Source organism: Dendropsophus ebraccatus, chromosome 14 (genome assembly GCF_027789765.1).
Source record: "Dendropsophus ebraccatus isolate aDenEbr1 chromosome 14, aDenEbr1.pat, whole genome shotgun sequence".
In the NCBI taxonomy this organism is placed as follows: Eukaryota; Metazoa; Chordata; class Amphibia; order Anura; family Hylidae; genus Dendropsophus; species Dendropsophus ebraccatus.
Window position 1 is genome coordinate 71,312,161 of NC_091467.1, and position 72,089 is coordinate 71,384,249.

The window sequence follows — 72,089 nt, forward strand, 5'->3', positions numbered from 1 at the left end:
TTCTCCAAAGTACCCCTTTAAGCTTTTAAGGTGCATGTACATCCTATGGACTGTGGCATCACCTATTTATACTATAGATATATATATAGAGAGAGATATATAGATATGTGCACTAGGGTACACTGTCTGAGATGGAAAGTTAGAGGGTCCTTTAAGGTAACTACCATAGTTAAAAGCACTCGGTTTCAGACCTGTGATTTGTAATCCAGCTATTTCCTATGCAGGACATGAGTGTATTTCCTGACAATCAATAAAAACAGAACAGTCAACATGTAACTCTCCCCATTATACCAGATGAGGTGACCAAGGGGTTAATCATAGAGAGCTGCCCTTCTCACCCACACAGGGGATATCACAGCCGCCATTTTTCAAACATTTATGGGGAGCCAGATCTAGCAAACTATAAGTGTGCAGAATCATTACATCACACATATATTATATTATTATATCACACAGATAGTATATTATTAAATCACACACATATATTACCATGACATCACACATCCATCATCATTACATCACACATATATTATAGTATTATATCACACAGAAAGTATACTATTACATCACACACATCATCATGACATCACACATATCATCATTACATCACACATATATCACCATGACATCACACATAGCATCATTACATCACACATATATTATAGTATTAAATCACACATATCATCATTATATCACACACATATTATATGGCATAACACATATAGTATATTATTACATCACACATATATTATTATTACATTACATCACACCACACATAGATCACCATTGCAAAGATACAACACACATTTTTAATCATTACTTTATCCATGCATCATGGCACCCCACATAGATTATTATTACATCACACATATATTGTTACATCACACATATCATCATAACATCACACATATATTATTACATCACACATAGATCATAATGACATCACACATATATTATCACATTACAAATATCACCATGACATCACACATATATTATTACATCACACATAGATCATAATGACATCACACATATATTATTACATCACACATAGATCATAATGACATCACACATATATTATTACATTACACATATCATCATTACATCACACATATATTATTACATCACACATACATCATCATGACATCACACATATATTATTACATTACACATATCATCATTACATCACACACACATATTATTACATCACACATAGCATCATTACAGCACACATATATCACCATGACATCACACATATATGGTATACAGTACAGTGTGCAACTAATTGTTCCTTAAAGAGACAGTCTAATACTACAAGTCATCACATGAATAATACCGCCATACACAGCTACATGGTATTAGTGTGCTCCAGCATGTCCTGGAGGTGGGAGCCCTGGGCAGCCGTCCAGTTACCCTGCCCCCCCCCCCCCCCATCCCCTCTTATCCAGCTCTGATCCTGATAACTTTGAGGGTTTCTCTTATATCTTATAAAGCAAATAGAGAACTAATCTGACAATAGAGAAGTGTCCCGGTACAGGATGCGGCCATTGCAGCGTCACCTAATAACAGGCCGACCAGTCATAGCTTGAGTTTCCCCCTGGTAAGACTAGACGCCACCATGGCTCTCACTCGCTCTCACTTTGCCGGGTCCCGTGTTTTGAAAAGCGCAGCCTTCGGCCTCATTGTCAATTGTGCAGAACCCTTGTGAAAATGTATCCCTGTGAGCCGTCTCCCCCCATCAGTGCGGTCCAGCCAGAGGCGGCCTAATTGGCCTGACATGGTAGTGAAATGTAATGCATGCGATGGATGCCGCTGTGGCCGGGGAAGGTAAACACGGCTGATGGGAAACACCAGGCTGAAGCTTGGGCTGGGACGACCACTACACCGGAGCACAAGTGACATTGAAAATTTGATTCCATAATCACTTTTGGTTTTGGGGTCTTGGGAGACGCGGAGCAGACATCCTGTGCCCCACAAGGACTCGAGACTTAACCCACGAGTGACTGAGAAGAATGCGAATCCCCCGAGTCCTCCAGCCTCTCCTCTAACTCATCCCAATGGCTACAACAGTCAGACAGCCACCCTGCAGAATCCCAGGAAGAATGCAGCCTATAAATTCCTGCAGAAGCTAGTCATCCCTCCGAGGTGTCAGGCATTTAACGGTGACGTCCATAGGGCCTAATGCCTCAACCTGCTACATTCTGGATCAGCCCACAACATAGAACAAGGAGATTGTGCAAGCCGGACAATCCCTAGAAATATTGTCCTAGCCTGAGCAGGTGCCGTGCATTGCATCTGAGCGAGTCCCAGGCTTTGGCCTGATTTTATATGTTACACTGCTATACTATGAGCAGGCTACAGGCATCATCGTGGCAGCCTGTATTCAGTCATACGGTTGTTCACCAAGGCTACCACCATAGCAGATACCATAGGATAGTGGCAGCAGAACAATGCAGGCTCCTCTAGGCAGTCCAGCTGTCACCTGATACCTGCCCAGTGTAATAGGCAATGGACCAAGTGTGCCAGCTAACCAGATTGTCTTTCGGCCACTCTCTCGTTTGAGGATCTGGTCTTTGCTGCTGGAAGTTTCAAGGTGGTATTGGAGTTGTGGTTGTTTCCAGTGGATAGCTACCATAAAGGCAGACTAATGCACTGCTACAGGGCCCATGCACTAAGAGGACCTCTAAGCCCGGACTAGCACCTGGCGGTATCCCGCCCCCGTCACTGAACAGCTGATTGGGCAGTCCAATCATGTTTCAGCAGCAGAAGATCCAGAAGCCCGACAAGAGTCCCAGAGCGGCAACCCAGCACTGCAAAGGCACGGGGAGAGCTAAGTAGTAATTGTTTATGTTCCCCCTTGACCCTGCCACCCCTCCTTTAAATGTTGGGGCGCTCTGACTGACAGAGCAAGAAGCCATTGCCTTTCCGCCCTGCCAGCCACTCTTGTGGCCGGAGGCAGTATTGCATCTCCAGTCACAAGAGGCCACTCTCTGTCCCAGCTCTCCGGCGCACAACTGATGTCACACGTGCACTTGCCAGGTGAGTATGGGCCAGGTGAGTATATGTATAGGGAGGGGGCCCCATAGCAAAATATTGCTAAGGGGGGCGCCAGTTTGTTGCTATGGTGCCCCATACAGGGGCATAGCTAGGACTTATGGGGCCCCATAGCAAAAAACTGAAGGGCCCCCTTGAAGCTTGTATGACCCCCACCCCATACTCCCATGAACTGGCGCAGTACCGCGGCGCCCCGTTCTGCCAGATCCCTAGTATACGACTGACGTCAGTGGTGCACCAGGGAGCTGGGAGAACGGGATGCCAAGGGACAGCTACCATGGAGGTAGACCACGTCTCACTGGAGGGTGCCCCCCCTGCCGCACAGGCTCCATAGCAGTTGCATGGTCTGCCTGTATGGCAGCTACGCCACAGGCCCCATAAATTCTAGTTGCGTCCCCAGTTGTTTCTAAAGGTTTACTAACTTCAAACTCCAAGTCTAAAGGGACACTGTATGGCAGTACACCGAGTGCCCATGACTCTCTGGCACATCCAGCTCGGAGGCCTGAGGCAATGTCAGAACGCAACAACTTACTCCGAAGCTGTAACAGATGAAGCCCAGAAGGAATACTCCATGTGACAAGCTTCATTACACCATCGGTTTAGCTAGTGCAAAGTAGTAACAGTAAACTACACTCACATAATTGTTACTGGCTTGGAATAGGTTTCATAGCTGCCGGGGATTCTTAGGACTCTAAAAGTGTGGACTCTCTAAGTAACCAGGAGCGGCACGGCGCCCCCTCTAATGTGACCCAGGTCATCCGACACAGTCAGAGCCATACAGATCGGCCGTATTTGTTTTTACTGTGAGGGTTTTCTAAACACCAGCAACCGATGCGAGCCCTCCGATCCGCTTTAGGGGGTTTAGCGGAGAGTAAACATTATTTCACTGTTGTTTAAACACTCGCCACCTAAAGCAGCTACAAAGCCAGTCCGCTAAGCAGCTAAGGAGTTAACGTGTCGTTCTCTGGTAGTCTCGCTGATCCTCTTTGGTTTCACTAAATATAATAATTCTCCATGTCAGGCTCGTCTGCCGGTGATTGACTGGGCCTGGCCTGTTTAGACAAACCTCAAGTGTCCCACTCTCCTCACCCCTCGTCCCCGCCGCTGGGTACCTGCAGACTTCCCAGCCCGGAGAGACTAAACACAAGGAAGGAGGGAGGGAGGGCGGACTGAGGTTGCTTCTCAGCCCTAGTAAAATTAACCACACGGCTGTATTCTTGCAAATTTCCATTTTAAAATAACCCAGAAGAAGGAGGATTCAACCAAAGAATCCGATGAAAATTGTGGCCTCATTATGGCGCTTTACCCAGAAACCTTTCCTGCAGCTTGGATTATGGAACAGAGATGTTTGTTGTCCGAAGAAGTAGGAGGATGTGATAAGGAATGACGAATGCTTGCTGGACTAGTCAGGGATGAGGAACGTCTCCTAAAACTACAATTCCCATCAGGCCTGGAAGGCCGAAGCCATGCTTTGTAGTAGGTATGAGTTTTCAGCCATACTAATTCCTATTCACCTACTGAGATGATCTTCTGATACTGCCTACATTTCCCACAAAGCCTCTGGCTTTGCAGAGAGATGTAATCCTTGGTCGGGAGCACCATTAGGAGCACTGTCCTGCCCCCAGAGCATTGATCGCCCACTGCATTGATGATCATTAGGAGGAGGGGGCCGACTCGTGCTTTCAGGAGGAGGGAGCAGTGGTCCTAACGGTGGTTTATAACTACAGAAAGTCCTGATCCTATTGAGTTAGCTGCAGCATATGTCAGCCTGTAGTTTACAGGAAGTCAGCTGACTCAGAACAGACTTTTTCCTTTGACACTGAAACACTGTGATTTTCTGGGGGGTCAGGCTAGTGATCATGCGATTCAGTTACAGTAATAAAATATAGTATATAGATGCTACTACAGTATGTTGGAATAAAACAAATGGCGCTGGAACTCAATAAATTACCATTGTGTAATTGAGTGGGACCATAGAGGTCAGTAAGGCAAACAGTGTGCACACATTGAAAAAAGCTTGCTCTAGTAATCCAATCTTTAAGGCCCCCGTCATACTTCTTTGGCCATTTTTACAGTCAGGAAACACTGACCGGGAAGCTTTTTAAGAGGCTTCAGGAAACCATCAGTGTTTTCTGACCATAAAAATGGAGGTAAAAATAACAAAAACAAAACATACTCACCGGCGGCAAGCTGCAGCTCACCTCCCCTCCAGCTTCTCCCTCTGTCTTCTGGCTTTGCGAGTACATGAATGACGTCACTAGTTGGCCTCAATGCTGGGAGGAGAGAGTGGCCTCTTGTGGCAGGTGGCATTATGCCGCCTACAGCCAGAAGATTGATTGACAGGGCTGGGAGCCAAGGAGCTCCCAGTCCTGTCAAACACAGTGCCACACTGATTAGGAGTGTGTACAGTTAAAGAGCCAGTGTCCGCATCAGGTGGCATTGGCGTGGTGCTGGCCCATACTGTCAAGCAGTGTATCTGAAATTCAGGACAGTTTCGGGTTGTACATCAAGAGCTGTCCAGAATTCCAGCTCTTTCCATAGGGTTCTGTGGGGCATCTGTGCCAGAATTGCATACAATAATAGGACGTCCTAGAATATAGTCCACTGGTGATACGCTACTACCAATATGTCCGAGATCTAACAGTCTATATAGCCTAGGCTGCTGGTTCAGCATCATCTGTATACTATAAATTATCAGTTCTAGCTTATTTAACCCTCATTACAGATTTGCATATAAAACGAGCAATCAGGGATGGATCCGGCCCGGATGTGCCGTCTACATATCACATAGCGCCGGAGTACATGTGTTCGCACTAAATTACTGGGAATTCAGAATCAGGTAAATATTTTCCTTGGTGCCGATGGAGAATTTGCCATTCAATTAGTCTTTTTTTTTTTTATACATTGGGAATTAATTAGTCAAGTTCTTTAAATTTGCATGGGACCAAGTGCTACCATGTGGGCCCTAACCGTAATAAACATCTTGTCTGCGTTAACTAGGGGGTCTTATTACACTCCCCTCCGCATGTGCGTCTCCCCGTCATAGAGGCATAAGTTCTGAATTCTGCCTTCTTTCATTCAACAGATCTGCAGGAGGCTCCGAGATTACACAGCGGGGACAATTTTGGTTTTCCACTTCATTTGTGTGTATACGCCTGTTTATGCAAATATATACATTTACAACACAGACCAAATGGAAAGAAAAAAAAAACACGATATAATGTTTCCTTAGAGGCCGCTCTGGTGTGTTTCTCCTCCTTGAAGGACGCAATCAAGGATTTTGGTAAATTTTGGAATTTTTGAAAAATTTGCTAAATATGGAAATATGGAGATTCTTACTCTTAGTCAAACATTCACTGGGAACGAGGGGACTCGGAGCACTAATTTAAGACTTTGACACCCGTCCTTTAAATTGTTGAAGTTAAACATCTGGCACGGGGGTGTAAGTATTGGGCACTAGGCTTAAAACATGATTTAGCAGTTTGCCTCCAACGTTTGTTCTGAATTCTTACAAAGTTACTCGAATTCAAGCTGAGAAGTTTCCCAAGCTCCGAGTTGGGGATACGGCCAGCAAACAGCAGTGACTGAAACTGCCCCCGGACGGGATGCTGAAAAACTAACCATATCCTTCGAGGAATTTCTTTAAAAATGTTTGCATCTTATTTAAGCAAAAAATAATTTAAATATATGGTTTACAGTATTGGAGGGTTCCATGCCGGATTTCCTGGTAATCTAGTAAAGGGATAAAGTAAGCATGGTGGACGTTGAGGTGAGCTTCCCTTACCTTCTCAGTGGCCCAGAGTATTGGACAAATGAATTCTAGCTTCCCTGGTGGTCTAGGGTTGTGGATGAAGTAGTGGAGGGATTACTACTAACTTCACTAGCTTTCCCTAACGGTCTAGATCAGGGGTGGGGAACCTTCGGCCTTCCAGCTGTTGCAAAATTACAATTCCCATCATGCCTGGACAGCCGAAGCTAAAGCTTCGGCTGTCCAGGCATGATGGGAAATGTAGTTTTGCAACAGCTGGAGGGCCAAAGGTTTCCCATCTCTGGTCTAGATAGATGGGGGATTATTACTAGCTCCCTGGTGGTCTAGAGTTGGGGGGAGGAAATATTCCAGCTTCCCCAGTGATCTATAATAGTACAAAGATCAATGCTAGCTTCCCTGGGTGTCTATAGTGGAGTGATTTATACTAGTGTTCTGGTAAGAGAGAGAATAATACTAGTTACTTGCTTCCCTGGTAGTCTAGAATAGTGAACATATTAAAGGGGTTATCCAGCGCTACAAAAACATGGCCACTTCCTTCCAGAGACAGCACCACTCTTGTCTCCAGTTCAGGTGCTTTTTGCAATTAAGCTCCATTCACTTCAATTGAAATGAGCTACAAAACCTGCACCCAAACTGGAGACAAGAGTGGGGCTGTCTCTGGAAGAAAGTGGCCATTTTTGTGTAGCGCTGGATAACCCCTTTAATACTAGTTTCCTGGTGGCCCTGAGTGGTGGAGGGATTAAAGGGGAACTCTTATCAGAACTGGTATTAAAAACGTATACAGATTTACAATTTACGGCTATTTAAAAACAAGATCTCCAGTCTTCCCGTACTTATCAGCTGCTGTAGTCTCCCCAGTCTGACACAGTGCTCTCTGCTGCCACCTCTGTCCATGTCATGAACTATCCAGAGCAGCAGCAAATCCCCATAGAAAACCTCTCCTGCTCTGGACAGTTCCTGACATGGACAGAGGTGGCAGCAGAGAGCACTGTGTCAGACTGGAGAGAATACACCCCTTCCTGCAGGACATACAGCAGCTGATAAGTACTGGATTTTTAATAGAAGTAAAGTACAAACACTTTGGGGGAAAAAATTGGTGGACAACCCCTTTAACCAAAGGCTGAACATGATTCTTTTCAAGCCTCTGTCCGATACAATTCTGTCCCCTAATCCCAAACGTTGTTCCAAATCTTCTCGCTGTCTCCCGCTCGCCGGGACTAATTGGCGGCTGTTTATATTTGTAAAGGGATCCGGCGCAATGAGTGTAATTCTCTCCGGTTCTTTGTCAGGCCAGCCCATACGAGCTGGGACCTAACATGGAAATCAGCGGCTGATTAGACACAACTCCTGCTGCAATCACACCTTTCAAGAGTAATTATCCCGGCCGGGGCTCCGATGACATGAAACATCCGGCCCCGCGCCCCACGCAGGCGTCACTCCATGCTTTCTGTCATGGGCCGAGGACAGTGATTTGAAGGGACAAAATAACCCGGCGAGGCTTTCTTTCTTAAGCTACAAATGAAGGAGACTTAGGGGGACTGATTGACTAAGGAACAAGGTTTATGTGTATGTGCTGAAATAAATCAGTAATACCATGTGACATGCCAAACCTCACCGATACAAGGTCAAAACGGGGAGAAAAAAAGGGAAGTTTTGCCAAAAAAATATAAACTATTTGTGGCGAGATTAAAGGGGTACTCTTTTTCTTTCAATTGAACTGGTTTCAGAGAGATACAGATACAGATTTGTAATGTACTTCTATTTATAAATCTCCAGTCTTCCAGTACTTATCAGCTGCTGTTTGTCCTGCAGGAAGTGGTGTATTCCCTCCAGTCTGCTGCCACCTCTGTCCATGTCAGGAACTGTCCAGAGCAGGAGAGGTTTTCTATGGGGATTCGATACTGCTCTGGACAGTTCCTGACATGGACAGAGAAGCAGCAGCAAATCCCCATTGAAAACTTTTCCTGCTCACCGGACTGGAAAGAATACTACTTCCTGCAGGGCATACAGCAGCTGATAAGTACTGGATTTTTTTAAAGAAGTAAATTATACATCTTTGGCACTTTCTGGCAGCAGTTGATTTGAAAGAAAAAAATGTTTTGCTGAACAACCCCTTTAATGGGTCTCACAACAGCGTCCAGGCCTGATGGGAATTGTAGTTTTGCAACAGCTGGAGGGCCGAATGTTTCCCATGGCTGAGGTAGGCCCTTCCTTTTTTCATGCTTTTAGAATGCATCGTCCTGACAATTATTGCTTTTGAACAGGTTCCAGGTCTTGATACTGCATTAAATAGCTTCTCGATACTGCAATGTGGGTCACCCATCCAGGTGTGGCCCCTGTCTTTTATGAACTTGCTCAGTCTGTGGTGCACGGCTCCTGGTAAGGTAGGGGTTAATGAGAGATGTATCAGCATCCCATTTCTTTGCTTATCTATGGGGCTGCTTGTCTCCATCGTAGCTTACCGGCACAAAAAGATGCAATCAGCCATCATACGAGCGAATTCTCATTGATCAGCTGATCGCTGGCCCTTTTACTTGGGCCGATTATCGTCCTGGCTGCTCATAGTCAGCCATGTGAAGGGTCTTATTGTGCTCGTATATTTTCAATAACTGTCAGCCAAAGTATCACTCAGCAAACACTTATCTATCGTCCTGTGTTCCCTATTTAGAGAGGAGGGGTAAGGGCCCTATTACACCGGACGATTATCGTGCAAATTATCGTTGCATAATTTGAAATTAAACGATAATCATTTGATGCTAATGCAGACATCGATCAAACGACCAACAAGGAATCGTTCATCCGTTTGGTGCTGACGCCAAAACCACTGTCAGGGTGCCTTCACAAGTACCGGATCCGCAGCGGATTTCACGCTGCGGGTTTGCAGCAAAATCCGCTGCAGATCCATGTAGTGTGAAGGTCTATGGGTTACATATCCACTGCGAATATGTAACCCGGCCCCTTTAACCCCCGCGGCCCCGGCCCGGAGCACACTTTACCTGCTCTAGGCTCCTGCTTGCTTTGGGGCCTCCCAGCATCTCCCGGCGGTCAGCCAATCAGTGCGCTGCCCCGCAGCCCCCGGCCCGGAGCATACATTACCTGCTTGGCGCCACAGCTGTGTGAAGCTCCTGGCTCCCCTCGCTCCTCATCAGCCAAACAGTGTACGGCAGCACTGATTGGCTGGTGAGGAGCGAGGGAAGCCGGGAGTTTCACACAGCTGCGGCGCCAAAGCAGGTAATGTATGCTTCGGGCCAGGGCTGCGGGCAGCTGGGGGTTAAAGGGGAATTAAAATTCTGCAGCTGATTTCGCTGCAAACTCACAGTGTGAAATCCGCTTCATGTGAAGGCACCCTTAATCGTTTGCTGTAATTCCACATTGTTCCTTCAGTTGCTGGGCTCAGATGGAGTAAACGATCGTAGTAACTAACAACTATCGTTCTTTGAATATGGTGAACGATTTGCGACCGTTTATCGTTAATCATGAAAAATCGATTCGTCTAATAGAAGCCTAAGCCGCAGCCAGACTAATCTAGTGTAGACTTATTCGTCTAAGAACAAAATGGTCAAGCATTTAATATCCATCTTGCCTGACCCTTCTCTCCACCAACATCATCTGTCGGGAGTCGGGACCTTATATTGTCAGACGAACCTGCCAGTGGCTACAAATTCTGTTGACCTTTAGTTTACGTTGTAAGAAAGAAAGTGATCCTTGCCCTGACCTAAAATGACCCTTTAATGGGCACAGCAACCTGTTGTGACCAGGAGGAGAGGTCGGGAACTATGGTAGATCCAGTGGATCGTATGGGTGGGTGGCACTAAGCACTTTGATAAAGAGGCAATTTTCACCAAGCAAAATCAATGGAGATGTTACTTGCCGTTTATGTTTTTTGTTTATTTTTCTTCCCAGTTGGATAAGAGACAAAAAATCCAGACAGGAACAGAGAGTAAAATGCTGTTCCATCCTCTGAGTTCTTTCAAGTCTACCCACCTGTTGCTTCTGCATCCAACATTCCGTCTCCTGCATTAGGAGGGTGTTGTCCCCGATTGCCCAACCTTCACTTCCAAGCCAGAATTCATGGACCGGTAACAATAGCACATTGTCTCCTGGAATTATTGTGTTCCACTTTACCTGCTGTAAACAGGACAAGAAAAATGCACTGCAGGGTCTATCCGTAGCTCAGAGACGGCTTTTATGTTACTTGCGGGTTCACCAGCTTCATATTAAGAGTCGTGTACCTACATGAGGCCAAATGATCGATGGACGTTTCAGAAGTTGAGGTTGGCAGAATTAAATTTATGGCGGAGTCCTACTCCTTGCACCCCTACTGAATGGAGGACCATCAGAAACGACGCCACCAATTTGGTTGTGGTTGTGTATCGTACTACAGCTTAACCCGAATGGGACTTAGCCGCAATACAAGGTGCAGCCACAACTAAGTTTATGGTGCTATTTCTGTTAAACAATTAGGTTAGGGCTACATGGTGACTTAGCATTTTACCGATCATGTGGCCAAATAGCATCGTGTCACACTCCCTGAATTGTGCTATAAGTGAATGGCGTCAAGGTAAGTGGCCACGACCAGAAAAACTTCCTGGATGGGTTTCTTTCAATTGGTAGGTTGGGCTCACAATGTGACCCCATTCACTTACATTAGCATGATTGAGGGGGTGCGAACAGTAAGCATTGGCTGCATGACCCATGCTGTTGCCAAAACCACCATGTAGCCTACCAATCTAGAGTTGACCCCTCAGCGATTAGACATTGATGGTCTATCAGAAACTTCTAACGCTCTGTAGGTGTTCAGAAACCAAATTAACAGGTGAGCCTCTCTCGAAGCCCATCTCTTTGAGAAGACCCCCCCAGTTCTCTTACATCCTACGTATATCAACCTCTTCTTTCAGCCCACCCCTATTTTTCAAGGCAATGTTAAGTGGTCGTCTCAAATCGGTCTGAAGACATAGGAAGAACCATGGCTATATCCCAGGTCAAGTTACTTAACTCCAACATCTCAAAGAGGGTGGTTCTCCAAACCACGTGAGAACTTGGGTTTTTACAAAACAACCCTAATAATTACAACGAACTCCCAAGGCTGTTTTGAAAACTTTTTGTGGTACATCTTTATGAGGTAAAACCAAATTATATTCCTCAGAAGAATAACAATGCAAGTGCTCATCAAGTTGTTTGCATGCCAGTAATAGCAATGGGTTTGGATTCCGAGGCTCGATAATAAGTCACAAGGATGGGTGCTTCTGGAATCACATCACGTTATCCGTATTGCTAACGCGTGGGAATCTGCAGGGCAAGCTGATATCATTGCTACACTGCCTGTTTGTCTTGGACGTTGGGTATGGCATTGTGGGTTGAGACATTACTCAGTCTGACCTCCTATTTCCTGAAGCCACCATCGCTGATCCAGGGCACAATACTCATCAGCCGTAGATTGGGCCTGTTGCATCCAGCACAGAAACAAAGCTCTCGACCTGCCTATAGTACATTGCTGTGGGCTCAGCTTCTTAGGATCTCTTATCATGAAACGTCTTTTGACTCAACAAACATTTAAGATTCTGAAAGCGTCGATGGCCGTGCATGTCGTAACTTATTGGATTCAGAATAATTATCTGGATTTGGTGATTACGAGCATTGACGGGTTCCTTCAATGTTACGTTAGATCCACCATCTAGTCTCCATACTCTGATTACAACCCTTCTTCTATCCCCTCCGGTGGAACTTCAGAGCCGGCCACTCAGCCAATCACTTGGCTGAGAGGTTTGGCAATTTAGAGACTGCTGTGAAGTTGCACCGATGGCTGTGGGGAACGGGAGGGAGAAAGAAAGACACCAGGTGCATGGAGAAGTAATGTATGAACTTTATAGTATTATTTTCTTTAGAGATTCATCAGTCACCGGCCGCACATCACTATTACACATAGCAATGCGCAGTGGATGGACGATTATTTTAGATCCGGACCTAAAGACACGATCCACCGATGACTGTTGTCATTGGCTGATCGTTGTCTTTATCATACGGAGCGATAAGGCTGGTTCGGCAGATCAATCAATCAATGCCCACAATGAGTAAAAATGGAAAAACAGCCCCTCCCCCGAGGAGTTATATAGGCGGGGATACACATTAATAATAATAAATAATATTTTTTTTTCCAAAAACGGATTGCAAAAACATAGTGTGGACCTAGCCTAATGCATTCACAACTCTGAAGCCAGACACAGAATGTCCATTGAGCATACCATAAATAACTGAGACCTGAACTTTTTCCAAAATCCGGACCGGTGGTCGGGAGGCTGAAACCAGTCAAGGGGGCTGTGTTACACATTTATCCTAAATCCTGTTAACTTTAATGGGAGTTGCATAAGCAGAGCAGCTCATGAGAAGAAAGGGGGGCCCTTGACCTCTGGATAGGAGCGGGTTCCAGAAGTTTACCCCATATTTATCAGGCATTTAAGGGCATGAATGTCCAGATGGAAATAATACTTTGAAGGTGTTATCCAGAATTAGATAAAGCGCAGCTACTTTCCTTCAAATACAGCGCCATGCCTGTCCTCTGGCCGTGTGTGGTATTACAGTTTAGCTCCATTCTCTTCAATAGAACTAAGCTGCAAAAATGCACCCAAACTGAGGACGTTTGGTGTCGTTTCTGGAAGAAAGGGGCCATATCAAGCCTGGACAACCCCTTGAAGTTACATTAGCTATGTCTTCTACCCCAGAAACATCAATTTTAGTTTACATGTATTGAGCCATAATAAGACAGACAATAGAAAGGGCAGTTCTGTTTGTTTCTCATGGGATATAAGTAAGTGATACAAACAGCATGTCAAGTGCTGAACATGGCGGAGGGGGTAAAGGCTTCCATTCTCAGCCCCGGGCAATAGGTTCTTTCTGGTGCTAATGAGATACAGGAATGATTCCCACTGAAGCCGCCTGTCAATCACAGCTGGCCTTGTCAGATGTCCAGGAATGATAAGCAGATGGAAAGAGGCAGGAGATGCAGTATACACATCTGGATGTACTCGGCACTATTTCCTATGCTAGTGCTCTTCAACCTGGGTCTCTCCAGCAAAAGTGCAGCATCCAAAAAAAAAAAAAAAAAAAAATTTCCCTGTAATACCCTATTTCCCCTGTGGAGGCACTGCAGGGAAATAGAACAAGTGCAAATCAGAATTCTTTTTGTTTGTTTGTTTTAACTTTTATTTTCTTTCATCCCCTTTAAATTACTGGAATATTCTCAATGTCTGTAGGACAGAAAATAGACTGGTAATGGCTGGAGGGAGAAGGGAGGGGAAATCAGCAACGTGCAAATTAGACAAGGAAGACAGGAGACGTGATTGACTGGCTGAGGATGACACCACGGTCATCAGGACTCAATGAGGGGAAATGTATTGACAGATAATGTCAGACTCCCCCTTTGAACCAGATTTCCAGGTCACGTGCTATAAAGGGTGAGGTTGCCAGAGGTCAAAGATCAGAGGTGTGATGTCACCTGGAGATGAAGTCAAAGGAGACTCAACCAGACTGGAGGAAAGATGAAGTTCTAGCTTGATAATAAGTGGTATGGAGTTGGTTTTGTCTTCTGGTGAACATATGAATAGTATTCCTCTGAGATGGAGGGCTTAAAGGGGTTGTTCACCAAAATATTTTTCTTTGAAATCAAGTGGTGCCAGAAAGTGCCAGAGATTTGTAATTTACTTCAATTAAAAATCTCCAGTCTTCCAATACTTATCAGCTACTGTATGTCCTGCAGGAAGTGGTGTATATTTTCCAGTCTGACAGTGCTCTCTACTAAGCGGCCCTTTCTGTTCTGCTGCTGGATATATGGGGGAGTGAAATATGTGCTCTTTATCCCCCAAATGGATAAAAAGTGCATCATGCCACAGAAAAAATTCCATCTGTCTACAACAGGAGATGGACACCACAAACCAGATGAAAAGGTCCTGCAAGGTAAAGGGACCAATGGCCAATTGATTCTACAAATGCTTAGGAACAGCTTGGCTTGCTCCACGTGTCCACCAAGGAGTCACTAGTCAATGTGGACCTCCCCAGATAAGGAAATGTGAGGAATAGAGACGAGCCCAACTGGAGCATGCCGTAGAACGTTCTGCCATTAGTTCCTCGCTAGAGATGAGCCCAACTGGAGCATGCTTGAGTCCCATTGCTCGGCATTTGAATACTGGTAGCTGAAGAAGTTCATGTAGCCCTAGGGAGTCCGGAAAAACATGGATACAGCCTATGGCCTTAGGCTGTACCCAAGTTTTCCAGGCAGCCTTAGGGCTGCATCCAACTTCTTCAGCCACTGGTGATCAATGTCGAACAACCAGACTAGACCATTGTCCAGTTGTGCTCATCTCTAGTGAGGAACAAATGGTGGATCGTTGTGGTTCTGTGGCCAAAGGAACGATAGACTCCACTTTCTTGACAGTATTAACAGCCAGAATGAAGGTGGTATTTTATCCTTGGGTATCTTTGCACCACAAACTTCAAAAGTATCTGACCATGGCTTGGACGCACCGGATCATCTTCTGGCAGGACTCTCCGGTAGACTCTAAATCTGTACAGAATGACAGCACCCTGAGGTTAAACCCCCTTGACAGATTAACTAGATGTTGGGTCACTTTTATGCCCTTGTGGACATGCCCTTTAAGGGCCCGTTAACACTACGAAATCAGCGCTGAAATTCCGTGTGGAACCCCGCACGGAATTGAGTGGAGAGGTGCGGAGGGCGGAGGCGCATTAGCCCTCCCATTCAAACAGATGGAAGGCAGGATTCAGCACAGGGGGGGTCCCTTAGTGTGAACAGGCCCTAAGACCACATTGGTTACATTGTTGTCAAGTCTTTTTTGTACCCTACTGGTATCCAATAAAGAGAAAAGAGGATTCTGGGTAATTAACAAGCCATAAAGTGATTGCAGAGGACAATTTTGGGTTGCAATGTAATGAGGCCCCAGCTATAATCAGGCTGGGTTCACATCTGCATCCATCGCAGGCTTCATCCAGAATATTGGACACAATAGCAAAGCATACAGCACTATTGTGTCCAGTCTAATGATGGACACCATTGAAGTCAATGGGGTCCACTGGTCCCCATGTGCAGCGGATTCACCGTTTTCTTCCGTTCTTCTTCAATGGCAGAGCAAAAATCAACGCAGATGTAAACCAAGCCTTATAGCACTGGGGATGGGAGACACCTAGGTGCAAGTACCCCTATAGTGAGACCCCTGCAGGAATAGACCACCGCCCTGCCATCTCAGTACATACTAATAGGTCGTAGCCATTCTCAATGCCCGTAACACCAGAGACCGTCCTCCTATCACTTCTGCGCTTCCTGTAGGAGGAAAAAAAAAAAGCAAGGTAAAATAAAGAATCCTTTTTTCCATCACCGCCAACACAGCTGAGGGATAGAGGGAGGCAGATCCATGCCTTTGTTCCTCTGCTGGGCTATACGGTGCACTAACAATACCTGCATTCAGGCTTTGCCAAGGCAGCACAAAGTGCTTACCCTTGTAGCGCAGATAAGAGTAGGCAGGCAAAATGACTTTCAACAATATTTTGCTTCATGTTAACTGTATATGAGCAGTGAGTACAGTAAGTCGGTGCACAGACCCGGTCAGTGTGGCAGGGAGGGCAAGAGCCCCGGCTCTCCTCGGATCTGCTAAGCCCAGTCCTTTGCTTAGTTCAGGCTCCTCACAAAGACCTTGACATTCAGTAAGTTCACAAGGTACGTTGCATTTCCCTGCTTTTCTGATGGTTTGGTTAGGTTTGCTAATAACAGTGATAAGAGGAAGACTAGGTTCCCTTTAAAACGTAGTTGTTGCTTGGCACCGACTCCTGCCAGAGATGGTACAGCTGGTATTATCAATCTGGATACCTTATAAACAAGCATCTCTCTGACTAGTCAGCCCTAACTGGTCACGGCTGCCTCCAACTATTTATTGGGTATACAGATGTAGCAGAGCCGGGTTGGTCACTTGGCACCACTTATGGTGCTCTCACGTTACCTGCGGTTTGGCTGCAGCTAAATGTACGGCAATACCCAGGACTAGAGATCCACCAAAATGACAAAGTCAACTCTGCTACACGGCCGCATTTAGATTTGCTGAGATGTAGAAATGCGGCTTACTCTTACATCTTTCTGGCTTTTTTTTTATCACTACTTGTATATTATTTAGTTTGTGTTGTAATTTTTTTTTTGGCTCGGCTTAGTAGCAGTAAAAAAACTTTTAGGATTTTTATTGTATAGATATATGTTATTTCAGCCTATGTATAATTCTGGCTCAGTAGTTAAGAGCACCAAGGAAAGGTTACTACTGTCTATGAGTAATTCTGATTCAGCAGCAAAAGAAAAACGCAGTGATTTTTATTGCATAGATACAATGAGGTTATTGCTTTGTATGTATAATTCTGGCTCAGTAGTTAAGAGCGCCGATTGCTAATATAGAAAATGTACTACTGTCTATGAGTAATTCTGATTCAGTTGCACAAGAAGAACGCAGTGATTTTTATTGCATAGTAACAATGAGGTTGTTAGTTTGTATGTATAATTCTGGTTCAGTAGTTAAGAGTGCGAAATGCATATTTATATACATGTGGGTATGTGCAATACATACTGTTGGGTATGTGTAATTCTGGATTGGTAGTTAAGAGCGCCAAATGCACATAGGAATACATGTTGCAGTGCATGTATAATTCTGGTTTAGTAGTTAGGAGTGCCCAATTCAAATTTATATACATTATTGCTGTGTATGTGTAATTCTGGATTGGTAGTTAAGAGCACCAAGTGCACATAGGAATAGATTATTGATATGCATGTGTAATTCTGGTTCAGTTGCACTAGAAAAATGTAGGGGTTTTAATTGCATAGATACAATGAAGTTTTTGCTGTGTATAGGTCATTTCAGCTCAGTAGTTAAGAGCTCCAACTTGAAATATAAAGGGGTTCTTGCTGTGTATGTGTTATTTAGCTCAGTAGTTAAGAGCGCCGGATGCAAATGAGGAATAAGAAAGTGGTTTTGAAATTGTGCTGGAGAAACTACAATCTGTATCCTAATAAGACACAGTATTAGACTATTGAGTGTCAGTATTTGCAGCATAATATGCCTCACTGAACCATACTGACAGTGAGAACACACCTATATCTGAGTAATGCTGCGTTTACACGAAGCGATAATTCGCCCAATCGATTGTTTAACGATTTTGAAGCAACAATTTGGTTTTTATAACAATCAGAATTTAGACAGAGAAAAATCGTTAGAAAAATCGTTATTGCGATCGTTTTTAAGATTATTTAAGCCCATCTTTCACTTTGGGTGAATCTTTGAAAGACTGTTTACACAAAGCCATCTGCGATTTGAGAACATGTTAAAAAAATTCTCGTTCATCGCTTGATCGTTTGCAGTGTTTACACGGAACGATTATCGCTCAGATGCAATCGTTATTGCAAAAATTCGAGCGATAATCGTTCCGTGTAAATGCAGCATTAACCTTAAATCGTTCACTATATTAGGGCCCATTTACACAGAAAGATTATCTGACAGATTTGAAGCTAAAGCCAGAAACAGACTATAAACAGAGATCAGGTCGTGAAGGAAAGCCTGAGATTTCTCCTCTTCAAATCCATTCCTGGCTTTGGCTTCAAATCTTTGGCAGATAATCTGTCAGAGAATCTTTCTGTGTAAATGGAGCCTTACGGTGCGTTTACACAGACAGATTTATCTGACAGATTTCTGAAGCCAAAACCAGAAACAGACTATAAACAGAGAACAGGTCATAAAGGAAAGACTGATTTCTCCTCTTTTCAGATCCATTCCTGGCTTTGGCTTCAAGAATCAGATAAATCTGTCTGTGTAAACGCACCATTACACAGAACGATAGTCGTTATTGTGATTGTTACTAAAATCGTTTATTCCTTCTGATCCCAGCAAAACAATGAACAATGTGCAATTACACTGAACGATTAGTGAACAAATGTGGAACTTAAGCGAACGATTAGTGAACGATTAACGATAATTTTAGGTTCAGATCTAAATCAACGACATACGAAAGATTTTTTGATCGTTGCCCGCAATAAGGGTCCATTTACACAGAAAGATTATAGATATGAAGCCAAAGCCAGGAATGGATTTAAAAAGAGGAGAAATCTCAGGCTTTCCTTTATAACCTGATCTCTGTTTATAGTCTGTTTGAAGCCTGGCTTTGGCTTCAAATCTTTGTCAGATAATCTTTCTGTGCAAATGGACCCTTAGGCTATGTTAGGCTTACAACCGGATCGTATACGGCGTCGTGAAAAATGAGCAAGACCATTGTTTGAGGACGGAAATGTTGGAACTCACGTCCGTGGATTTCCATGCGGTCCCGTACGGAGAACTTATTTCAGCCAAATTGAACTTGATTTTTCGATCCAAAAGGTTCTGTGAGTTTTATTGGGCTGGGCGAAGATTTCCAAGTAAATAACCTGCTTCAGATCGCTTCGAAACAACCTAGGGAAGCAGAACTGTACTACGGGCGTATGTTCACGGTTCGTATGCATCCGGCCGCATGTCTATTTTTCCCACCCCCGTAGTTTCAGCCGCACATGTACGGCGGCGTACGAAATGCGGCCGGAATCGTACACAGTGTGAACATAGCCTAATGGTGCGTTTACACAGACAGATTTATCTGGCAGAGTTTGGAAGCCAAAGCCAGGAATGGATTTGATAAGAGGAAAAATCTCAGGTCTTTCCTTTATGACCTGTTTCCCTGTTTATAGTTAAATTCGAATGATATAACGATTTGTTGCACGATAATCTTCCCGTGTAATAGGGCCCTAACAGTTGTAGCAGAGCTGAATTGGTCATTTAGCTCATTTGTGCGTTGTAATAACTCACTATCATGACTATTGAGTGGAGCCGTGATGACAAACTCAGCTCTGCTGTATTGGTTAAGCTCTCATTAGACATCCCTAAAAGGATGGAACGTACACTCATCCACTGCCTTGTAATACTGCCCAGAGCTGCTTCCACCTAATTATTCAAGCCAATAGCAGAGTTCATGCCCCACCGGGCCCACCTGTACACTGTGCACTGTGCCGGCACCCCGCTCCCCAGCATCACTCCCGTAATAAGAGATTTGTTAGGTACAGATAATAGACTTGTTACCTGAGGCTGTGAATGAAATGGTTCCCTTCTAGTTCTCTAGAGACTTCTACAAAAGACATACAGATGTAGCAGAAAAAAAAATCTTTCAAATCAACTGGTCCCAGCAAGTGCCAGAGATTTGTAATTTCCATAAAAAAATAAATCTCCAGTCTTCCAGTACTTATCAGCTGCTGTATGTCCTGCAGGAAGTGGTGCATTCTCCTCAGTCTGACACAGTGCTCTCTGCTGCCACCTCTGTCCATGTCAGGAACTGTCCAGAGCAGCAGCAAATTTCCATAGAAAACCTCTCTTTGTCTCCACATTGGAAAAAAATCCACTCCCAGCAGGACGTACAGCTGCTGATAAGTACTGGAAGACTGAAGATTTTTTTTTTTTTTTTTTTTTTTAAGCAGGAAATTACAAATCTCTGGCACCAGTTGATTTAAAAGAATTTTTTTTTTTTACTATCTCTTTAATTCCACCATTCCACAGTGGTCCCAGAGGTTGGATTCCAACCATTCCGCTCTTTATCTCCTATCCTGTAGAAATGGGAGTACCCCTTTAAGAGCAAGTCTTCCTCTTGAGAATCATCCAATTATTGCATAAGATTTTTAAGGCCATGCAGTTGTTATGGGGCCCCGTATGGATGGGGAATGGGTGAGGTTTATCAAACATGGTGTAAAGTGAAACTGGCCCAGTTGCCCCTAGCCACCAATCAGATTCCACCTTTCATTTTGCAAACGCTTAAGCCTATCCATCGGTGAACGACTGTTTACACGGAACGATCTGCGAATTTTTTGCGATGTACGGCGATTAAGGAACATGTTGTAAGATCAAAATGAACGATTTCTCGCTCGTCGTTTGATCGTTCGCTGCGTTTACACGTACGATTATCATTCGAATTCGATCGTTATTGTGCAAATTCGACCGATAATCGTTCCGTGTAAACGCAACATAAGTCACAATTATACCATCTAAGAGTTTGATGGGTAGACACTAGAGATGAGCGCAAGTGGAGGATGCTCAAGTACTGGTGGCTGAAGAAGTTGGATGCAGCCCTAGGAGGTCCGTTAAAACATGGATACAGCCTATGACCTATGCAATACTATGCAATCAAAGTTTTCGTTTTCGGAGCCCCTCTGCAAAGCATTACTATGTCCCTACCATACGCTCATCATGTTGACCACCTATCAACAGAAAGGGCTCATAGTCCCCACTGTTAGGGTAGTATTACACGGCCCGATAATAACTGTCTGCCAGATCGGCGCTCGTTTACTGGGCCTATTTCACGGCCCGATTATCGTTTAACAAGGGCTGCATGGAAATCGTTACTGATGTCCTTGCAGCCCTTGCTCAGGGGCGCCGCAATCATGAGGCGACTTGAATCGTCTGCCTCAGGCGGCGCCACCAGCTGTCTTCGTGGGGGCGGCATTCAGTGGCAGATTATAATATGGGCGGTTCGGGCGGCCGCCCACATTATAATCCGCCACTGACTGTACTGGAGCCCCCCCGCCCCCGGGCAGTATCTGTAATGAGATGCTGTGAGCGGCAGAGACTGTATTCATAAGCGCCGCCCTGTAATGAATCAGCCGCGCGGTGCTGTTACTACAGCGCGGCGCTTATGAATACAGTCTCCCCCGCTCACAGCATCTCATTACAGATACTGCCGGGGGGCGGGGGGGCTCCAGTACATGCATTCCACGTCCGTGATCCGACAGGATCACGGAACGTGGAATGCAGCCTTAGTCCCCTGGCTGCCGGAGGTGTCCCATCCTGTCCCCGGCAGCGCGCGCATCAGAGAGATCCCCGTGCGCCGGAAGTCACAGGCACAGGCGCACGGGGAGCTCTCTGATGCGCGCGCTGCCGGGGACAGGACGGGACACCCCCGGCAGCCGCACATCAGCCGGGACCAGACCAGAGAGGCTCGACGGGGGAACGGAGGGCAGGTGAGTTGTGTGCTGTTTCTTGTTTTATCTGCTGTGCAGGGGGGGGGGGGAACCATCTATAAGGGAGGGGGGAAAGAGGGGGACCATCTATAAGGTAGGGGGGGGGAAGGGGACCATCTATAAGGGGGGGGGGAGAGGGGGACCATCTATAAGGGAGGGGGGGGGGGGGAAGGGGACCATCTATAAGGGAGGGGGGAAAGAGGGGGACGATCTATAAGGGAGGGGGACCATCTATAAGGGGGGGGACCATCTATAAGGGGGGGGGAGAGGGGGACCATCTATAAGGGAGGGGGGGAGAGGGGGACCATCTATAAGGTAGGGGGGGGAAGGGGACCATCTATAAGGGGGGGGGGAGAGGGGGACCATCTATAAGGGAGGGGGGGGAAGGGGACCATCTATAAGGGAGGGGGGAAAGAGGGGGACGATCTATAAGGGAGGGGGGAAAGAGGGGGACCATCTATAAGGGGGGGGGACCATCTATAAGGGGGGGGACCATCTATAAGGGAGGGGGACCATCTATAGGGGGGGGAAGGGGACCATCTATAAGGGAGGGGGACCATCTATAGGGGGGGGAAGGGGACCATCTATAAGGGAGGGGGGAAAGAGGGGGACCATCTATAAGGGGGGGACCATCTATAAGGGAGGGGCGGGAGGGGGACCGTCTATAAGGGGGGGGAAGAGGGGGACCATCTATAAGGGGGGGAAGAGGGGGACCATCTATAAGGGAGGGGGGAGAGGGGGACCATGTATAAGGGGGGGAGGGGGACCATCTATAAGGGAGGGGGGAGAGGGGGACCATCTATAAGGGAGAGGGGGACCATCTATAAGGGAGAGGGGACCATCGATAAGGGGGGGGAAGAGGGGGACCATCTATAAGGGAGAGGGGACCATCTATAAGGGGGGGGAAGAGGGGGACCATCTATAAGGGGGGGGGGGAAGAGGGGGACCATCTATAAGGGGGGGAGAGAGAGGGAAGAGGGGGACCATCTATAAGGGAGGGGAAAGAGGGGGACCATCTATAAGGGAGGGGAAAGAGGGGGACCATCTATAAGGGAGGGGAAAGAGGGGGACCATCTATAAGGGAGGGACCATCTATAAGGGAGGGGGGAGAGGGGGACCATCTATAAGGGAGAGGGGACCATCTATAAGGGGGGGAAGAGGGGGACCATCTCCTAAAAGATCAGCACCCTCCTCTCCTGACATCCTCTGTGCTGCTGTGACCTCTCCTAAAAGATCAGCACCCTCCTCTCCTGACATCCTCTGTGCTGCTGGGACTTCTCCTATAGGATTAGCACCCTCCTCTCCTGACATCCTCTGTGCTGCTGGGACCTCTCCTATAGGATTAGCACCCTCCTCTCCTGACATCCTCTGTGCTGCTGGGACCTCTCCTATAGGATTAGCACCCTCATCTCCTGACATCCTCTGTGCTGCTGGGACCTCTCCTATAGGATTAGCACCCTCCTCTCCTGACATCCTCTGTGCTGCTGGGACCTCTCCTATAGGATTAGCCCCCTCCTCTCCTGACATCCTCTGTGCTGCTGGGACCTCTCCTATAGGATTAGCACCCTCCTCTCCTGACATCCTCTGTGCTGCTGGGACCTCTCCTATAGGATTAGCCCCCTCCTCTCCTGACATCCTCTGTGCTGCTGGGACCTCTCCTATAAAGTCAGCCCCCTCCTCTCCTGACATCCTCTGTGCAGCAAGGGACCAAACATTATGTTTATTGGGGACAGCAGTGGGGGGGGGGGGCAGTAGTGGATTATAATGTGGGCGGATTGACGGGGGGGGGGGGGGGGGGCGTCATTCTATAGTTCGCCTCGGGCAGCAGAGAGGCTAGAATCACCCCTGCCCTTGCTTAAACTATATACTTTACCTATCCATGCTGCAGGGCTCCTCCTGCGCTCTACTTCTCACCGGGTCTGCAGCTTCAAAGCAGCCTGTCTCAGCAAACAGGCCGCTCAGCCAATCACTGGGCGCAGTAGTCCCGGCCTGTGATTGGCTGAGCGGCCTGTCAGCTGAGACAGGCAGCTCTGAAGCTGCAGCGCGCGGGACCCGTGGAGAAGCAGAGCGCAAGAGGAGCCCTGCAGCATGGATAGGTAATGTATAGAGATTAGAAAATGTCAGCTGCCAGCCGCACACCGCTGTTACACGTAGCGATGCGCAGTCAACAATTATAGGTCCCATGGGTTGGCTCCCAATTAATATGGAGTAATAAGATTCTACTTTACGAGTTTTGGGGCCCCCCTTCTCCCCACCTACATGACTACAGTAAAGTAGGGTGACTAAAGTATTCCTATAGCTGGGATGTCTTCATTGACCTGATACTGGATGAGACCAAACATTCCTGACACATCAGAGACGGTAATAACCGAAGGAGAAGGAGTAAAGCGGAGGATACATGAGGTCATTATATGAGTGACGACAAGCACTGCACCCATAGCACTGTCATGATTATGGGGCTTGTCCCCGAAACGCGTAGACGTGCTGTTTTTAACATGGTTGTTGTTTTTTAATATGCTTTGGAATAAAGATTTTTGGACATTTTAACTCCTTCACGTTTTTTTGGAGCTGTGATTTCCTTCTACTTTTATGGACTGCACCCATAGCACAATACATGATATGCGCTATAGGAATTTCTAGTTTTCATACATGAGATCTAATGTGGCCGTTCTCCCAATCCTCCCAATACATATTAACGTTCATTCTGCCAACAGCCATCTCTTCTACTCTTCCCCCTATGTATGAAGATTCACCATGTCAGACAGTTATCTCCCCTGAGTTCCCCATACACATTAAAATTAAAGGGGTTATATAGACCTGTAAATTAATTCTATTTAAAAATCTCCAGTCCTTATCTTGCAGGAAGTGTTGTATTCTTTCCAGTGTAACACAGTGCTCTCTGCTGCCACCTCTGTCCATGTCAGGAACTGTCCAGAGCAGGAGAGGTTTTCTATGGGGATTTGCTGCTGCTCTGGAGAGTAACTAACATGGACAGAGGTGGCAGCAGAGAGCACTGTGTCAGACTGGAAAAAATGCACCACTTCCTGCACCACATACAGCAGCTGATAAGTACTGGAAGACTGGAAACTTTTAAATAGAAGTTATTTACAAATCTGTATAACTTTCTGACACCAGTTATTCTGAGAAGAAGAAAAAATTCTATGGGGTACCCCTTTTAAATCGTCTGACAGTCATCTCTCCCAATCTCTCGAAGATGCAGTGCTGCGTACAGCTTTCTCTCCCAATCTCTCCATATACACGTACATTTGGCGTAACCGAATGTGCATTTGTCCTTACATGAGGGGGGAGGGGTATGCTGCTGCCAGACAGCTCTGGTGGCAGTTTATCTGTCTTAGAACAGAAGAGTCCTGCAGGTAAAAGCCAACACTCCTTATCCTTCTCTTCCTTGACATCATCTGTCAGGGGATAGTTGGTAGCCCCCCCATATACATAGTGGGCCAGACTGAGCAATGTCAGCAGGTTCGGGCTATTTTTCACAAAAGGAACTATAGGAACTTGTACGCAACTTCCCCACAACAAGGTAGTATAGGTGGAATGGACGGCGTGGTGCATGTAGTAGGTCTATCAGTAGGTACATATGAATTACACCAGATGCTTATTTATTCAAGTGCAGCATGCATAAGTAATACAGTAAGGATGAGTTTCGCCCGAAACGCGTCTGTACTGTAATACCGATGCATGCTGCACTTAAATATATTAACATAATTCATCTGGTGAGTGACGGTTTCTTTTATCCACCTGCCCTTCCTTACATACAAGCTTCTCCATAGAGTTGTAGTGGCTCTTCAGTATAGATACTTTACTATAAGAACCCCCTAAGTTCCCTCTAGGCCGGTAGCAGGCGTCAGTGACGGCGTACCCACCGGTCCTAAGGGCTCCGCGTCCGACGTTTCACCAAGTTTCTGATTAAGTATATAACACGTTGGGAATCTCGTCTCCGTTATCTGCAGACTTTTCATTTGGTCTCGGAATTCCAAGCTCCTCAAAAGATTAGCTGCTATTTTATTCTTCCTGGCGGCTTCGGGGTCTGTAAATAAATATAATAAAGGGGGAAACCGAGGTCAGCGGAGCCCTCCGTGCCGGAGCCCGGGTGCAAGCTAAGGCAGCGCAGCTCCTCCAACCCCTCCCGGGCATACAAGGGTTAAGCTGTGGGCTACATCAACACATATTACTCTATGCCAGTTGCCCGGTCTCTGTTAAATAAGCTGGAATCGTGTTTATTATGCAGTGGCGCAGAAAGGTGAAGTTTTTAAATAAATAGGGCCTAGATAAATAAACCACCCCCCGCCCTCCGCAAACTTAACTGATCCGGGAGCAGTCCTCGATATTTTTCAAATAAATCATAGTTTCAAATGAACCTGAGCCCGGCAGATAAGATTTCCAAATGACTCGGAGTTGAAGGGAGGGTTCAGGATCAGCAAAGTCGGCTGAACAGAACCAAAACAAACATTTTTACAAGTTCCAGAAGTCACTAACCCCAGCAGCCGTCCTCCTCCACTCGGTGAGTCAGGGGGCTGGAGTGGGCTGCAAATTACAGACAGTGGAAAAATGTCTGTGTCCCCCTGCTTATATATGGCTGAACTTTAGTACATAAGTTACGGTACCTCGAAATATCTCAAGGAATAATAAATTATCGTCTTGTAAGGAGTCCCAGGCAGGGTGGGTGACACTGAGACCCCTAGGATCCTAAAAATTATCCCCCGAATGAATGGAAGACTGGGCTCATTCAATTTTCCTCCAATCTCAGGATTGGTGGGGGTCCCAGGAGTCAACCCCTAATGGTGGCGTCTTCTTTTGGGGGTCATTATTGTTGTAGAGTTTTGATCCTCTAGTACAGTTTGGATTCGGCAATGTTTTCCGAACCCGAGAAGCCTTTGGCTGTATCCATGCTTTCTAGGACTCACCAGGGCGGCGTCCAACTTCTGCAGCCGCGAGAAATCGAATGCAGATCGTTAGGGTTTGGAGAATGTTGCCGAACCTGACCGGTATAACAGGTCCGCCCAACACTATCCTCTAGTAATCTTGTATGCCATTCCAAAACCGATTGGCAATTACGGCCAAAATACAGCTGTAAAAACGTGCAAAAAAAAAAAAGGCCCAAAAGCAAATTTTTTTTTTGACCCATTGCACTAAGCTACGTAACACCTCTTGGTTTTTCAGTACTACTTTTGCACCCTCTATATAGGTCCTCAACCTGTGGCTGTGCAGGGCAGGATGGGAGATGTCATTTTACGATAGCGACATACCCTAAGGTTGGGGAACTGGGGAGTCTGGGAAAATATGAATACAGCCTATAGCCTATGGCTGTATACACCCGGACTCTCTAGGGCTGCATCCAACTTCTTCAGACACCAGTGTTCAGCTGCCGAACGATCGTACTCCAGCATGCTCCAGTTGGGTACATCTCTAATAAACTTCCTTAAAAAAGCGCCCCTAGTGGAAAAAGCTTGAATAACCAGACACAGGGGCTCACTCCGCTCTTGCCATAGCCTCCCGTGCTTAGCAGGGGCCACAGTGGAGCAGGCTCGTGCGGCTTACGCTAGCCATTCGGTTCCATACATGTAAGCCTCTTTTGTGCTCTGACATCTGAAACCTATTAAGTAAACACAGGTAGCTCGTACAAACATGTGCTGACCACATTACACTCTGCAACTACATTTCCACAACTTTACTTCTCCAAATAAACAATCCTGTCCTCTGTACATTACCCGGGAATCTGCACAAACAGGTAGAGGCAATGTGAGTTTTCTTTGAAACCCAAACTGTGCCGTCTCGCTCGCCACTGGTGCCGGACTGCGATCCGAGCTGTTTTTTGGGAAAACATAGGCGGGCAGTTTTAGATTACGCAGACGGATTCATTTATTTGTCTGAGGGGAGATAGGAAGCGTCATGTACAGTTTCAGTCTGACAGATTAATATTGCTTTAACCCCTTACCTGCCAGAGGCGGCCTGGTTAAAGGGGCTGCAGAGGTTATGCTTGGAGAATTTAACGAGGCTTTCTCCAGAAAACTAATAGACAAAAGTCACAATTTTTTTGTGCAAAATAGGGGGAAAGTTGTACACAGTTTTTAAAAAAGTTGCAGAAGTTTTTCTTTTTTTTTTGCACAAAAACAATTGATAAATTCCCCAAATTTAATTTTAATAAATTTGTGTTCCAATTTATTATCAGTTGCGTGCTGTCAGAAAATAGAAACTCAAATTCAGGTCATGGACACATAACTGGCGATGAGAGAATATTTCAGGTCTGTAAGATCTGCTTTGGATTTAGATTCTGATTCAGAAATTTCCTGCAATGCTAAGTATGTAAAGGGGCAGGGACACCTATCGAAGATAAGAGTCCCTGCTCCAGTAGAGTGTAATGAGCAGCTAGACCAAGTACAGAGCAAATGTACAGATGCTTGAAGCGATGCTGCTGACTGTACAGGAGCGGAGACAAAACTAATCACAACAAAAGTTGGATTCTACAGTAATAAATCTGAAATTTTTATAAGATTTAGGCCCCCTTGTAATTTCCCTGGCCATTTATACCAGACATGCTGCTGAGGATGTATGTGTTATGGTGGGTTCACACCTGTGTATGATCAGATTCGTCCATATTAAAGTGTATCTGTTGTTATATATAAAACTTTTGACATGTCTGGGTCTGAGTGTTCACATCGAGGGCGTAACTACCACCATAGCAGCCACAGACGCATCAGGGGTCCCATCCCGGCAATACACTGGGCCTGCTGAGCTGTCATCATACTACCCAGGGAGCTGCCTACCACTGGGGGAACTATACCAGGGGGAAGGATACTAGAAAAGGGTTATTAAAAAAAAAATTCTGAGGGAGGGTAAAACACTGGTGTGAACCTAGAACCTACTGGGATGCCTTTCATCAAAATAAACATACCAGTATGCCCAGTATATATAGTAGTACACCCAGTATATATAAGCAGTATGCCCAGTAAATAGATAGTAGTACACCCAGTATATATAAGCAGTATGCCCAGTAAATAGATAGTAGTACACCCAGTATATATAAGCAGTATGCCCAGTAAATAGATAGTAGTACACCCAGTATATATAAGCAGTATGCCCAGTATATATAGTAGTACACCCAGTATATATAAGCAGTATGCCCAGTATAAATAGTAGTACACCCAGTATATATAAGCAGTATGCCCAGTAAATAGATAGTAGTACATCCAGTATATACAGGCGGTATGCCCAGAGTATATATAGTAGTACATCCAGTATATAAAGGCAGTATGCCCAGTATAGATAGTAGTACACCCAGTATATATAAGCGGTATGCCCAGAGTATAGATAGTAGTACATCCAGTATATAACAGCAGTATGCCCAGTATAGATAGTAGTACACCCAGTATATATAAGCGGTATGCCCAGTATAGATAGTAGTATACCCAGTGTATATATAGGTGGTATGCCCAGTACAGATAGTAGTACACCCAGTGTATATAAGTGGTATGCCCAGTATAGATAATAGTACATCCAGTATATATAGGCGGCATGCCCAGTATAGATAGTAGTACACTCAGTATATATAGGCGGTATGCCCAGTATAGATAGTAGTACACTCAGTATATATAGGCGGTATGCCCAGTGTATAGATAGTAGCACACTCAGTATATATAGGCGGCATGCCCAGTATAGATAGTGGTACACTCAGTATATATAGGCGGTATGCCCAGTATAGATAGGGTGCCGAGACATAAGGGACATGGTGTCTTCTCCATGGAAGGACCCTGGGGCACACCATGCAGTGTTAGGGTTCGGCATGGTCCTTACAGCTTAGGGTCCTCAGTCCTGCAGACAATGTTTTCTCTGCTGGCTCTTCCCTCCCCTGTCAGGACTGATGTTCTGCCGAAAGATTTTGTTTCTCTTGTTGACATTGTGAAGAGTGAGGATCCGTCAGACCAGTCCGGCCTGGTTAATGCTATATACACACATACATATATATATATATACAGATTGGTTCCTGAGATACACAAGGGTCCATGTTCCTTACTAGAGATTATATATATATATTTCTCTGATGACTCTTCTGCCACCATGACATAGTGTAACCCTGGTGCTGGCCCCGCTGACTAACCAGACCAGAGTATTTATTTCTCCCCCGCAGAGCTTACACTCATACCATTTATTTGCAGGGACACCATTGCCACTAATACTACTGATCCTTCTACCGCAGGTGGATCCGCTCTTTCTATTCCCATAGCCCGCGCTCCCGTCCTTTACAGACACGTGTTCCCCCGACCCCTGCCAGGAATAACAGGGATTATTGCACGGTATATTTATTGGCTGGAAAGTGCTGCGACGATTGTTTTATTTTTATATATTGTATAAAAAAACATGTTAAAATAAAACACAAAAACATAGAATTATGTGGTGGACAACACCCACGGGGGCATCCAGTCTGTCCAGCTCTTACCTGGCCCGAAACCTCACACTGTGGGCTTCATCTTTTATAGAATATTAAATATATAATACAGGGATCTGTATAACTGACGGCAAGCATTGTCGAGCTCCGTGTACAGCAATGTCCAGAATCCCCATAGAAAATTAATGTAGTGCTGGCCGTACAATGTGCGGTTGGTTCCTTTTAGTGTTCCAACTCCACCCGATTAGCTTGTTATTCCCTAAGCTAAAGCTCTGGCTTTCCAGGCATGATGGAAGTTGTAGTCTTGCAAGAGCTGGAGAGCCAAGGTTCCTTACCCCTGCCCTATCCTGTGGAATATCCCTATAACTAACATGGGGTTCATAGATGTGCACCACAGAGTAACAGGATTAGGCTGTCACAAGACAATCCCTCACTAATTCCTGTGCTTGGTCCTGATTAACCCAGTGTTCTCAGCGCAGGTGTGGTGTCACACCACAAGTGTTACTAGTTTGAACACCCCTCGCAAAAGCCTTGTACTGGAAGAAACAATGTGGTAATGAAGGTGTATATTTGAGTTTTGCCACAGGAGGTCACTGTCTCTATATTGGTAACTGTTGCACAGTTGTGATCATGTAGGGTTATTGTTTTGTTTGTGATCTGCACACCAATGAGAGTTACTCTTCTCTTGGAGAAGACAGAGACTTTCTTTAAAGCAACACATCCTCAAGATGCAGTGCTAAACACCTAAAGAGAGGACAAGTCAAGGATCACCCCAACCCACGCCATAAACATATTAAACACAGTGCAGGACAGTATCCTAAAGTAAAGGGAACTGATCCGGATAGAGCAAAGCAGCTAAGCGCCTATGTACTCTATCTCACAATGCAGGTGACACCAGAACACGCTCGGACACTTTGCTCAACTCAAGTAACTAGGACTGGGGCTTGTGTCGCCCTGATAGGATGATTGGGTCCCTGATTGGGACTCTCACAACCTACTCCTTTCCACTACTCTGAAGTCTCTCTACTCTTCTCAGCATGCAACCAAGTCTGCACTGCTACTCTTCTCTCTACCTCAACCAGTAAAGAAAGAGTTTATTTATTTTACCATAACTCCTGACCACCGTGATAAGCACCCAAGGGACCTATTACAACCCGGCAGGTCACCCACCAGTGGGGAAAAGTATAGCCAGCCAAAAAAAACTAAAAGCAGGTATGCCTTCATGCCTGTGTACCTGTGAGCACTGGTGTCACAACAACATACCACCTGGTTGAGCTATCCTCCATCGACCAATCACCACAGTAGTGGAGTCACACAGTAGCATCTAGCAAGTGACCGGTCGCAGCCGCCAGAGGCGGCCCATCACACAGGGAATATAGGCCCTAGAAGACCGTACATTTGCAAAGCTGAGACGTGAAAGCCCATCATACGGTATATATATCTGCTACTGATCTGCATGTTTTTACTTACTTGCATCTTGCTGTATAGGATAAACATTTCTATGTAAGAAAAAACTAAACACTCCTGTGATTGAGAAAAGTCACCTTCCGTAAAGCCATGCCCCTAGGCGCAGGCCTGCATTGCCTTATGCTAAATGAGCCCATGCACAGCAGGGATCCACATCAATCCTATAGCCTGCAGTGTTACATATCCACATGACCTATAAGGGGGATGAGCAGTCAGATTGCTGCCAGAAGGGAACGGCAGGAACACAGATACCATATACAGTATACAGCTAGTGATACGCAGGGCGGGGGGTGGAGTGTGTCTCAGATATAGCCTGTAACTTATAGAGGTGACTAAGATAGGGTGGCATTACATGGGGCGATTATCGTTCGAAAAATCGTTAGATCGTTCGAATTTGAACTATAATCGTTTAGTATAATAGAAGACAACAATTAAACGACCAACGAGTTTTTGACCTATAAGACGTTGTTCGGTCGTTCGCAGTAGAGATGACAGGACGACCGCAAGAACAATCATCTTTTTGTGTAAATGGGTGAAGGATTTAGGTCATTCGCCATAGCGGTCATTTGTGATCGTTTATCGTTAATCGCTGAAAAATCACTTTGTGGAATTAGTAATACCAATTTAGGGTGGGTTCATACTGAGGAATTCTCGCGAATAATGCCTGCGGAATTCCGCTGTCTGTCCGCGTGCACGGCCACGTGCCTTTCCGCCGGCTCCATAGACACCATTCTATGGGCCGGCATATTCCGCTATCCGCCGAAAGAAGTGACATGTCATTTTGCGAGAATTACTCAGTATGAACCCACCCTTAAAGGGATTTAAATTCCATCTAAACTATTGGTATCGTCCCATGTTACACCACTAATAACTGACTTTAAAGGGGTTATCCGAGTGTATGACCTGACTATTCCATCAGAGCGGAGTGGTGCACTGCTTCTCCATTCATTATCTATGGCGGCTGCCATGTCCTGCACCCCTCTACAGCTCCCATAAGAATAAAGCATTAAAGGGGTAATTTCTTTCAAATTAACTGGTGTCATGAAGTTATACAGTTTTGTGATTTACTGCTATTTAAAAATATCGTCTTCCAGTACTTATCACCTGCTGTATGTCCTGCAGGAAATGGTGTATTCTTTCCAGCTCTCTGCTGCCACCTCTGTCCATGTCAGGAACTGTCCAGAGCAGTAGCAATTTCCCAAAGGAAACCTCTCCTGCTCTGGACAGTTCCTGACATGGCTGTGTCAGACTGGAGAGAATACACCACTTCCTGCAGGACATACAGCAGCTAAGTACTGAAAGACTGGAGATTTTTAAACAGCAGTAAATTGCAAATCTATATAACTTTAAAAGGAAAAAAAATACCCAGAGTTCCCCTTTAAGGTTGTAGAGTCCCTTTAAGTGTATCAATATCCATTTGACTCGGTGACCATTGTATAGAGAAGTAATGGCTTCTCCTATTGGGCGGTTTTTCACAATGTGTCACGGCTTTATAACCGGAACTGATAATGGTACGCCATGAGTAATAACACAGTTACATGTAAAACCACATGTTTCTTACATATTTTGGCTGCCGATTGGAAGATGACTAAGAAGAAGAGGATTTGATTTAGAGGATTCCTTATATTATCCCTGGCACTATATTTTGTGTGCATGAAGAAGGTATGGCTCCATAGGGTACCTCACCTATAGCAGGTCTATGGAGATGGCAATGAATGGTGGGGGGTCTCTAGGACATAGCACTATAGACTATAGTTCACACTATAGACCTGAGCTTTATCAATGGAAGCGATAAAAAATCATTTAGCGCTGAACACGTCGCCTGTAGAGAAAGTTAATATGTTAATAGGTGAAGGTAAGATATGAGGATGTGTTACTGTGTCCACCACATGCAGATACGGCGGCTGACAAGGACATTGGAGGAATGTGCTGTATCTAGAAGTAGCGCAATGGCTTCCCTCCCTCCAGCATAGCCGGGAGCACAATCTCTCCACATGCTACTTACTGCTTTATTGGGATAATATTAGATACTGGAAGTGACAAAGAACAATAGACAGAGCAGCGCCAAATAGTGGTACCCCTCCCCCGCTCCTGCCAGGGAACTGTGGGCAGACATGATGGGGTGGGATGAGCCCGGATGGATGGGGAACAGATACTGGAGGACCTTGAGGGAGATGTTCATGGACTATTTTAGTAGTGACGGCGGGTGACATGTACTGTAAGTGGGTTAAGGGGCCGCCTGCCAGAGCAAGAGTGAGGTCCGCTAAGTCTATACAGGCTCAGTCATACCTGCATGTGTGCAAATTCTGTACATCACCTGTGCATCACCTATATATCACCTGTACATCACCTATACATCACCTATATATCACCTGTACATCACCTATACATCACCTATATATCATCTGTACATCACCTATACATTACCTATATATCGTCTGTACATCACCTATACATCACCTATATATCATCTGTACATCTCCATTACATCACCTATATATCACCTGTACATCACCTATACATCACCTAAATATCATCTGTATATCACCTATACATCGCCTATATATCACCTGTACATCTCCATTACATCACCTATATATCACCTGTACATCTCCATTACATCACCTATACATCACCTATACATCATCTGTACATCACCTATACATCACCTATACATCACCTATACATCATCTGTACATCACCTATACATCACCTATATATCATCTGTGCATCACCTATATATCACCTATACATCACCTATACATCACCTATATATCATCTGTACATCACCTATACATCACCTATATATCACCTGTACATCTCCATTACATCACCTATATTTCACCTGTACATCTCCATTACATCACCTATACATCACCTATACATCATCTGTACATCACCTGTACATTACCTATATATCATCTGTACATCACCTATACATCACCTATATATCATCTGTACATCACCTATACATCACCTGTACATCTCCATTACATCACCTATATATCACCTATATATCACCTTTATATAACTTATACATCATCTATATATCACCTGTATATCATCTATACATCACTTATATATCTCCGGTATATCACCTATATATCCCCTGTACATCACCTGTGTTCCACATATAAATCCTGTGTATGTTACTTATACCCACACCTGTACATCACCTGTATATCTCTTATACATCATATATATCCCCTGTCCATCACCTTTATATCACTAATACATCTCCTGTATATCCACTATAAATCCCCTGTATATCACCTATACATCTCCAGTACATAACCTGTATATCCCCTAAATATCACTAATACATATCCTGTATATCACCTATACATTCCCTGTATATCACTTATACATTCCCTGTATATCACCTATGCATCTCCAGTATATCACCTGTATATCACCTATGAATCTTCTGTATATCTGCTATACTTTTGTATAACTACTAGCTTGTTCTCTGCGATATGAGATTATTTTAGGTTAGATAATTTAGTTTAGTGATTACATTCAGGCTGATGCCCATGTGTCCTGTCCTTGTCAATGGGTTTCCAGGGAACTGTACATGTGGTAAGGGAATACAATACATATCATCCTATTATAACTTACCAGACAATCACATACTACACACATTAACACTTTAGCTTATAAGGTATGATAGGAGAGTCACAGGCTGGAAACACTAATATGAAGAGATTAGATAAGATTAGATGATAGATTAGGAGCGATAGAACGATAAGGAATAGGAATGTAGATCAATAAAGAGAGAGATAGATTTTACCCTGGTGGATTGATATATGATGGAGGGAGCGTTCACACATTCAGGATTCAGGTATTAACTGCAATTATTAAATAAAAAGACAGAAACAGATCAATAACTGGGATATGTATGAAGAAAAGAATGGGGTGACTTCTCTTTTCCAATCCTCGCTGGGCTTAAGGCCCTATTCCACCAACAGATTTGATGACAGATTATCTGCCAAAGATTTGAAGCCAAACCCAGGAGTGGATTTGAAAAGAGGAGAAATCCAGTCTTTCCTTTATGACCTGTTCTCTGAATATAGACTGTTCCTAGGTTTGGCTTCAAATCTTTGGCAGATAATCGGTCGTCAGATCTGTTGGTGGAATAGGGCCTTTAGTATTCAATAAATGCAATTAAAATTTGGAATATGAGAGATAGATAGATAGATGATAGATAGATAGATAGATAGATAGATAGATAGATAGATAGATAGATAGATAATAGATAGATAGATGATAGATAGATAGATAGATAGATAGATAGGAGATAGATAGGAGATAGGAGATAGATAGGAGATAGATAGATAGATAGATAGGAGATAGATAGATAGATAGATAGATAGATAGGAGATAGATAGATAGATAGATAGATAGATAGATAGATAGATAGATAGGAGATAGATAGATAGATAGATAGATAGATAGATAGATAGATAGATAGATAGATAGATAGATAGATAGGATATAGATAGATAGATAGATATAATAAGAATCTCCACGGCACTCCAAAGTAGTCAAAAAATGTGATTTATTCCATAGTGAAACAGCACAGCAAAGTGTCAGATAGCGACGTTTCAACGACCTCCGTCGTCTTTTTCAAGCGTAGATTGATTGATAGATAGATAGATAGATGATAGATAGATAGATAGATGGATAGATAGATAGATAGAAGAGATAGATAGATAGATAGATAGATAGATAGATAGATAGATAATAGATAGATAGATAGATAGAAGAGATAGATAATAGATAGATAGATAGATAGATAGATAGATAGATAAATAGATAGATAGATAGATAGATAGAAGAGATAGATAATAGATAGATAGATAGATAGATAGATAGATAGATAGATAGATAGATAGATAGGAGATAGATAGATAGATAGATAGATAATAGATAGATAGGAGATAGATAGATAGATAGATAGATAGATAGATAGATAGATAGGAGATAGATAGATAGGAGATAGATAGATAGATAGATAGATAGATAGATAGATAGGAGATAGATAGATAGATAGATAGATAGATAATAGATAGATAGGAGACTAATCTCGTCGGTGACACCTACACACACTGGAGCGTTGCACCGTGCATCTCTGTGTCTCTCTTTGGAGAGCCCTGTACAGTGTAAATAGCAGCTAGATCCATCAGTACTGGGGGGTTTATTGGTAGCTACAGCCCCCCCAGGTACCATTACTGACTGTGCCCCCCCAGGTACCATTACTGACTGCGCCCCCCAGGTACCATTACTGACTGTGCTCCCCCCCAGGTACCATTACTGACTGTGCCCCCCCAGGTACCATTACTGACTGTGCCCCCCCAGGTACCATTACTGACTGTGCCCCCCCAGGTACCATTACTGACTGTTCCACCCCCGGTACCATTACTGACTGTGCCTCCCCAGGTACCATTACTGACTGTGCCCCCCCCCCAGGTACCTGTGCCCCCCCATGTACCATTACTGACTGTGCTCCCCTAGGTACCATTACTGACTGCGCGCCCCCAGGTACCATTACTGACTGTGCCCCCCAGGTATCATTACTGACTGTGCCCCCCCAGGTACCATTACTGACTGTGCCCCCCCATGTACCATTACTGACTGTGCCCCCCCATGTACCATTACTGACTGTGCCCCCCCCCAGGTACCATTACTGACTGCTCCCCCCAGGTATCATTACTGACTGTGCCCCCCCTGGTACCATTACTGACTGTGCCCCCCCCCCCCCAGATACCATTGTTCTTTGTCCTATACCTGCAGCTATTCACTGTAAAGCGCTGTATAAACATATATCTATCCTAAGGTAATAATAAGAAAACAATATAAAGGAGGACTAGATGGACCAGAGGGGGATTTTTTTTGCCAACAATCTATGTGTTTCTATGTGTTTCTATGTGTTCCCCAACCTGTGGCTCTCCAACCATTGCAAGACTACAACTCCAAGCATGCCCTGACTGCCTTTTGCAACAGCTGTTGGGAATTACTACTCTAAAATAATAGGAGGAACTGTTCCTTTAAAAGGGTTGCTGTTCCTTTAAATGTCTTGCTAATAAATCTTTCATAAAAGGGGGGGGGGATTCCCAAACACTCGCCTTCTTAAATGCTCCAATTTAATGCTTGCATGCTGGGACTTGTAGTTTTGCAACAGCTGTTAAATATTACTCTAAAATTTAAAAAAAATAGCTGCTCCACTATTCGGGTTACTGGCCCTTTAAATATCTTGCTGCTTAATCTTTCATGGGAAGGGGGGGGGGGATTCCTAAGCACCTTTCGCCTTCTCAAATGCTCGGATAGCTGTCTGCTGGGCATTGTAGTTTCCCTCCAGCCGTTGCTTTAGTTAAGCCCTTACAATTAGTTTATCCAAACTTCTAGACAAAGGCATATAAAAAAATAAAAAAGGAGTAAAAAAAAATGATGTGGCAGAGCTGAATTTGTTTCCTACAATTTAAATGCAGTCCTATGGCAAAGCAAATATACGGAACACCAAGTAGGACAGCGCAGGACAACCCCAAGTTGTGGAAAGTAATCCGTTCAGCTCTGCTACATCTGTAACCGTTTACATCCGTTTTTAGTAACTGCTTCGCTCTTTAAATTATTGTTTATATTTTTTATGTCGTTTATTTTTTAATGTGACCGTTATCACGACGGGAAAACGCAGCAGCGATGAATTGTACCCAGAATAGCAAGCTACATCTAATACAGAGTGGAGGTTGTGCGACTGTACCAGCGGCTGCTGCTCGGCTACACGCGTCCATCCCCCACATCCTGATGGTTTATAGACAGTCATTACACTGCAAGAGCTGATATAAAAGTATAAAATATATCAATACTAATAGAACATAATAGAAAACATCATACACTGTAACAGAACATAAAAAAAAAAATATAATAATAATATAACAAACGACAACTAAACATAACAGAAAATATCAATAGAATAGAATATCAAGATTTTATATAGACTTTTATACTATATCGGTGAGGTAATAATAATTATGCTTTTATATCCTGCTAGACAAATAGTTGGCAAATAATATTAGATATATTTGTATGCATGTTACCTGTTATTAGGATGAATTACAAAGATTTCACTATTTACCATTGCTACCGAGTAGTTAGGATTATTCTGATGATTATTATTAGATTTCTGCTGTTTTTGTTGTTAACATTATTTAATGTGATGATAATTATTAGATTTTTGGAGGGTTTTTTTTATTATTGTTATTTAATGTGATAATTATTATTAGATTTTTGTTCTTTTTGTTGTTATTATTTGTGATAATTATTATATTTTTGCTGCTGATTTTTGTTATTTGTGATTATTAGATTTTTGTTGTTTTTGCTATTATTCAATGTGAGTATTATTAGATTTTTGTTGTTGTTTTTGTTGTTATTATTTAATGTGATGATTATTATTAGATTCTTGTTGTTATTATTTGTGATTATGATTAGATACTTGTTGTTTTGTTGTTATTATTTAATGTGATTATTATGATTAGATTCTTGTTGTTTTGTTGTTATTATTTAATGTGATTATGATTAGATTCTTGTTGTTGTTGTTTTTGTTGTTATTATTTGTGATTATTATTATTAGATTCTTGTTGTTTTGTTGTTATTATTTAATGTGATGATTATTATTAGATTCTTGTTGTTTTTGTTATTATTTGTAATTATTATTATTAGATTCTTGCTGTTTTTGTTATTATTTAATGTGATGATTATTATTAGATTCTTGTTGGTTTTGTTGTTATTATTTAATGTGATAATAATTATTATTGTTGTTTTTGTTTCTTACTACTATTTCTTTGGATTCCTATGATAAATAAAGCTAATATATTGTATTTCTAGTGAGGGTTTTGTATCACTGCTATGTGGAGGATGAAGCTTTTGTTGTTCCAGTACATGTAGTAGGGATTCCTGTTAGTTTCTCTCATCACCCATGTGTTACCCCTGCGCTGCCATCACTGGGGATTCGTTAGCAGAAGCCGAGCAGTGATCTATACAGCTGTGTCCATACCTCTAGGCTGTCCGGGGAGGATGGGGGTTGTAGTTTTGCAACAGTTGGAGAACCACAGGTTAAGAAACATTACTGTACAGAGTGTCCAATCCCTGCAACACACATCTACACTATAACAACAAATAAGTTAATCAAGATCAGTTGTAAAAAAATATATAAAAATATTTATTTTTAATCTATTTATCTCTATCTTCTATTTATCTATCTCCTATCTATCTATCTATCTATCTATCTATCTCCTATCTATCTATCTATCTATCTATCTATCTATCTATCTATCTATCTATCTATCTCCTATCTATCTATCTATCTATCTTCTATCTATCTATCTATCTATCTCCTATCTATCTATCTATCTATCTATCTATCTATCTATCTATCTCCTATCTATCTATCTCCTATCTATCTATCTATCTATCTATCTATCTATCTATCTATCTCCTATCTATCTATCTCCTATCCATCTATATTTCTATCTATCTATCTATCTATCTATCTATCTATCTCCTATCTATCTATCTATCTATCTCCTATCTATCTATCTATCTATCTCCTATCTATCTATCTATCTATCTCCTATCTATCTATCTATCTATCTATCTATCTATCTATCTATCTATCTCATATCTATCTATCTATCTCCTATCTATCTATCTTTCTATCTATCTATCTCCTATCTATCTATCTATCTATCTCCTATCTATCTATCTATCTATCTATCTCCTATCTATCTATCTATCTATCTATCTCATATCTATCTATCTATCTATCTCATATCTATCTATCTATCTCCTATCTATCTATCTATCTATCTATCTATCTATCTATCTCCTATCTATCTATCTATCTATCTATCTATCTATCTATCTCCTATCTATCTATCTATCTATCTATCTATCTCATATCTATCTATCTATCTATCTATCTATCATCTATCTATCTATCTATCTATCTATCTATCTCCTATCTATCTATCTATCTATCTATCTATCTATCTATCTATCTATCTATCTATTTATTATCTATCTATCTCCAATGTTCGTGGAAAAGTTCAAAGAGGTTTATTCAATTCATACAGCAGGTAAGGCTACGTTTCAGTCTCACAAGCAAGACTTTTTTCAAGCATGTGAACATATCACAACACACAGGTGTATATATATGTGACCCCGATTATCTATCTCCTATCTATCTCCTATCTATCTATCTATCTACTGTATCTATCTATCTCCTATCTATCTATCTATCTATCTATCTATCTATCTATCTATCTATCTATCTATCTATCTATCTCCTATCTATCAATCTATCTATCTATCTCCTATCTATCTATCTATCTATCTATCTATCTATCTCCTATCTATCTCCTATCTATCTATCTATCTATCTATCTCCTATCTATCTATCTATCTATCTATCTATCTATCTATCTATCTATCCATCCAATATCTATCTCTTATCTATATCAGTGTCCCCCAACCTGTGGCTCCATCTGTGACAGAACTACAACCCCCAGCCTGACCTGCCAGGTTGTAGTTTGCAGCAGCTATCTCCATCATACATGACACATTGTACCAGGTGTGATGGCACAGGGTGGAGGGATGGGGAGCCCTATGCTCCCAACCATCAGGTACAGGGCTCCTGATCAGCACAGGTAGTCACCTCCTCCTGATCACACAGATAGATGGAATCAGCAGCCTCAGTGGTCATCGCTCCCTATTCCCTGGTCACCATGCAACGCTTATTATTCCTACTACTACTAGTACTGCTGCTGGAAAACCTCCTCCTCCCCCAAATAACCCAGACAAGGAATACTGATGATGATGACTGTAATGATGATGATTATGGGGTTTTCTGAGGCTTTGCTGCCCCCTCTGTGCAAAAGGTGGAATTGCAGCACCACTTTATCTGGTACAACTACTGCTGAATGGTGGAGTCGGTACTACAAGCTGTATGTATGTATGTATGTATGTATGTATGTATGTATGTGTATGTATGTATGTATGTATGTATGTATATATATATGTGCACATAGACTGGATGGATACAGGGATATCATCTACATAGCAGGACATAGAGTCACAAATTGTGGGGATACAGAGCCCCAGCTCTATAACCTTCAAGCCTATGGTGAATAGAGACATTTTTTCCCCTGCCGAATATTACTACATTGGATTTTTTTATTCCTTTATAATTAAAAAAAAAAGATTACTATAAGTGCAAAGCAAGTCATTGATGTTAATATAGCAGAGACTGATGCGGCCATTAAATTGCTTGTGCTGCAGGACTACAAGTGTCAGGGCATGCTGGGAGTTGTAGTTGTGCCCTAGCTTGGGGAAAACTGCAATATATGAATATGTATATGGTATATATGCAGTGTATATGGTGTATGCAGTCACATAATATAGGCTATATACAGGTTTATTCTTTATTTTAGTATATATACCTCTGTACATAATCTTCCCAGCAGGTAAATAGCACAGAGCGCAGTACAACTTCCCTACAGGTAGATAGCACAGAGCGCAGTACAACTTCCCTACAGGTAAATAGCACAGAGCGCAGTACAACTTCCCTACAGGTAAATAGCACAGCGCGCAGTACAACTTCCCTGCAGGTAAATAGCACAGAGCACAGTACAACTTCCCTACAGGTAAATAGCACAGAGCTCAGTACAACTCCTCTGCTTTATACTGCAGCAAGATAGCACACAGCACTGCACTACTTCAATGCCTATTATCTCTGCAGGACATCACACAGCACTGCACTACTTCTATATAACTCCTCCATTTTCTCTCTGCAGCCAGCTAGCCCAGTATAACTTCCCTGCTCTGTGTCTGAGGCTAGCTAGCCCAGTATAACTTCCCTTTTCTGTATCTGAGGCTAGCTAGCCCAGTATAACTTCCCTTTTCTGTATCTGAGGCTAGCTAGCCCAGAGCCCAGTATAACTTCCCTGTTCTGTGTCTGAGGCTTGCTAGTCCAGTATACCTTCCCTGCTCTGTGTCTGAGGCTAGCCCAGAGCACAGTATAACTTCCCTTCTCTGTGTCTGAGGTTAGCTAGCCCAGAGCCCAGTATAACTCCTGTATTTTCTCTCTGGAGCCAGCTAGCCCATTATAACTTCCCTGCTCTGTAGCCCAGAGCCCAGTATAACTCCTCTATGTTCTCTCTGGAGCAAGCTAGCCCAGTATAACTTCCCTGCTCTGTGTCTGAGGCTAGCTAGCCCAGTATCACTCCTGTATTTTCTCTCTGCAGCCAGCTAGTCCAGAAAAACTCCCCTGCTCTGTGTATGAGGCCAGCTAGCCCAGTAAAACTTCCATGCTCTGTAGCCCAGTATCACTCCTCTATGTTCTCTCTGCAGCCAGCTTGCCCAGTACACCTTCCCTGCTCTGTGTATGAGGCTAGCTAGCCCAGTATCACTCCTGTATTCTCTCTCTGCAGCCAGCTAGCCCAGTAAAACTTCCATGCTCTGTAGCCCAGTATCACTCCTGTATTCTCTCTCTGCAGCCAGCTAGCCCAGTACACCTTCCCTGCTCTCTCCCTCCTGTCTGATTTTTCTCTCTCTCTTCTAGCACAGCCCAGTCCCCTCCCCATGGCAGGCTATGCTCAGGGATTGGCTGCAGGGCTGAGGAGGCTGCTATTTATTGCAGCCTTGCCTCCTCATACAAAGCAGACTCACCAGTTTTCTTGGCACTTTGGCTCCTGCGCTGAAGGATCGCACAGAGCAGCAGGGATCGGACAGGGCACAGGAGCTGGAGCTCTCCCATATGGTTCATGATTTCCTTTGCAAGAGACTTTGCAGATCCAGTGTGCAGCACTAGAGAAGGCTGAGCCTCTGCAGCCTCCTCTGCAGCCTCTTCTTTTTCTTCCTTGCCATCAGCCTCTGCCCAGCTTTGCGCATGAATCTCTTGGATCCCTTTATGAAAATGACAGAAGAGCAAGACAAGTGCCTGTCTGGGGCCCCCAGCCCCTCCATGTCTGAGGACTCTGCTGGCTCCCCCTGCCCCTCTGGCTCTGGCTCCGATACTGAGAACACCAGACCCCAAGAGAATACTTTCCCCAAAGGGGACCCTGACCTGAAGAAGGAGACAGAGGATGAGAAGTTCCCAGTCTGCATCAGAGAGGCTGTCAGCCAGGTGCTGAAGGGATATGACTGGACCCTGGTGCCCATGCCAGTCCGGGTCAATGGATCCAGTAAGAGCAAACCCCATGTCAAGAGGCCAATGAATGCCTTCATGGTGTGGGCACAGGCTGCCAGGAGGAAGCTGGCGGATCAGTACCCCCATCTGCACAATGCAGAACTCAGCAAGACCCTGGGCAAGCTGTGGAGGTAGGTGCCAGGCTTCAGCTTCCTCCATGGGTTCCCTCTATGACTTGGGCAGCTTGTCTGTTTAATGCACTGGTCCCCAACCTGTCTAGCTGTTTATTACTACAACCCCCATCAGGATCCCCAACCTGTCTAGCTGTTTATTACTACAACCCCCATCAGGATCCCCATCCTGTCTAGCTGTTTATCACTACAACCCGCATCACTGTTATCCCCAACCTGTGGCCCTTTAGCTGTTGCCTCACTACAACCCCCATCAGTGTTATTACCAACCTGTGGCCCTATAGCTGTTGCATTACTACAACCCCCATCAGTGTTATCACCAACCTGTGGCCCTATAGCTGTTGCATTACTACAACCCCCATCAGTGTTGTCACCAACCTGTGGCCCTATAGCTGTTGCATTACTACAACCCCCATCAGTGCATAACTAATATTTTCTGTAAAGCCTCTACAACTTCTACAACTTCATCAAGGCAAAACTTAACAGTGTTCTCCAACCTGTGGCTCTCCAGCTACTGCAACACTCCATGCCCCATTGTGAAGGTTGTCGGGGCATGATGGGAGTTGTAGTACTTCAGCTAGCTGGGAATGTTGGTTTGATGTCTGAGATTACTTGCACTTACATATGCTGTGGTTCCTGTGCATGGTGGGGCTCTGCTATGCACTGATATGGTGCATGGTGGGGCTCTGCTATGCACTGATATACTGCTGTGGTTCCTGTGCATGATGGGGCTCTGCTATGCACTGATATACTGCTGTGTGGTTCCTGTGCATGGTGGGGCTCTGCTATGCACTGATATACTGCTATGTTGCATGGTGGGGCTCTGCTATGCACTGATATACTGCTGTGTGGTTCCTGTGCATGGTGGGGCTCTGCTATGCACTGATATACTGCTATGGTGCATGGTGGTGCTCTGCTATGCGCTGATATACTGCTGTGGTGTGTGGTTCCTGTGCATGGTGGGGCTCTGCTATGCACTGATATACTGCTGTGTGGTTCCTGTGCATGGTGGGGGCTCTGCTATGCACTGATATACTGCTATGTTGCATGGTGGGGCTCTGCTATGCACTGATATACTGCTGTGGTTCCTGTGCATGATGGGGCTCTGCTATGCACTGATATACTGCTGTGTGGTTCCTGTGCATGGTGGGGCTCTGCTATGCACTGATATACTGCTATGTTGCATGGTGGGGCTCTGCTATGCACTGATATACTGCTGTGTGGTTCCTGTGCATGGTGGGGCTCTGCTATGCACTGATATACTGCTATGGTGCATGGTGGTGCTCTGCTATGCGCTGATATACTGCTGTGGTGTGTGGTTCCTGTGCATGGTGGGGCTCTGCTATGCACTGATATACTGCTGTGTGGTTCCTGTGCATGGTGGGGGCTCTGCTATGCACTGATATACTGCTATGTTGCATGGTGGGGCTCTGCTATGCACTGATATACTGCTGTGTGGTTCCTGTGCATGGTGGGGCTCTGCTATGCACTGATATACTGCTATGGTGCATGGTGGTGCTCTGCTATGCGCTGATATACTGCTGTGGTGTGTGGTTCCTGTGCATGGTGGGGCTCTGCTATGCACTGATATACTGCTATGGTGCATGGTGGTGCTCTGCTATGCGCTGATATACTGTTATGGTGCATGGTGGGGCTCTTCTAAGCACTGATATACTGCTGTGGTGTGTGGTTCCTGTGCATGGTGGGGCTCTGCTATGCAGTGCTATATGGTGGATGTGCCATTGCTTTCCTCCTCTTCTTTCTAGTGGTTGCTTATGTTGCTCTTTGTTTTGTGCATTGCTTGAATCTCCAGCATTGATGGTAGATAGCAACCTCATCCATTACTGTAAATAGTTCAGATACTCAGGTCTGTACAGAGACTTTCAGCATCTGAGTCCTGTGAGTTATTCCTTGGATTTAACCCCTGCTGGGGCAGCTGAGTAGTTGTGGCCGCTGGAGGGCTCAGGTGGATAGGCTGTAGCCTGAGGTTTCTGCTGGCTGCTTGCAGTGAAGGAATGGCTCCAACCACTTCAAAGGATTCATCCTACCTTTATCTGATGACTTAAAGGGCTTCCTGGGCTGTAAAACTGGGGAGGGCTATATACTGGTTCCTTGCCTCTGCAGATTAGGAATAGTGGATGATGGTCACCAGGTATATAGCTATAATAAATCCAGTTATGTGCAGGCTCATTGCTTTCTTGTGTTACAACTGTGTACAGAGCTGTAATGGTGACATATAATGTATTATAGTATAGTATATTATAGCCTAGTATAGTATATTATATTATATTCTAGCATGGTCTAGTGTATAGTATATTATATGATCTCATGGTCTAGTATAGTATATTATATTATAGCCTAGTATAGTATAGTATATTCTAGTATGGTCTAGTGTATAGTATATTCTATTATAGCATGGTCTAGTATAGTATAGTATATTATAGTATAGTATAGTATGGTCTAGTGTATAGTATATTCTATTATAGCATGGTCTAGTATAGTATAGTATATTATAGTATAGTATAGTATAGTATATTCTAGTATGGTCTAGTGTATAGTATATTCTATTATAGCATGGTATAGTATAGTATATTATTGTATAGTATAGTAATCTGGCTAATATAGTATAGTATAATATAATAGTCTAGTCATAGTATATTATAGTAATACAGCAATCTCATTTTGGATAATAAGTTTATAAAATGTAATTACGATAGTATAATCATATGTACTCCTGTACTCTGAATTAGATGTGTATCTGTAGGCATGTATAACCTATAGGGACTGTGTTCTCCTTGCTCAGTAGTGATATATTATACAGATATATAAATATATATGTTTTTTTTTTGTATATTTTAGGCTGTTGAATGAAAACGAGAAGAGACCTTTTGTGGAAGAAGCCGAGAGGCTTAGAATCCAGCACAAGAAGGATCATCCGGACTACAAGTACCAGCCACGCCGCAGAAAATCAGTCAAGAATGGGCAGGCTGAGCAGGAGGACGGATCCGAGCAGACCCACATCTCACCCAACGCCATCTTCAAGGCTCTGCAGGCTGACTCCCCGCATTCTGCCTCCAGCATGAGCGAGGTGCACTCCCCAGGGGAACACTCAGGTAAGGAGAATTCCTTATATCCCATCCATGGTAGAGAGTCTAGGATATAGCAGTGTACTATAGAGAGTGCATGTGAAGCAGGTTACCCTTACCTATTGTGAATAGACTATGTGGATTATATAGGATATATGCTAGTGCTACTGGGGGGGGGGGGTCCTACTCATTCTCTGCCCCTGCTGATGGCTGGTCGATTTCTGATCCTTCCATCCAGCATGTGTTGAGTTAAATTGACTGTACTAGAAATGCGGAGTTAACCATTAGCAGAGTTATCTCTGGATTTATATGGCACCTGCTTGGGGGAAACTCTGGTAGGCTTTGAGGAGCAGAGATAGAAGACAGTCTTGAAACTCTGTTTGACTTTGGGATTTATCTGAAGTTGTGCGCTTAGATAGTAGATGTGTATTTAGCAGTGATTTTTATTCTGTATATGTAGTATAACGTTCTGAACTTTTGTTTAGGTCAATCACAGGGGCCACCGACTCCACCGACCACCCCTAAAACAGATGTGCAGCCAGGCAAACCAGACCTGAAGCGTGAAGGTCGCACCATACAAGAGAGTGGCCGCCAGCCCCCTCATATTGATTTCCGTGACGTGGACATTGGAGAGCTGAGCAGCGAGGTGATCTCCAATATTGAGACCTTTGATGTCAATGAATTCGACCAATACCTGCCACCCAATGGCCACCCTGGAGTCGCCTCCACCCAGGTGACTTACACCGGTAGTTACGGCATCAGCAATACAAACAGTGCCACCACCGGGGCTGGGCACACATGGATGTCCAAACAACAGCAACAGCCGCCTCAGCCGTCCCAGCAGCAACACACATTGTCAACCCTGAACAGCGAGCAGAGCCAGTCCCAGCAGAGGACACACATCAAAACCGAGCAGCTTAGTCCCAGTCACTACAGCGACCAGCCGCAGCAACACTCCCCACAACAGCTCAACTACAGCTCCTTCAACCTCAACCATTACGGCTCTACCTACCCAACCATCACACGCTCACAGTACGACTACACCGAGCACCAAGGCTCCAACACCTACTACAGCCATGCTGCTGGCCAGAGCTCCAACCTCTACTCTACCTTCAGCTACATGAACCCCAGCCAGCGACCCATGTACACTCCTATCGCAGACACGACGGGGGTCCCATCCATTCCCCAGACACACAGCCCCCAACATTGGGAGCAGCCGGTCTACACACAGCTCACCAGGCCATAGACCAATCACTAGAGGCCATTGACTTTCTAAAGACAATTCACGTCAAGTAGCGCCCACTTGGTGTGTGTGTGGCTCACTGCCCTCTGCTGGCAGCCAGCGAGAATGGGCAGAAGACTTCTAAACAGGACTCTCTTGTCACCTCTGTCTATGCGGATGACGCAAGAGAAGATACGCTAGAAAAAAACAGCAACTTGATTTTCTTGGAGAGACTTTGTAATTGTACATCCTCTGTGAGGACTAGTCTCTATCTGATATATTTTTAGTATGTACTGTGTATGTTTCTATTGCCTTTATATGGGGGTTTATACATTTATATTTTAGAAGAAACAAAAAAAAATACATTGTAAGAAGTTGAAGAAAAAAAAATAAGAAAAAAAACTTCTGTTTTCCGACAACTGCTCAAAGTAGTTTTACATCATTTGAATTTTTATTCAAATGGAAATATTTTTGTAAAAAAAAGAAATTTCATAAAAATTGTTAGAGTTTTTTTTTTTTTTCTTTTTTTCTTTTTTTATAAATAAAAAATTGGTCTAAATTTTGAGCAGTGAGAGTTTCCCGCTGTGTGTAAATCAGACAGTGGATTGTCGTGGGATTTACTATGTATTTCCATGGTTCAACCCAAGTGCCCGTAGATCATAATTCACACGTTGCCTATTGAACGGTTCCAGCCGGCCTGTATACAAGTGCCCTTCAGTCTCTAAAGATTCTCCAGCAGCAAAAGTGATAGAACGAAAAAAATTAACCTTTTTTTTTTTTTTTTTTTTTTTTGTTAAATTTTTGTTTTCACCTGATGTCACGCTCTTAAATTATTTATTTTATATTAAAAATAATATTGATAAAATTAAAGTTAAAAAAACCTCCCGAACTTTAACAAAAAAATTCTTTTGTACAAAAAAGATATATATTAGCATGCTGCTGATTTTATTTTTTGCCTTTTTTTGAGAAGTACGCTTTTTTTTTTTTTTTGTTAAATTATGGGTTTTTATTGTGTTATTTCATTTTTATTTCCTTTCTCCGACCTCCCCTCTTTTTTTTTTTTTTTGTCTTCTAAATTCCTTCTCTTATTCTCATCAGAAAACACACAAGATGCTCTAATTTATATAAAAAAGAAATACTAATGATAAAACAGCTGAACATTTTCTGGGTGTTTTGATTCCATGCAAAATGTTTTTCCACTTTTTATAAAATTTGATGAAAAATTTTTGGACACCTCGTACCCGCCAAGCGGCATTGTACGGATGATATTAATTTCAGGTCATCTACAGAAATTTGTGACGAAATGATAAGAAAAATTGACAAAGAATTTGAGTTTGACTTTGGCAAATATTTTAACATTTGCTTTAAAAAAAAAAACTTCTATTTGTTTTAGGTGCAGTAATATTCTTGTTAAATGCTATGTCAGGATAGAGCACTCCACAATGAACGCCTTCCTTACAAAAAGTAGGCCTTAAAATACCCTCTCAGTTTAGTGACATACACAAAGCTGACTTTTCAAGTTCGTGGATCAGTTTATTTTATGTGCGAATTTTTTTTTCTTTATTGTTTTTCTCTCTTTGTGAACTTATCCTCTTGTGTATTATTGTTTTGCAATAAATATAAAACAATGTACTAAAAGTGAAATCTCGTCTTTTTCTTACTTATAGTCTAAGAGGGGACAATTCCCTTAAGGGAGTAACACAGGATTAGAAATATATAACTAATTTCTTACAAAATAGCGTCACATCTGTCCTCAGGTTATAAAAAGTATTACAACACCACTACATTCAGTTAAAGGAAATATCCAGGATTAGAAAAAACATGGTTATTTTCCTCCAAAACAGCGCCCCCTTTCCTCAGGTTGTATGTGGTATTACAACTTTTATTCAAGTTAATGGAGATCAGCTGCAATACCATACATAACCTGAGGACAAGAGTGGCGCTGTTTCTCAAAGAAACTATGGTTTTGTAATCCTGGACACCCCCTTCAAATAGAATTGAGCTGTAATACCAGACAGAGACTCAGGACATCAAAAGTGGAAAAAGCAGCCATCTTTATCTTAATCCTGAATAATCCCTTTAAAGGACTCTAAACTACGAGCATGTCTTTATACATCTAGGGTGTAATGTACCAACACATAGACTATGTTTACACTCACTTTTATGGTCCATATTTCAAGTTAAAAAAAAAAAAACAAAAACTTTTTCAGTGTTTTTTTTTTTGTTTTGTTTTGTTTTGGCTGTCGCAAATATTCAGCTATTTATTGGGAAGAATAAAAACATGACCAAATGTAAAAAAAAAAAATCAAGATGGCAGGAATAGCCAGACTTATCCGGGATTTAAAAAAAAAAAATGAAGCTGCTTTCTTCTAAAAATAGTGCCACCCCTGTCCTCAGGTTGTGTGTGGCATTACAACTCCGCTTCATTTACTTCATGGAACTGAGCTGCAATACCGCACCCAAACTGAGGACAAGGATGGTGCTGTTTCTGGAAGAAAGCAGCCATGTTTTTATAATCCTGGATAACTCTGTTAATAAAGGCAATTTTGGGACACTAATCCCCAGCTGCATAAAGATAAGCTGGTGGTTTAACATCCCAAACTGTACAGACAGGTCCCCTTTAAGAGCTCTTATATTCAGCACAGACTTGACATATTGTAATTTATTTGCTTCAGATATTATCACTGGGAATGCAATTACCAGAAATATAAGTATGGGCACATGTAGCAGCAGGAAAATCACTTGTATATGGCTAATAATTCACTTTGGCCAATCATTACGGGTTATGTTACGTGAGCGGCATGATAGTGGAAAAACATGGCTGCTCCTCCCCCCTCCAAAAAAAGTGCCACCCTTTTATATTGGCTTTGTCTAGTATTGCAGCTTAAAGGGGTACTGTGGTGAAAATCTTTTCCTTTTAAATCACCTGGTTTCAGAAAGTTACATAGATTTGTAACTTACTTCTATTTAAAAATATTCAGCCTTCCAGTATTAATCAGCTGCTGGATGTCCTGTAGGAAGTGGTGTATTCTCTCCAGTCTGACACAGTGCTCTCTGCTGCCACCTCTGTCCATGTCAGGAACTGTCCAGAGCAGGAGAGGTTTTCTATGGGGATTTGCTGCTGCTCTGGACAGTTCCTGACATGGACAGAGGTGGCAGCAGAGAGCACTGTGTCAGACTGGAAAGAATACACCACTTCCTGCATGACATCCAGCAGCTGATAAGTATTGGAAGACTGGAGACTTTTAAATAAGTAAGTTACAAATCTATGTAACTTTCTGACACCAGTTGATTTGACAGAAACAGATTTTGCCAGAGTACCCCTTTAACCCCCTTTTCACTTGCATTGAATACAACCACTTATAAAGGTGTTATAAATGATTAGGAAAACATGGCTGCTTTCTTCCAGAAACAGCGCCACCCTTGTCCTCAGTTTGTGTGCGGTATTGCAGATTAGTTCCATTGCCGTGAATGGAGCCGGGTTTTAATACAACACAAAACCCCTTTAAGGGTAAAAACACACACACCGTTTACGCAGCGTATTTACTGCTGCGATACGCAGCAAATACGCAGCAGATTAGATCTAAATAACTGAACACAGCATCAAATCTGCTGCAGATCTGCTGCGTATACGGTGTGTGTTTGTACAAACACACACCGTATACGCAGCAGATCTGCAGCAGATTTGATGCTGTGTTCAGTTGTTTAGATCTAATCTGCTGCGTATCTGCTGCATACCTGTTGCGTATTTGCTGCGTATCGCAGCCGTAAATACGCTACGTATACGGCGTGTGTGTTTGTACCCTAAAAGTGTTGGTGTTCAATCTAAGTGAATTGGGGTTAATTGGTTTCATAGCACATGGGGATAGAGTTATATCCCTATGCACATCAGTGACCTTTAACTTGTGGCTCTCTAGTTGTTGCAAAACTACAACTCCCAGCATGCCCTAGGCATGCTGGGATATGTAGTTTTGCAAAAACTAGAGTGCCACAAGTTGAAGGTCACTGATGTAGTTATTCAGAGATGTACCGCAGGTAACATGAAAGCTGAAATGAGGACTATAACCCCCATGACTAGAAGAGAGTTACATACCATAGTGACATCGCTCATGTTTTAGGTCCACTATGAAATCTCTTCGTTCCATCGACATACTGTAGATTTGCATAGGGTGGCGCCATCTAGGGACAAAGTCATCTCACACACAGCTGTCAGTTTACTGAAGGGCTCCCAAGGCTCCCAGTGTGCCTATACTGATACACCAGTGTTGTTACCATACATATATATATATATATATATATATATATATATAGAGAGAGAGAGAGAGAGATGATAGATAGATAATAAATAGTAGATAGATAGATAGACAGACAGACAGACAGATAGACATTGGGGTTCTATGATTTTGAGGCATCAGGGTTCTATCATTAGAAAGAGTTGAGTTGTATCACTATGAGACATCAGGGTTCTAGCACTATGAGGCGTCAGGGTTCTATGATTATGAGGGGGTCAGGGTTCTATAATTATTAGAGTTTGGGGTTCTAGCACTATAAGGGGTTAAGGGTTCTAGCACTATGAGGTGTCAGGGTTCTATGATTATACGAGGTGTCAGGGTTCTAGCAGTATGAGGTGTCAGGGTTCTATCCCTATGAGGGGGTCAGGGTTCTATAATTATGAGGGTTTGAGGTTCTATCATTATGAGGGGTCAGGGTTTTCTTATTATGAGGGGTCAGGGTCCTATCACAATGAGGGATCAGGGTTCTAGCACTATGAGTTGTCAGGGTTCTATACTTACGAGGTGTCAGGGTCCTATCACTATGAGGGGGTCTTATGAGTTGTCAGAGTTCTATAATTATGAGGTGTCAGGGTTCTAGCACTATGATTTTTCAGGATTCTATAATTATAAGGGTTTGGGGTCCTATAACTATGAGGGGGTCAGGTTTCTCTTATTATGCAGGGTCAGGGTTCTGTCACAATGAGGCATCAGAGTCCTAAAACTATGAGGTGTCGGGGTTCTACCATTATGAGGGGTTGGGGTTCTCTCACTATGAGGGGGTCAGGGTCCTAGCACTATGAGGTGTCGGGGTCCTATGATTGTGAGGGGTTGGGGTTCTCTCACTATGAGGGGGTCAGGTTTCTCTTATTATGCGGGGTCAGGGTCCTAGCACTATGAGGTGTCGGGGTTCTATGATTGCGAGGGGTTGGGGTTCTATCTGCTTCCTCCTTTTACAGGACCCTAAAACAGCAGCAGAACATGGAGTCATCCACACATCCCTGTCTTTGTTGTCCATTGTAACCAATCAGAGCTCTGCTTTCATTTCTTAAACTGCTCTGGTAAAATGAAAGCTGTGCTGTGATTGGTTGCTACAAAGCCAGGTCTCCTTTTAGGCTATGGTCACACATACTATGTCAGTCAGTATTTTGTCCAGAACTGACTGAGCAAAATTATGATAAAAAGATGTGCACAGGTTCTGTGTTTTCATCCCACCCCTGGTTTTGGATGTAAAAACACTGACCAAAATACTGATGGAAATACTACTTGTGTGATACCTCAGGCCATAGTGCCTTGTGATTCCGAGGAGTCAGGTGATGCGTCACATGCCTCCTCTCAGCCAATCAGCAGCTCGGAAATATTCCCTGCTCTGCTGGATGAAGCAACTGAGGTGACTGTGTGGAGAAGAAGGTGCCTGATGGGGGAGTGATGAGTGACTAGGTATGGCGCCCCCTACTGCTCCAGCGTCTGCTACTGTACACAGAACTACACAAACACCTTATACAGCGACATCTACTGAGAAACACAAGAAAACTTACCTCATACCGAGTTACCATGTATCTATTATATACTGCTACCTCATATACATAGTATACTTACCTCACATCTATATACCTCGTATATACTGTACTTACCTCACATCTATATACCTCATATATACTGTAATTACCTCATATACATAGTATACTTACCTCACATCTATATACCTTATATACATAGTATACTTACCCCACATCTATATACCTCATATATACTGTACTTACCTCACATCTATATACCTCATATATACTGTACTTACCTCACATCTATATACCTCATATATACTGTAATTACCTCACATCTATATACCTCATATATACTGTAATTACCTCACATCTATATACCTCATATATACCGTACTTACCTCACATCTATATACCTCATATATACTGTAATTACCTCATATACATAGTATACTTACCTCACATCTATATACCTCATATACATAGTATACTTACCCCACATCTATATACCTCATATATACTGTACTTACCTCACATCTATATACCTCATATATACTGTACTTACCCCACATCTATATACCTCATATATACTGTACTTACCTCACATCTATATACCTCATATATACTGTAATTACCTCATATACATAGTATACTTACCTCACATCTATATACCTCATATATACTGTACTTACCTCACATCCATATACCTCATATATACTGTACTTACCTCACATCTATATACCTCGTATATACTGTACTTACCTCATATCTATATACCTCGTATATACTGTACTTACCTCACATCTATATACCTCATATATACTGTACTTACCTCACATCTATTTACCTCATATATACTGTAATTACCTCACATCTATATACCTCATATACATAGTATACTTACCTCACATCTATATACCTCATATATACTGTGCTTACCTCACATCCATATACCTCATATATACCGTACTTACCTCACATCTATGTACATCATATACATAGTATACTTACCTCACATCTATATACCTCATATATACTGTACTTACCTCACATCTATATACCTCATATATTCTGTACTTACCTCACATCTATATACCTCATATATACCGTACTTACCTCACATCTATGTACATCATATACATAGTATACTTACCTCACATCTATATACCTCATATATACTGTACTTACCTCACATCTATATCTGTATATACTCATATATCTGTATATACTGTACCCAGCTCATATATATATATATATATATATATATATATATATATATATATAGTCCTCAAACATTTATATATACTGTACATTCTTCACATCTATATACCTGGTACTATACTTACATCACATCTATATACCATATATATACTGTATCTACCTTAAGTCTATATCCATAATATATATATACTGTACTTACCTCACATCTATATACCTTATACATACTGTACTTACCTCACATCTATATCTGTATATACTCATATATCATATACTGTACTCAACTCATATATATATATATAGTCCTCATACATGTATATACTGTACTTTCTTAACATCTATATACATTATTTCTATGTACATCATATACATACTGTACTTACATCACATCTATATACCTCATATATACCGTACTTACCTCACATCTATGTACATCATATACATAGTATACTTACCTCACATCTATATACCTCATATATACTGTACTTACCTCACATCTATATACCTCATATATACTGTACTTACTTCACATCTATATACCTCATATATTCTGTACTTACCTCACATCTATATACCTCATATATACCGTACTTACCTCACATCTATGTACATCATATACATAGTATACTTACCTCACATCTATATACCTCATATATACTGTACTTATATATATAGTCCTCATACATGTATATATACTGTACATTCTTCACATCTATATACCTGATACTATACTTACATCACATCTATATACTATATATATAGACTGTACCTACCTTAAAATACTGTACTTCCCTCATGTCAATCTATCTGAGGCTTAACCTGACACTCCTGGGTATACTTACCTCACATCCATATACCTCATATATACTGTGCTTACCTCACATCCATATACCTCATATATACTGTACTTACCTCACATCTATATACCTCAATCTGAGGCTTAACCTGACACTCCTGGGTCCCAGCGCAAAATCTATAACAGAGCCCCAACTACTACATATTATGTATAATACTGGTGTCTTCTTACATGGTGGGGGGCCCCACTAAGGCATCAGAGCCTAGGTGTGAATACTGTACAAGCCACTAGAGTTACATCCTACTATCTATCTATCTATCTATCTATCTATCTATCTATCTCCTATCTATCTATCTATCTATCTATCTATCTATCTATCTATTATCATCTATCTATCTATCTATCTATCTATCTATCTATCTATCTATCTATCTATCTATCTATCTATCTATCTATCTATCTATCTATCTATCTCCTATCTATCTATCTATCTCCTATCTATCATCTATCTATCTATCTATCTATCTATCTATCTATCTATCTATCTCCTATCTATCATCTATCTATCTATCTATCTATCTATCTATCTATCTAGCTATCTATTATCATCTACAGGGGCGTAGCTAATGTCTCCTGAGCCCTGGTGCGAGAGGCCAACTTGCCCCCCCCCCCTCCTTTCACGACCAAGTGATGCTATTGGTGTGTGTATATATATATTTATATATATATATATATATATATATATATATATATATATATATATATACAGTGGTACCTTGGTTTAAGAGTAACTTGGTTTAAGAGCGTTTTGGTTTAAGAGCTCACAGTTTTTCAAAATTGTGACTTGGTTTAAGAGCATTGTTTTGGTTTAAGAGCTCCCTGTACTAGGTGGGAGCGCGAGTTGGGGAGGGACATGGTCTATATAGCGGGGTCTACAACCCTGTACTCTAACCCAGGAAGTCTCCCTTGCCTTCCAAATCATAGCAGATCCACTTCAGGCTGGGGCTTACATCAGGGGACAGAACTGTGGAGGTAATCTCTTCATAGCTGTAACCCCTCTCTCCCCGGACAGAGTGCTGCATGTATGTACCCACATCTGTACTGCTCGGTCCTTCATGCTCCCTGCAGTCTCTGTCAGTCCTGATTGGTCCATGCTGAGCACACACCCCTTCTCCATTGCTGTCATGTGACCACACAGACCTCTGACAGCAGCCCTGCTTCTCTATTCTAGCCTGTTGTACTACGCTACTGCATTATAGGGATCTGCAGTTCCACCCTGTATCTACAAACTGCTGCTGTGTTTCAGGTTTATGCACTTATTATACATTTTACTCCACATGCTGATTGCTATACTGTACAGTAACCTATAATATCACATATTCAGCTGTTTATAAATGTCTGTTTCATTTGTCTTACATGTTATTCAAAATATAAAATCATTATTTTTGGGGGGTGGAACCAATTGTCTGCATATCAGTGATTTCTTATGGGAGAATTTGCTTTGGTTTAAGAGTGGATTTGGATTACAAGCAAAGTCCCAGAACGAATTATGCTCGTAATCCAAGGCACCACTGTATGTATATATATATATATATATATATATATATATATATATATATATACATACCCCAAGACAGATATTACCTATTACCGCCATACTGTTACCGACCAAATCCTGTATACTGAGACCAATATTACCAGTAATACCAGTATATAGGAAGGAAACATTACCGCCACACCACAACCACTACCATCACCACCATATTGTTACTGACCAAATCCAGTATACTAAATCACCTCATCCAGTCATATAGAGGTGGCCCCAGCTCTACACAGGCTCTATACACCATATACATTACTGTGCAGATATATCAGGTGACTCACAGGAGACGTCTTTTCTGATCGGAGTTCTTTCCTTTTCATCTTCTCCATCCGTCCTGGGCCGTTATGAGAACTTCTCAGAGCCACAAATCCACAGAATCTGCCAGACAGACATATTAGGCTCCTCACACTGGCACCATCCTCATCTCTATACACACTGCACATCTGTATTGGCCCCTTTACACCCTCATTTAGTGGGTAGCTCTGACTCTATGTGACCCCCTAATAATATATGCCCCCCTCTGTGTATTCCCTCTCCCCCTATGTTTCCCCCCCTAAATAGATGGCCCCCTCTACCCCCTCCCTTATAGATGGCCCCTCTCTCCTCACCCTCCCTTATGGATGGTCCCCTCTCCCCCCACCCTCCCTTATAGATGGTCCCCTCTCCCCTCACCCTCCCTTATAGATGGCCCCCTCTCCCCCCACCCTCCCTTATAGATGGCCCCCTCTCCCCCCACCCTCCCTTATAGATGGCCCCTCTCCCCCCACCCTCCCTTATAGATGGTCCCCTTCCCCCCTCCCTTATAGATGGTCCCCTTTCCACCCCTCCCTTATAGATGGTCCCCTTTCCCCCTTTATAGATGGTCCCCTTCCCCCCTCCCTTATAGATGGTCCCTCTTTCCCCCCCACCCTCATAAATGGCCCCCTCTTTCTCCCCACCCTCATAGATGGTCCCCTTCCCCCCCCCCCCACCCCACCCTCATAGATGGCCCCATCTTTCCCCCCACCCTCATAGATGGCCCCTCTTTCCCCCCCACCCTCATAGATGGCTCCTCTTTCCCCTCACCCTCATAGATCCCCCCCTCCTTCCCCCCACCCTCATAGATGCCCCCCCCTCCTTCCCCCCACCCTTTTAGATGCCCCCTCCTTCCCCCCACCCTCATAGATGCCCCCCTCTTCCCCCCCACCCCCACCCTCAGATGGTCCCCTTTCCCCCCACCCTCATAGATGCCCCCCCTTTCCCCCACCCTCATAGATGCCCCCTCTTTCCCCCACCCTCATAGATGCCCCCCTCTTTCCCCTACTCTCATAGATGCCCCCCTCTTTCCCCCCACCCTCATAGATGCCCCCCTCTTTCCCCCCATCCTCATAGATGCCCCCCTCTTTCCCCCCACCCTCATAGATGGCCCCCTCTTTCCCCCCACCCTCATAGATGGCCCCCTCTTTCCCCCCACCCTCATAGATGCTCCCCTCTTTCCCCCCACCCTCATAGATGGCCCCCTCTTTCCCCCCACCCTCATAGATGGCCCCCTCTTTCCCCCCACCCTCATAGATGCCCCCCTCTTTCCCCCCACCCTCATAAATGCCCCCCTCTTTCCCCCCACCCGTGCAGGCTGATAAAAAAACAAAAAACAAAACTTAACTCACCTGACAACGCGCTCCCACGTTGATCCTCACTCCTCCTGGTCTGTCCCCGGCTGCTGTGCGGCTGCCGGGGGTGTCGCGTCTTATCCCCGGCAGCGCTCGCATCCCAGAGCTCCCTGCGCGCCGGAACCGGAAGTCAGGGCCCAAGGCGCGCAGGGAGCTCTGGGATGCGCGCGCTGCCGGGGGTAAGACACGACACCCCCGGCAGCCGCGCAGCAGCCGGGGGCAGACGGAGCTGGGCTCTTGTGACCGCAAGCAAAACAATGCTTGCGGTCACAAGAGTGATTGATCTGGAGGGCCTTGCGGGGCTCCCTTGTGGCGGGCCTGGTCGCGGCGGCGACCACCGCGACTGCGGTAGCTACGCCACTGATCATCTATCTATCTATCATCTCCTATCTATCTATCATCTCCTATCTATCTATCTATCTATCTATCTATCTATCTATCTATCTATCTCATCTATCTATCTATCTATCATCTCCTATCTATCTATCTCATCTATCTATCTATCTATCTTTCTTTCTCTCTTCTATCTATCTATCTATCTATCTCCTATCTATCTATCTATCTATCTATCTATCTTTCTTTCTTTCTATCTATCTATCTATCTATCTATCTATCTATCTATCTATCTATCTTCTATCTATCTATCTATCTATCTATCTATCTATCTATCTATCTATCTCCTATCTATCTTTCTCTCTTCTATCTATCTATCTATCTCCTATCTATCTATCTATTTATTTATCTATCTATCTTCTATCTATTATCTATCTATCTATCATCTCCTATCTATCTATCTATCTATCTATCTATCTATCTATCTATCTATCTATCTATCTATCTCCTATCTATCTATCTCTATCTATCTATCTATCTATCTATCTATCTATCTATCTATCTATCTATCTCATTTATTTATCTATCTATCTATCTATCTATCTGTCTCCTATCTATCTGTCTATCTATCTATCTATCTATCTATCTATCTATCTATATATCTATCTCCTATCTATCTGTCTATCTATCTATCTATCTATCTATCTATCTATCTATCTATCTGTCTCCTATCTGTCTATCTATCTATCTATCTATCTATCTATCTATCTATCTATATATCTATCTCCTATCTATCTGTCTGTCTATCTCCTATCTATCTATCTATCTATCTATCTATCAATCTATCTATCTGTCTTTCTCGTATACATTATCTCCAATCCAGTAGATAATGCCCCGACCACTGACAGTAGGATATCAAAATTCGGATATTCCACTGCACTCCACTTAAATGAGGTGAAGAAATTTTTTTTCAAGTAATCACACGTGTACAAGCACAGCAAAACTGTGAAGTGCTGCTCGATATCTTGCTTTCATATCATCTATCTATCTATCTATCTATCTATCTATCTATCTATCTATTATGCAGTGAATAGTCCCAGTGTTGGAGGGCATAGACCCCAACCTCCCTGGATGTAGCACTAAGGGTCTATACAAGTTTAATACCTGACCTGTAATCTTCATATCAGGTTTTCTATCCATCAGGTGGAGAAAAGAATGGATCTTGGTAAAATATAAAAGGGATGTCAGTGTTTTCACACCACCATGAGGATGTAGAAGGTAAGGAGTACTAAGATAATATTTCCCCTTACTAGTCATTGTTGCCATAATGTTTTCATTATTGTATACTATTGTGGTGGTCTTCAACCAGTCCTCTACACAAAAGAAGGAACCCTACCTCCTCAGTGCACTTAAAAAAAAATGGGGGGCCAGCTGTGGAGTACAGTGCACAGCCATGCACAAACCCAGCTATAACTAGTGTCAAAAGTTAACTTAAGTGACAGTATTGCTTTAAACTTGGTTCCATCTGTATTTCTGCCTTGTGTTCTATTCAATTGTATGTAAGAATGTAGAGATCTCAGGTTTGCTGCCTTTACCTGGTGTGGTCCCCACGGAATGCAGGAGGTGTTTCTCGAAACCCAATGAAGCAAACACAAGAGTGACAGCTTCCTCTCCCCACCCAGAGACAGACCTCAGTGTCACCTGGATCACCTGCTACAGTTGAGGCCCATGCACTCTACCTGACTGCACTTGTAAGTGGAAAGGCATGTAGTAGGGTCACAGTTCGCCGCGGAGTATATTTCGGAAGAAAGTGCCAGAACAAGTCCGGAAAAGCAAAAACAAGCAAAGGGAGTGGACGCAGAGAGTAAACTTACAGTTTATGGGGATGTCTCCTGCCAGGATTTATACTGACATACAAAAAAGTCGTGTGCCATCCACAATCAACGGTTACCGTACTTAAAGTGGATGCACTTCATGTCTCTGTGCAGACTGATGGGGGCCCATGATGACTGTGGCTTCTAGTGCCATAAATCCTTCCATTTGGCCATAAGCAAAAGCCATGGCCAACTCTTTACCGATATCTCAGTGAACATTTTATTTGCACTAATACATTGTAATGAACAGCCAGGTTCTCACAACTTGCAAACCATTGAGAAGAATTTTCTAAAACTGTCTAATTCTTAGTGCAAACTTAGACTAGACAATCTACCCTTAGCCCCCCCCCCTTCACCAAAGCCATGGCCATTTTCAATAGGCCACAACCCTTTGTAAAATGAAATTAATAGCCACCATATAATCCTACATTATGCCACACCTTGAATCATGTCAGAATTGAGTAATGAGCTGATAGCTGATACTATTACATGGACTTTTCAGGCTTTTTCTACCTAAAATCAGACCGAGTAATAGGGCTCACAGTTTCCTTTGATAGTCACCTGGATAACGTCAGAAGTTGGTCGACCATACAGAATATATCTATCTGTCCAATATCATGCAGGGCTCAGTTATTTTCTGTTATAGCACCCCCCATGATTTCTCTTCCACACTATTAGCAAACTCCCATTAGTTCTGTATTATATGCAAATGAACTTCTGCCCATAACAACAATTCATTTGCATGCCGTCCGAGGCTAATGATGTCAGGACCAGTCGCTGAGCTCAATTCTGGTCTCACAATGTAGTTCAATTGATGGTTGGATTCCGCCCTACAAAACTTCCCAAGTTTATACGAAGCCTCAAGTCACATGTCCTCCCAGTTAAAGATATATAAGAATTTAAGTTTGTAGGATATAAATAATACGTCCTGGTTAGTTGGTTCTCACTCCCCCCAACCCCCGGCATGTTTTCTTATCCTCCCATTAGCATCGCTCTGCATAAATGCCAATCCATACTCATTATCATGCAAATTGCTCAAATGACAGCATTGCATCCTGGACAACCCAGGAATAGCGTGCAGAGATTTCTCACGCTGGATCAGCCAATGCTAACCCGTGGCTTGCAGAGTGTGCACAGCTTTGCCTGACCTCATTGTGGAGTGGTGCAAGGCTGGGAGCGCTCTCCAGCATAGTGCTTTTATAGCTGGCTTACATCACCCCAAAAGCACCAGCATTAGATAACCACTTGGGTTCTCAGAGGAATCAAAAGCAACAAAACTTTCCCCCCGTCAGGGATGCACCAAATCCCCATTTTTGTATTCATTTGAATGCGGCGTCAAACTATCCTCCCAAATACCAAGTGGAATTTAAAGTCTTATTTGCATATGTAAATGAGCACGGAGGATGTTAGTGTTCGGCTCAATCCTGGAAAATGCTAAAATCTCAGCAACATCTGGATTTATAAATTCATTTACTGTTCCAGGTTTTGTATAGAAAATGCCTTAAAGGTTGTCAGGTTTATTTATTCCAATACTTTTAGTGAATTGGGGGTTTGATACAGGGGACAGGGGGTGCATCTAAAGGACCCTGAATGTTCATGGACTACATAGACAGATGCTTTGGATGAGCACCATGTAGTGCTGTCCACAAGAATTCTTCGCGTTGAGGTCGCTCTCCTGGGTGTCCCCTTGGAGGTAGACGGGAGGCATGTGTGTCCATCTATGTTTCTTTCCTCTCTCTTCACCCCTGGGTCTCCTTCAGAAGATACCACCTTGTAGTTTGGACATGGCGGCATGGTGAACACTTGGGTGTGATCCGTGAGCACTTCTGTTTCTTTCTAGGCTTCAGCTGAGAGAAGACATTTGTCCTGGACCTTTGTAGGTGCCTTCTGGCCCAGAAGGGAAAGGAAATTGGTGTGTTGAAGGCCCAACTCTTTTAAGAGTCCTTGTGCACTTTTTTGTGTGTGGCACGCTACACTTTTTTAGTGCACTTGGTTGAAAGAGCGTGCACTTCAACTCTCAAAAAATTTCTCCCGTTGAGGCTCTGCAGAGCAGTTGAACACTACAAATTATACATATGCTAGGAACAGTACACTCAAGCTTTAAAGGTTTTACCTGGTGGCTGGTGCTGTGGGTGCCATTGACCTACGATAATTAAAGCTAAATTACAACAATTGCTTTCTAATGTCCTGGGATAGAGACCGCAAGTGTGACAGGAAGAAATGTGACTCCATGATGACCCATAGTGCTTTAATGCACCAATGGCAGTTCAGAGTCATTTCACGTCTACCAAGACATAGTGCAGGCTTTAGTGTAAGACAGGACTGGTACTGGACAGGCACCATTAAATTCACAATTGTGTTGGTTTTAAAGTTTTCATCAGTTTAAGTCTTAAAAAATGTGTTGAAAAATGAGAATGCACTCCCTAGATCACTGTAATATCCGTCTAAGGACGAGTCATTGCCTCTCCGGACATGCTGGGAGTTGTAGTTTTTCAACAGGTTGAAAACCACTCCCACAAACACTCATGTCCAAAGAAGTGTTCATCATGGGACCCTGGTTCTCCTTATACATGAGGGTTCCAGAGGTAGGGCTATCACCTCTGCAAATATGTGGATGGGACTACCCCTCTAAATCCTGATCTGATCAATGCCAAGGAATCTTATCTAACATCCTCTACATGTTAGAACCTTCTGTGAACCGCAAACAGCTGAGGCGCTCTATGAAAATATAAACAATAACCTGACGGGTGTCTGCACTCAGCCATGGCTTACTTATTACACACTCTTTGGTTATGAATAAGTATACTTTTGCACGTACGTAAAGAAGATGCACTTACAAACTATTCTGGAGAAGATAAAGAACTAAATTAAAAATGAGCCATAAACTAGTGTGAGTAAAAAAAAAAACGTAGTACTCCTGGCGACCTGTTTTTTTTTTTAAGAAGATTGGATGATGAACGTAGAAACATTTTGGTCTCCGTGAGTAATTTGTGCACGACATGCACCCCCCCCCCACCCCCATTCTTTTTGGAAGTTATACGGCAGAGGGTGGAAGTAGAGCTCTAGGGAACAGAACTGATAGGACCTTGAAGCAACCTTAGACAACTCCTTTAAGCAAGATCATTGTATAATGAGATGTTTCTAAACTTTGTAAGAAATTTAATGTATCAATTCTTCATACAATGGAAACATTCTTGCCTTTCTGGCAGTAAATGACATTCTAGTTCTGTCTAGTCATTAGGTGACCTTCTCAGCTGGGTTCACATATAGTATTTTGGTCAGTGATTTTAGCCAAAATTAGGAGTGGGAGAATAATCTAGGTAAATCTGGGACCAGGGTTAATGCAGCCTTGCGATTCCCAACACAGCCATTGGTGGCATCAGAGGGTCCATGTTGCCCATCAACAAAGCGCAATGTCTGGTTTCGGACCACAGCTAAGCTCAGTATTGAGCAATCAACGTGGATACAGCATATAGTTATCTTTGTATAATCAGACGTCGGTATTTAGCTGAGTGGGAACCGCTCACCTGTGCGCATGATTAAGGAAGCCCCGCCTTCCGAAACGTCGCGCAGCAGGAAGAGGACGCCAAACCTCCAGCTATCTCCAGTGCTCTGACCACACACAGCCGAACTTTACATATTACTGCTAAAATAAAGAAGTCAAGATGAAGACTACTGAAACGTGAGTGTACTTTTTTCCATGTTGCCCATCTCTACTGCCACTTAAAGCCAATGTACCATTAGGGTACAAACACACAGGGCATATACGCAGCGTATTTACTGCTGCGATACTCAGCAGATACGCAGCAGATTAGATCTAAATAACTGAACACGGCATCAAATCTGCTGCGTATCTGCTGTGTGTGTTTGTACCCTTAGTCGTAGTGAAATTATTTTTTCACTACCATGTTGACGCTGACACAGTGATCTCGGTGGTACTATCCTTTTTTCAAAAACACTCCATGCACTGGAGGCGGGCCTGGCGCCCCCAGTGTAACAATATCCCCTCCCCTGACGCTGCTCCATTAGGATCAAGCATGGCTGCATCACCGAGGGAAGGGGATATCATTAGGCGGGTCTGACTTAATATAAAGAGCGGGCCAGTGCACACGATGATTACAGCGCCAAGCGCAGGTACTGGGTGAGGTTTTGAAAAAAAGGTCACAATACCGGGATCACCGCAACGGCACCAACAAGATAGATTTTTTACATTTTCTTTAATAAAGTTATAGGACAAAATTACGAAATGTTAGAAATGTAAAAAAAACAAAAAGAACATAATTTTTAATTCACAGATGACCCCTTTAAACTAGTTTAAAAAACGTATTCTTTTCAGTCTGATATGTTGCTCTCTGCTGCTATCTTTGTCCATGTCAGGAACTGTCCAGAGCAGGAAAGGTTTTCTATGCGCATTTGCCTCTGTTTTGGACAGTTCAGATGCAAGGGCATGCTGGGTGTTGTAGTCTTGCAACAGCTGTAGAGCCACAGGTTGGGGAACACTGCTTTAATACATAGGTAGATATCTAAAGAACTGGGGTATTGGCAGCCACTAAACGCAATCTCAGGGAAGACAAACAAGAAATAGTGTTCACAATTTGTTTTGCTAAGATAAAGCGTGCACCCTCCAGCTATCGGTGCACTTGGCCATGTCTGGGTTGGTTTCTGCCTATATATCACGCTGGTGAAGTCACTTTTATATAATTGGCAGAGAAAGACAAACGGAAGGGCTTATCTCTCTTATACGTTTCTGCATTTGATGTGTGTTTTGCAAGTGGGTGATTGTAGATTATCCAGAAGTGCACAAGTGTGTGTCACAGGCTGAGAGCTCTCCAAGAGGAGGAAGCCGCTCTGGCAAATTAATCCTTTCATCACGCACATAAATATTATATGGCAGTCAACACTGACCTCCCAGTACTTCCAGGAGGGACAAGTAGAACCCTTGTGGACTGGGATAGGCAAATATCAGTTTGCTACGCAAACGCCTAAAGAACATAAAGCATAAAAACAAACATTTTATAACTATGCATAGAACCGAAGGGGGAAATCTATACTCAGGATCCCCACCCCCATCTACAGAGTGAAGGATGTCCACAAAGAGGGTCTCTCACTTTAATGGACCCTGTATGTCCATACATTACCCAGTGATTTTAAGGGAAACAGTGTAATTCTCCTTTTTCAGTGATGGAGGGGAATGGCGGAACTAACACATCATCTAATGCAGTGGTGGGGAACATGTGGAGTATTACCACACTACAGAAACACTGCGGATCACCCATTCCACAGCTTGCCCCCTGCTCGCGGCTGCACGCATCTCTGCTAGTCCCATAGGCTTCATTCTATGGCTTGGCAGATTCTGCCATCCCTCTGAAGAATGAGCAGGTTCATTCTTCGGGTGGATGGCAGAATCTGCCAAACCATAAAATGAAGCCTATGGGACCAGCGGAGAGCTGCGGAATCTGCGGCGGGATTCCGTGGTGTGGACATACCCGTACTTTGTACATTCGTAAATTACTTCTTTGTTAAAATCTCAAGTCTTCCCATACTTATCAGCTGCTGTATATCCTGCAGGAAGTGATGTACTCTTTCCAGTCTGACACAGTGCTCTCTGCTGCCACCTCCTGTCCATGTCAGGAACTGTCCAGCGCAGCAGCAAATCCCCATAGAAAACCTCTCCTGCTCTGGACAGTTCCTGAAGTGTCACCACATCCTGCAGGACATAAAGCAGCTGATAAGTACGGTCATACTGTCAGTATTTTACAACTACGTAAAACTTTTTTTTTTTTTTTTTTGCGAAATGCCCTTTTAGTAAACAAAATGGGGTTGTGGGGGACACTTATCTGACATGGGGATGCAAATGCATGCTGGGCAGTTAAGGCCACTGACTATGCTGAATTGATCTTATTAATAAGGATAGGATCTACACTCAATACTCAGCTGTTGTTGTATAGTTGCCTCCAGTTCAGCTGGACAATGATGGTAGTGTCAAACTAAATCTTTACCCCGGGTGCAGGATAACATAACCATGCCTTTGCTCCAGTAACGCTGACAATTAAGGGTGGAAAAATCTGCTTTTTTTTTTTTCACATTTATATGCTCATGCTCATTTTGTAGTAAATACTTGTCCTCCTCTCCTGTCAGGGTCTGTGTCTACATTACACGTACATGGGAGAAACGACTACAGTAAGTTCCTAATACCCCTATATGCAAAGTGGCCCCAGGCATCCTCCACCTTTGCTCCCATCTTTCACAGTCAGCTCTAAAGCTGGTTCTGCACGCCCTTCTCCCAGCCCCAAATTGGCAGCGTAATTAGGGGAGGCATAACATACCTGTCACTAGGTGCCCCCAGGTGTGTTGTTGCATATGGGCTGTTGTGTAGCTGTCAGTGGAGATTTTAGGCCAGGGTCCTAAGCGTATCATAGTGGGGGTATACTGTATGTGTGTGGCTGAGACAGCAGTCTGCACCTAATCCCTGCGGAGTATATTGCACTGATGGCTAGGGTGTGCAAGCACTCATCTACCTGTGACTGACACGGGGTTTAGAGCCGATACCTGCCACTCTATCACCCATCATTACTGTAACATTTCTGCCTAATCCCCAAGCATGCAAAAATGCAACATACAGCACTTTCTATCGATATAGTGTAGCCAGGCCTGTTTAACACTGCATTCCAACCATTGATAGTCTGGCAAGCGTAGATAAACCTCTATTCCAGGTGCACACATCACTGCAGGGCATGACAGTTATGGGTTACAGCCGTGCCGCTCACATTTTGTTTTCATGAAGTCAATCTAAGTATGTTGTAACTAGCCCCGGCAATTTGCACTAGCCCACCGCCGGTCTGCAGGGGCTCAAATCATGTCAGTTGGTGACATAGCCCCCTAGTTCACATGAAAACAAACACAGGTGCCCGTGCAGAAGGACAACAGTGGCGTCATTGGTTTACCAATGGTGAGAAAGGATTTTCTGGATTAAAAGAGGGAAATTCATCTTTGCTGTGTAAAATCCGAGCTAAATAGTAATTTCTAAGAAAACTACTGAAAACTTGTTCTGATCTTGTCTCGATCATGGTCCTTAAATGGGTTGGAAAAACATAGCTGTTTTCTTCCAGAAAAAGCACTACTGTTGTCCTCAGTTTGAGTGCAGGGGCTGTGCAGGTCTGCTCCATTGAAGTGAATGGAGATGAATTGTAGTACCACACATAACAGGGGTGGTGCTGTTTTTACAGGGAAGTAGCTGTGCTTTGTCTAATCCTGGATAACCCCTTTAAAGGGGGAAGCTCTGGCACATTGTAATTAGCATGCTCCTATGTGTGTAACTGTTCAGGACTAAATTGTAAAGAGGCCATATGCTTCATCAGGTAAACAGGTGACACATATCTTTCCCAATTTCTCCATCCACTTGAACAATCAGCTCGGTCACATTCATGTGTTGTCAGCGTAGAGAGGAGGGATAAGTTGCTTCCAGACTCCTCTGCAGGGCGGGGGTGGGGGTCCTGTTAAAATACACGCCTCCATAAACATTAGTTAGTCAGAGAGTCCTGACAAAGTTTGTGGGTTTACCTAACTTTTCACCAATGTGCATGGGCACCTTTAGTCTCCGAATAGAAGAAAGTTATGGGGTAGTAAAATTGCATAATTTGGGCAACAAATTGCACCTCCATGTAAGATAATGCACTTGATGCAACTGGAAGCAAAAAATCGCTAGGGCTCTATTCCTATTTGCATTGCAATTTCTGTTCACAACACTTTTCTTGATTGGTTGTGCAATGGATACCAACCAATGGCCTCTGTATGATAAGATGAGCATGCTCGAGTCATCTCGCTAAGCATTTGAATACTGATGGCTGACGAAGTCGGATGCAGCCCTAGGGAATCCGCAAAAACATGGATACAGCCATAGGACTAACTATGGCTGCATCCAACTTCTGCACCCACCAGTAATCAAATGCCACACGCTCGGGTTCAGATGAACCCAAGCATGCTCGAGGGTTGCTCATCTCTAATCGCCTCACCCCATTCTTTCTAGAATTCTTTTGTATACGGAAGAGTTCATGTTCAGTCAATGACTGCAAGGTGTCGAAATCCTGTGATGGCAAAACAGGCCCAAATCGTCCTCCGCCATTGTGCTTGCTCATGTGTTGTGTCACACATGGCGCTGTAAATTCTGACCAAACTTTTCCACCATAGTCTTGTTTGTCCTAAAAAAAAATTCCAGATGGCTTTTGGCTTGTTCAGATACAACTTTGCAAACCTTTTTAGAAAGAGGAGACTTTCTACTGTCAACCTGTCCAGACAAGCCATACTTCTGCATTTCTTTTCTAATTGTACTATCATGAACATTTGGGGTGACATTTATGTGGACCGGCGTATGAGTAAACTGGTCTTAAATTAGGCCCCACCCCCAGTTACCCAGCTGAATTCACCAAGGCGTTTGATGACCTGCGCAAGTGTAGACTTCTGCTATGATTTACGTCTGCAAGCAGGTGTAAATTATGTGAAATCTGGTGTGGGAGCAGGCCACACCTCCTTTTTGTCGCGTCCTTCCCATTAGGCGAGCTGGAGACCAGGAAACTGCCAAAACTTCTGCTTTCATAGATATGTTCATACTCGCTGATGATCGATTAATCAAGAGCATTTCATTAGCAGCACCAAGCTGCTACTTACCCTTTTAATTCCCACGAAAGCTATAAGGGTATGTTCACACTGAGGAATAGGGAAAGAATTTCAAGCAGAATCTGTGCCTGATTTTACGCCTATTTCGCTTGGAATTCCGAGTGTAAAATATGTACAGAGCAATGTCCCATTGTGTTTAACTGCATTTCCACCCTGTTGTCCACACAGCGGAATTTACGTGCGGAATGTTCCACCGTGGATCCGCTTTGGATTCTTTGGGTGGATTCCGCTAGAGAAATCTCATAGAAGTCATTGGGGCTTCTATAATAATGGCACAGTGGAGTCTGCTGAAAGTTGTTGTTCCTCCGAGGTCATACTTACCTAATTTCAAAGGTATTTTAATGTCCTGATAGTAAAAACCAAAGAATACAAAGAGGGTGTACTTTCTTTTTCTCGTGACTGTACCATTTATTTGACATTCTTAAAAAGCTTTTCAGTTTGCGAATTTTTAGCTCCTCCATCTTGTTACAAAACTTTATAAAAAGTTCCCAGGTCTTTCTCAGATACGTCCGATCTGCCTCCCATTAACAACACAGAACCTGTCCTTATAACAGGAAACTCTTATCCAATCAACAGAACATGCCATTGAGCAGAGTCCTCCTGCAAAAAGCCACCAGCACTGGAGCGAGAGTAGACTGACACTACCAATCTACAGATAAAGGAAGATTAAAATCCACTGTGTATATAATCTTACTCCACAAAGGACAAGCAGCGCTCCCACTGATTACCAGTGAGTATCATCAGGAAGAGAAGTCCTTTAAGTGACCCTGTCATTCAAAATAAACTTTTAACATGTCATAGAAACATGTCACAGGTTCAAGGTTGGGGTGCTGAGACCCCCACTGATTGCTAGAACATGCAAGGAGAAGCCCACAGCTAACACTTCCTCTCCCTGTGTGGCTTCTTCTGCAGAGATCGTGGGGTCTAGATGTTTTTATCCCACCGATTAAATCCTTTGACATCATGTCAAAGTCTTTTTTAATAACATGCACTGGTGTAATTCTAGGATAGCTAGTCCTTGTAATTGCCTGCCAGTAAAATTATGTTTTCAGCCTTTTCCTTGTGGCTGTGAATGTCCATATAGCCAACACATATCAGCTGATTCAGCAGTAACGGTGTCATACGGCCATAGTGTGGACGCGGGCACTGTGAGCGTCTCTGTGGAGCTGGGCGTACTGTGTAGCTTTTATTGACGTGTAATTTGACAAGATAATACCGACGAGTGACAGGACATTATAAGTTATACATTAACTTTTTAATGTTTCCTGTACTTTATTCTTCCCGCCAATTTTTTCATTCCCTTAAAGAGGACACGTAAATAAAAAGTGGCCTTACCTACGTAACATAGCTTGGGCTAAATGCAGCCTAACTATGACTGGTCCATTTCGTGAGCATATTTGTTCCCTATGCGGTTACCCATATTTTAGTTTGTTACACAGACTGTAGATATGGTTGAGGAAATTAACCAAACATAGTCACAATTAAAGAGGAACAATCAGCAGGTTACATGAATCTAACCTGCTGATAGCCCCCTATTGCGCACAGGGCGCTGAGGAGGAAGGTATGTCTCTTACCTTCTTCCTCGTCATCGTTCCCGTGCTGTTAGCAGTGTAATCCTCGGTCCGGATCCCCGTTAGGACCACTGCCCCGCCCCGATCAGGCGAGCCCATTCCTTCTAAAGATAATCAATGGAGCAGGTAGGCCGGATTGGAGCTCTTTGGCTGGGGCAGTGCTC

The 72,089-nt window shown here is 43.4% G+C and overlaps 1 protein-coding gene and 1 long non-coding RNA gene across 2 annotated transcripts in view; both read left to right on the forward strand.

The window, feature by feature from the left end:
• Positions 1–16,332: 16,332 nt before the first annotated feature.
• Positions 16,333–50,079, forward strand: SOX9 (SRY-box transcription factor 9). The gene is made up of 4 exons (XM_069952454.1): positions 16,333–16,531; positions 43,370–44,127; positions 46,987–47,240; positions 47,699–50,079. The coding sequence occupies exons 2-4, from the start codon at positions 43,697–43,699 to the stop codon at positions 48,457–48,459; spliced, it is 1,446 nt and encodes a 481-aa protein (XP_069808555.1). The 5' UTR covers positions 16,333–16,531; positions 43,370–43,696; the 3' UTR covers positions 48,460–50,079.
• A 3,998-nt stretch (positions 50,080–54,077) lies between these two features.
• The window catches only part of LOC138772466 (uncharacterized), a 256,638-nt gene continuing 238,626 nt past the window's right edge, over positions 54,078–72,089 (forward strand). The window contains exons 1-2 of the long non-coding RNA XR_011359772.1: positions 54,078–54,146; positions 61,011–61,085. This is a non-coding gene — a long non-coding RNA (uncharacterized lncRNA). The remainder of the gene's footprint in view (positions 54,147–61,010; positions 61,086–72,089) is intronic.

What these genes read in the sequence shown, in the direction of transcription:
- SOX9 (XM_069952454.1), top strand. Translation starts at nt 43,697, where the DNA reads ATGAATCTCTTGGATCCCTTTATGAAAATGACAGAAGAGCAAGACAAG. An exon ending in ACCCTGGGCAAGCTGTGGAG is followed by an intron (nt 44,128 to 46,986) that starts GTAGGTGCCAGG and finishes TGTATATTTTAG; the next exon opens with GCTGTTGAATGAAAACGAGA. An exon ending in CTCCCCAGGGGAACACTCAG is followed by an intron (nt 47,241 to 47,698) that starts GTAAGGAGAATT and finishes ACTTTTGTTTAG; the next exon opens with GTCAATCACAGGGGCCACCG.